Consider the following 72,089-nt stretch of genomic DNA (forward strand, 5'->3'; position numbering starts at 1 on the left):
GGTTCATGTTACAGCCAGAATCTCAACTCTCTCTTCCATCTCTAGCTTCAGTCCTCTGTGGGTAATGTTGGAAAAAATGATCGCTGGAAAAAAGAAAAGAGGACTGCAGAGCTGGGAAACCAAGGGTAAGATCCGGGAGCTACATCCTTACCCTCGCGTGAGGAGGTCCCTGGGACGTGGGGGACAGCGCTGATGGCGCCAGGGCCCCTGTCCTTGGACGTACCCTTGTCTGCGTGAGGAAAGGACTGTACACCCGGTGCTTCCGAGGGGCTTTAGAATCAGCCCGGACGGACCTCACAGGGCCTTCCCGCGGTCTGAGAGCTAAACACATAACTAGCCATAACGTGCCCTGCTTCTTCCTTGTGCACCCAGGGTAGTCTCTGCCTCTGAAGCCATTAGGTCCCAGAAGGGAGGACAGCAACTCTCCTGTTGCTACACCTTGGTGACAGTTGCTTCTCTTTGTGCATGTGGCCAAAATTTTCCACTGAAGCAGATGGAAAATACAGCAGTAACCACAGGCTGAGTGCAAGGCCACAGACCTCATTTGCTGGGTGTTATTCTAATATGCGGTCAAACCTGTCCTGGGCGGGAGATGGAATTGAGTGAGAATTGCCCCGTAGAGTGATTATCCATTACGCCTCTAAGAGCAGCGCGCCGCATCATCTGTGAGTCCAATTAGAAGTAATTATACGCTTTAAATTAATGTGTCCAATTGAAAGGGGTGGGATTTGCAAAGGACTCTAGGAATTCTTGCACGATAATGGAATATACCTAAAGGAAGGGGAGGTACCAACTTTTCTTGAGGGAACTATTTGGTTCTGCAAAGCTGTGCTGGCAGGAAGTGTTACTACGGATGTCAGAATCGAAGAAACCTCAGGATGAGGGCTGGTGGCCAAGCCCAGTAGACTGACAGATGCCAATCACAGTGACCATCATCCTAAACTCTCTAACAGCTATTACTTTATTAGGCACTTTCTATGTTCCAGACACTGAGCTAAGCATTTTACAAACAGCATCTGATTCAATTCTCTCGAACAAAGGTTGGCATGCTACAGCCCAAGGGCCAAATCCAGTCTGTCCTGTTTTTGTAAATACATTTTATGAGCACATAGCCATAGCCTTGTATTTGCATACTGTTTATGGCAGATTTTACAGTGGGGTCAGAATCTGAGCTCGTCCCAGCCCACTGCACGGAGGAGAGCACACCGAGAGAGCTCGTCTACCTGGGCCGCCCCTGCCGTTTTCCCGAATCTGCCCACCAGACCTCCTTCGTACCCACTCCAGGCAGGAATTCTCAGCACGCCATGCGACAAGCACTCTGATGATTATGCTTCTGACTAACTATGCAACAAAGGAAATACTCCGTTCCAGGTAATCTGCTTTCCCTAGAAATAATTCTTAAGTGTATCAGTCATTAGAACTGAAAAGATAAGCATTGTCTGGAAGCCTGAAATAATGGACAAAACTCGACTGCCCGACCACATGGGGATGATTCAGTCAGTCAGGTCCACCTGATGGACCGGTAAGCAGCCAGTCAAGTGCATCACCGCCGTCTGACGCTTATGACGCAGTGCTCAGCGGAAAGGGCAGCATATAACAGCGAGTCTTTGTAATGAAATCCAGTGGTCAAGGGCGATTCCACGCTGATCCGGGAACGGCGTCGGCAGTGATGGCTAAATAGACGTCCTCTGCCTTCCGGGAGTTTATGCTCTAAGGGGAGGAGAGGGCCTGGCACAAAAACCATCCAAACCAGAATGACTGGCATAAAGCAAACGCAGGAGAGCGTCGGGCGCCGGGGTATCGCTGAGGTCGAAGAACCTGCTCTGGGCGGGAGACCACAGTCCTCTGACACACGCAGGACGCCCTGGAATCCTCGGGCGGCGAGCGGGGGCGGGGACTGCAGGCAGGAGCAGAAGCAGGCCGGAGACCTAGCTCTGAGCGCAAGCCCCGGGGCCTTCGAGAAGCTGGAGGGAGACCAGTGCGGGAGGAGCCAAGTGAGCAAGGCGGGTACGGGTGGGAAAGGAAGTCAGAGATGAGCCGAGCCCGCCTGCGTCAAGCTGTGTCTGCCAGGCCTGCCAAGGACCTGAGATATTATTCTGGAGGATCTGAAGAAGACTCTGAAGAGCAGAAACAGTGCCGAGTGTGACCAGATGTACATGTCACCACAACGTCTCCGATGGTCTGGGGAGAATGAGTCGTTGGGGAGCAAAACAAAGAAGCAAAAATGACACACAGGTACCATCAGCGGTGAGACATGAACATAAGAGAATTAAACTACTTTGATTTCTTTTGGATTAGACAGGGTGCTTTTTTTAATTTTTATCTATTTGAAATGCTCTTCATGCTTTCTGTATAATTACGGTTGTTAAAAAATAATAATTCAAATAGTTATCACAGCCAAACAAAATATCAAAAGAGAATGTGTGAGGCAGTCATCCAGTTGGATGCACAGAGTGCAGAGGCCTTTCTTTTGCGGAAGGAAGCTCCCGCCCCGAGCGGCTCAGAGGGCGGCCCCTCCCTCTGCTCCCCGGCCCTGCCCCTGGGCTGTGGTCCTTGCCGGACTCCTCTCTTCTCCACGTGGTGCCCAGTGAACAGCTTCTGCCGCTGACAAATGCTGCAGCTCGCCCGGAGCCATGGATCAATCCCACCAGCTGTTTACAGCTTTATTTACTACGGAGGAAGCCAGGTAATCCCTGTAAACTCGATAGATCTAAATTAACTGCATGTTCAGGAGCCAGCGCAGAAAGAATTACTGCTCCCAGACTCAAGGAGACAGAAAGAAAAAAAAAAAAAAAAAAAAAGAATGAACGCAGCAGGGGACCTGTGACAGGGGCTGTGACTTGCTCTCCGGTGTCCAGGAGGGTCACATCGCAAGGGGCGCCTGCTAACTGACGGGGTCTCCATTCACTAGCCTGGAGTCCAGGCGACGATGCCCTTCCCTGGTTTGAATCAGCACTTCCTGCCACAACGCGTGTGTCCTTCATTTCTCTCTCCTCTTCCCTCCGCTCCTCTGCCTTGAATGGTCTGCCACCCCCTCCCATTTGGTAGGAGGCATTCCTTGGCCGTTAAAAATTTTCTCCACTTTCTTTCTTCGGTGGATGATGGTGATAACCTTTCATTTGTTTATATTTGCTTAATGAAATGCTATTCAGTGCAAATTGACTAGGTAACGACTGAGTGGCTGGAGAAGAAAGACATATTTATATGCCAGGCATGGAGATTTCACACCGTTGGAGTTCTCATTCATCTGCTAGAACAACCCTGTAAGAGAAATACTGATGTTCTTGTTTTAAAGACAAGAAGACTCAGGCTCAGAGAGATGAAATGCTTTGCCTACGATAACAGAAATGGCCGGTGGATGTCCCCCCGGGCTTCAGCCTGATTTCCTAATGCGTGTTTCTCCTCGGTCAGAGGGGGGTTGCAACCATAGGGTCAGATCACTTCTGAGTGTACACACGAGGTGAGAGAAGAGAAATCCAGGTTGACTTGGGATAAATTACTCCCTTCTGCCCTTTTGCCTAAAGTCAGTCCAGAGCCCTGCCTCCAAGACCACTTCATGCCCCGCCTCCCTCAGCCACACTTTCCCTCCTCCCTCTTAACTCTTCCAAACTCCCATCTCCATGACTGTACATTCCAGACTTGAACACCTCAAAGGAATTGCAATACCCCCAAACAAGCCCTGCCTTTATCCAGGCTCTTTCTTCTCTTGAAACGTTATGGCCTCCTTGCCTCCCTGGCATATTCCTACAAAGCTTCCAAGCCTACCCTTGCCCCCTCCTTGAAATCTTATCTCTCCCACCCTTTCCTGCCCTAGGAAGGGTTGACCATCCCAGGTCTGCACACCTCAAACCACTGCACCTACCACTGCTGTGTTTTCCTTAGGTCCCTAACACACAGAGATGTGGCTGGCACCGACTCTGTGCTCAGTCACTTTGTTGAAGGGCACCGCAGGAAAGCAGGAAAGGAGGTCTGTCCCTCAAACACACTGGGAGACAGGCCTTAAACACACAAAGCCATGAGGCTGACAGACAGGAAATAAGTTTGCATCATCACAAAATTATTATCTTATTAACTACTAGGTACGGAAATGGATAAAAACAAATTCCTGTATAGCATAGGGAACTATATTCAATATCTTGTAATAACCTTTAATGAAAAAGAATATGAAAACGAATATATGTATATATATGCATGCCTGGGACATTGTGCTGCACACCAGAAACTGACACATTGTAACTGACTATACTTCAATTTAAAAAAAATTATTATCTTTTCCAACAATGACAACCCAGTCATTTTCAAAGTGTCCTGACATCAGGCAAAACAGCCACAGGGGGTTATTTATCCCAAGTCCCCGTGGCTTTCCCTTCCCTTCTCTTGCCTTCTGTGCATACTTTTGTTCCTGGCAAGCTGAACTGGGGCAGATGGATTATACAGCACCCTTTGCTTCCTCCAAAGTCTGAATCCAGTGCAAACTCCAGGCGCCATGTAATCACACACACTTGCTGTTTTCACACCCTTCCCACCCCGAGCTGAAAATGCTCACGTTCCTCTTCTTCCATGGAATCGTCACGACCCTCCATCAACCTTGAGGCCAGAGATTCCCGGTGCTAACATGTTCCTGAGCCCTGCCATCCGCCCTCACCCACGGGAGCCGGTCCACCAGGGGCTTAGCAGGATGCCCGACCCTTCCACAAAGATGCTGATGAAACCATCCAGAACCCGGGTGTATGGACCCCCCAGGACCTGAGTCTCTGGATACAGTTTATGAACAACGGACACTAGCCCTGACACCTCTGGATCCAGTCTGGGCAACAGGTAGTAATTATGACTTGTCATAAAGAGTTTTAACTGGGGCTCAGGACTCTACGCTTCAATTTTTAGGTTGTTTTGGCTGCTCCTTCCCTAGACTCTCCTGCGAACACGAGCCTCATGATGAGCAGGTAGTGAGAGGGTGTGTAGTTTATCGATGTGGTGGCCAAGGCTGAAGACTAGGAAGCCAGCCAGACCGGGGATCAGCTGCAAGCTTGGCTACTTTCTAAGAGCTTGATTTGAGAAGCTGTTTAACCTCTTTGAAACTCGGTCTTCCTTGTCTGTAAAGTGGAGACAGAGTGCCTTCCTGACTGAGCTCTTTCGATGATTAAATGAGGTAAAGAAATACAAGCACCCAGCGAAGTTCCCTGCGTGAAGTAAGGACCTGTGACTAAAACAATTGGTGAGGTTGTAAAGATTCCGTGAGCAGAGGAACACAAAGCACCCAGGACGTGGCGAGTGAGGAGAAGAAACGAATTCCTCTTCCTGATCCCCGGTGATCCCTCCTGGTGGGGAGTAGAGTGTCTTTTCCAACAAGCACCTTCCAGGCAATTTAGCAGTGGGTACCTGGAGCCAAAAGCTTCCCTCGTCGTCAGCCCAGCTACAACGCTGGAAGACATCGGTCTTAGGAGACACACCCCCGCCCCGACCAAATAAGGCAAGTACGTGCTGCGGTTATTTACAAGTGCAAAACTTCTTGGAGGAACACAACGACTGACAGAAAGAGAACAGTTCATTAGAGCCGGTGGAATGTTAGGCAGGCGTTAGGAAATGTTCTTATAAAGATGTTACCGACACATGAAAAAAGTACGCCGTTGAGTTCCCGAAGTGAGATGGGAAATTGTAGAGAGTCTGGTGGGAATAGTGTAAAATTATACAGGCCATGTGGACCAGCCAAGAAGTGAGCCTGCAGGAATGAAAATCGCCGTTTTAGGGCGATGCGCTGGAGGCTGACGTGAGGTCTGTTTTCTCCTCTTTTGCGACACGGCCTTTACCGTGGAGAAAGAGAAACAAAAACAAGCTCCTTCTGCCGCTCAAGTTTTGACCTCAGCTTTAGCTAAAGGGATCCGGCCCCCTGGCTTCTCCTGGAGGAAGACGGGGGCCTGGGTACCGGGCGATGATAACAGTAATCGGAACGCTCCCCGTCGTAATAACAGCTCTTTGAGACAAATGCTCTTTCTTTAAACAAGGCACAGCAATCCTCGAAAGATAATGGTCCTCCCTCACTCTCCTCTCTGTCTCTTCCGGGCCATTTTTGTCACCAAAGCAATCAATTTCAAGCGTTTGTCTGATTACTTCCCTCTCCAGCCGCAAGACACTCAGCTGGCATCGTGTTCTTCTGATAAAGCCCAGACGCTCTAAGGTGGGACTGGGTTCCCACCAGCCCCGGTCCTAAGCTCTCACCCCCAGGCGTTGCCCACGCCAGTCCTTCTGCCCGCAATTTCCTCCCTCAGAGGTCTTCTCTCAAGTCTCATCTAGAAGCGGAATCCACTGGGGGGCTCTCCCTGACATCCCAGCCGGGCCTCCCGCACCCGACACAAAGCCACCAGCACAGGCACGAAGGCACACACGTGCCCTTCCCAAATGCTCCTGGCCGCCACTGTTTTCACAGCATCTGAGACACATGTGGCCGTTAGCTGGGTGGTGGGGCCATGCATTCTGAAACCTGAAGATAATTTCTTCTCTTAGGCAATTTCTTGAAATTATCTCCTACCTATTGAGCCAGAGGCTTCCGTAGCTTTGAGGAGGTTTAGGATCGCCAGCATGTCCAGGAGAAAACCGTGGTGATCACGGGCTCCCACAGTGGGTGCCGAGACCAAGCAGCACAGGGTAGCCCCCAGGCTGTAGGAGAGACTGCCCAACTGCGAGGCGCGGTACTGAGTTCCCAGTGCTCCCAGAACAAATGACCACAGAGCCAGTGCCTAAAACAATACCTGTTTGTTATTTCATAGCTCTTAGAGTCAGAAGCCTGGAGACAGTGTGGCTCAGTGCTCTGCTTTTAAGGGCTTATGTGAAGGGACTGATAAACCAGGATACTCTCCTGACCACAAAGTCCAGAACTTTAATTACGTTAACAAAGTCCCTTTTGCCGAGTAAAGTAGCATATTCACAGGTTTGGGGGATGGGGGCATAGACATCTTTGTGGGCCATTCTGTCTACCACCGGCTGCAAAGGCCAGATGACATTCATGGACCTCATTCCTAAACAACCACGTGGTCACGTCAGCCACACACCCCTTTCTACCACCAGTTCCCTCGAAGCAGGGACCAAGAGGTGGGTGTCATCTGTAGGCCCGAGCCTTCCCTGAGCACTATCCGGGCAAAAGAAGCTGTTAAAATGTTTCTCTGCACTGGGCTCAGCCTTGGTTTGCCAACAGAACTGTACATTTTTTTTTCTCCTCTGTCCAACAAATGCTGCCTCCTGAGGAAAAAAAAATGAAAGTATTAGTTAAAAGAAATAAATCAGTTATAATTGGCTGCCTCTAAATCAAGACTTCTTTATCAGGCTTGTTAGGATTTTGTAAAGAATATATGAAATTATGTCAAAAATAGCCTGACACATAGAAAACAGCTATCATTTAAACTTCTAGGAGGATTTCATGGTAAAAAGGTTCACCATGACCTAGAGAAAGAAGAAGGTTTATGAAGACCAATCCTAGAATAAGAGAGAAGAATCTCAGGGGAAATTCTAGGCAGCATGTTCTGAGAATGTACGTGTGGGGACAATGATGCTGAGAATCCCGTGTGCCCCAGGAGCCTCTGTCACCTCCACTCCCAGGAGGCAGGGGGGCCTGCCTTGGGTTCTCTCTTACTGATCTTGCCTCTTTACCCACTTGGGTCCTTAGAGTAAACCTTTAAACAAAAGTAGACTCTTATCTTCGAAAATATCAGGAAGAAATTGGGAACCATGTCCCATTCCAACATTCCGGAGCCAGTGTGAGAAGGGAGATGCCACGCTCACAGCGGGAGCAGGCAGCGGAGAGCAGACTCGGCCCCCAGGTCGGAGAAGTTCTATGAGACCAATAAAGGCTGGAGGGAGGGGTGGGACGGGGGGGAGCGCCCTGGAGCCCTGGGTTTAGTCTCCATCTGACCGAGGGCTGGCATAGAGCACGAAACACACCCACTTCCCGTGTATCAAAAGAAGCCATTCTGACGTGTATTCATTCATTTTTGCATCATCACAATTCTGAGGGCTTCCTCGTACCTAGCAGGGTTGGAGCGAGACCAGGACAGGCATGGGAGTCGCGGGGGTCTGCGGATCCGAGGGAATAAGCAAGACAGAATGCAAAGGGTCAGCCCCGAGGAGTCTGAGCTCTGTGTCCAGGAATAAGAAGCGATAAGGACAAACACTAGGATTTGTGACAGTTATTTGTTGAGGTTTTATGTTTACATATCATTTAATCCTCGCAGGCCCCCTGAGGTAGAAGTGATTATCCCAAGTTACAGATGAAAAAATTGAGGCTTAGGGAGGCGAGGAAGGATGTGGTAAGTCATTGAGATGGATGAACCGAGCTGGGACGAGATGCAGGTTGTGGGATGCCCAGGCTGAGGCACTCTGCAGCAAGGACGTCCCAGGCTGAGACGCCAGTAGCCTGAACCTGTCCTTTAAGGTTTTATCTGTTCCATTTTAGAAGACAGCTTTGGGGAAAGATACAACTTAATACACAGAAACAGGTAACAGAAATTGTTCCTGCCTTCGAGGCAACGTAAAATCTTCTGTTTTCAGGGCCATTTTACTCAGAAGATCTCATCTCCTCCTCATGACACCTCCGACTGTGGGTGAGGAAATTTCTCAAGGCACCCAGGCCCAGACCGGTTTCTGCTGATCAGAAGGAGCGAGCTGTAACGTCAGCGGTTAAGTGCTGCTAATGATGCAGACAGATTTCCTTCATGGTCGTTGAAAGATATTTTCAGTTTAGAGCCACATGTCCGTGGTGGACACGCGCGCCTCCCTGACCAGCGGTGAGACTCCAGAAGCACACAGAGGCTTTCCTTCCCCCTGGTCCCCTCAGTGGCTGGGATAGTGTCTGGGGTGCCGTGGGTGTACAGTAAAACCTGCGACAAACTTGTGAGTGAGTTAGAAAATAAATACCTGAATGAAGAGGAGCCAACCACTCTCAGTTATTTCCAAAAATCACCAAATTTTAGGCAGAGATGTGTACCTCGTCCAGGGATTCTCGAATTTGAAATCTCAGTCGCCCCTAAGAAAAACAGGACAAGAAAAGTCAGGCTTTGATAGTGAAGGTCTTCACTTGAGACAGCTAACGCGAATGCAAACGCTGAGGCTGAATTATTGAAAGAGCTTGGCCCTCAGTTATTCAAACACAAGCACAGGCACCCTGTCAGCTTTTCATAAATCTTCATCTAAATAAAAACAGAATTTGAAAACTCTCGCAGAACACTCAGTGACTCCAAAAATACATTCCCCCGGCCCAGTGGGTCCGTGAACCATGGTGTATGAAACACTCGGCGACTGGCTCCCTCAGTTTACAGAGAAACAGAGCCTAAAAGTGAATGACTTTCCCCAAAGTCACAGAGATTTCATGGCAAAGCAAATTCCAGAGGGCAGGTGTTAGGACTCCCAGTACAGTGCTCTTTGCCAACAAACTGAATGACCAGCAATTTGTCCAACTGTGGGTTCGTGGAGTGCTGTCTGTGGCATCAAATTAAGTAGTGCAAATAATATATTTGGAGAGTAAACCAATAAACACCACCTCATGATTCCTGGCTGGCCACTGGTCCCTGGCTCTGGCTCGGTCATCGGCAAAACCTGGTACAGAGGAAATAGGCTGAGGGTTCTCACCCGCCAGGCAGCGTGGAATCTGCTGAAAACTCATCCCATGTTTCAACTGCAGGGACTGCAGACTCTCAGTTCCCTGGAGGCACTGTGGTTTTTCTCTGTTGGTGAGGGAAAAATGAAGAGTCAGCAAAATTCGTACATTATTTTATATCCAATATATTTAGAATCATTATGTCGACCAATGGAGGCTGAAATACACTTCAGTCTCCACTTTTCTTGCATTTTCAGGATTTGCATGATGCATAGAGACATGGATTTAGGCTCAGAACAACAAAATTCGGGGCACAGACTAATTGGGCAAATGTTTTGCTGTTTGATAGAAAAAGTGGATGAACTGATTCCCAAGTTTCAGCAACAGGAAGGCGCTACAACGAGGGAAGATGGAAAATCCCGGCGTGTTTTTTCCTTCTGACAGTTTTGCACAAACCACAGCCAAGAGCAGTGGGTTAATCATCAAAGTCAGCACATGTTTTTGCATCATGTGTAGGAATAGACAGTTGTTGGGGCCACACATTATTAAACAGAAGGGGGCATCCTCACCCCTCTGTGGGCACCTGCAGCGTACAGACGCTGTTCTGCATAGGAACCGCCGGTGTTCCCTCCTCGGCTGAAAGGTGTCGGGCTGTGCTGTGCTGTGCTGGCAAAGACGTGGCTCACAACCCAACCCCCGTACATAGAGGGGAGCCACTCCAGATGGCAGGTGGCAGGCTGGCCAAGCAGAGGACTTACGCACGGGCTTGTCCGCGGCTACAGCATGAGTAGCTGTCTGTGCCCGCCCACCACAGTCCTAGAAGTTCACACAGAGGCCTTAGTGGGGCTCAGTCACATGCGCCAGCCAGATGGTCTGAACCACACTTGCTATCTCAAGGCTGCGTCCTTGAAAACAGCCCCCACTGTGGGGACGAAGGGCGGAGCGTACGTTCCAAGGACAGGAGAGGGTGAGGAGCCCCCAGTTGCCCTGGTCCAGCTCTAGGGTCAACCAGCAGTCCTGCCCTCTTAGTGACCTCCTCCAGCAAAGACACAGGATTGGAAGCCCAGAGATGTGGTTTCTCAGGCCAGCTCTGTCAAGTGGCATCACCTCGGGTACACCAGGTGGGACAGGATGATCTCTAGGTCACTCTCAGTCCCCCATCCATCCATCTTTCCATTCACGCCTCCCTCTGCAAAGTCTTACTGTGCTGGACACAGAAGTCCTTGTGGACACTTTCCACTGTCTTTTTCACAGAGCCCCGCTGCCAGAAGCCTGGCCTCACATGGACTCCTCTGTCCATCACGGACGGGCCTGGCGCCTGGTCAGGTTCCGCTGCTAGTCGTGCATCCCCGATTCCCGCTGCCCGGTCACCTCTATCGGTGTGTCGGAGGGGAGGGGACTTTCCTCTTCTAGGGAAGAGCGCACATGACTGAGGCAAGATGACTTTACAACTGTCACCGACCAGCACTCCTTATTCCCAGTGGGAAGCAGATGTCGCATTCAACAAGAAGGGAAGGGTTTAATGTCCAAACTCTTACAAAGACATGGACGAGTTAAGGAAACCAGCAGAGGATGATGAAACACTTGGATCCAAGGACAAGAGCGACTGCAGACACAGGAGTGGTGCCACCTGAGGTCTGAGGGGCAGGGGAGGGAACAGCAAAGGGGCCTGTGGGGGTGCCAGCAGTCCTGCTGCTACAGGGGAGCACCCCACCCCACACCCGGACAGGAGTCGTAGCCTCAGGCAGGAATGCCCACCGCCAGCTGCAGCCCGGGGCGTATAAACACCCCAAACTCTCTATCCCTTCCCTTTCTCATCTCCTGCTGCTCCTGCTGGCTGAATTCAACCTAAAACAGGAGGACAAGAAGTGAGGCTGAAGTGGCCCCTCGGGGTCAGCCTCCCGGGGCTCAGAGCAAGGTCACCACGAAGCAGCGGAGAAAAGCCAGCACACGCTTCTTACAGTCATGTTCAAACCGACTTTTCCTAATTTCCGGTAGGTGAAGGATTATCTCAGCACCACAGTTCCTAACCCAGCTGATTAAGCCCTCCAAATCCTTCCTCGTCCAATTAACACAGCCACATCTTTGTAAAGCCCTAGAATTCCACTATGTGTTCAGATCAGTATGCCCTTAAAGGGTTCGTGGATTAATCTTCTCTATTTTTTATCCTCAAAAAAATGCAAGTATGGCAGAACAAAAGAAAAGAGGCCATGACCCTCATATCTGCATGCAAAATCTATGCTTTGGGACAATATGGCAAATGAAATCATGTAAAAAGACATTACCAATAATTAGCCTAATTAAGCCCCATGAACCTAATAGAGGCTGATGAAGCAGCACCGGGAGGCTGGCCGGCTTGGTCCACGAATGGGAAGAGGTGCGTGCCCGGCCGGCCGCAGGGGAGCCCGGGACCCTGGGCAAGTCACTTCACCTCTCGCAGCCTTGATTTCCTCCCCTGCGCTTAGAAACAGACATAGTGATTCCTCTTGAATCCCCAGTGAGGCAACAGGTGTAAGCGCACTTTAGAAACTGCACCATGTACATGAGGATTTGTTGGCTGTTGATGGATAACTCAACTTCCTGCAACCAGTTGGCAGGCCTGGCAAGTCTCACATCTGTGTCCCGGCTATGCTTCGGAGGGAGGAAAGGTCATTACAAAAATGACGTTACAACATTTCTTTAAAAATTGTAAGGGTTATGCGTGATTATCTCAACCTAGTAATAACAGTATTACATTTGGGCATTTGCCTTTTCATAACGCTCCATACTTGGTTCTCTGAACAATTCTGGGAGGTAGACAGAGGACACTATTTTTTTTTTCCCATTTGACGGATTGAAAAGCCCAAAGCATAGGTAGTTAAGAGAAGTCAGAGTGGGAGGGCAGATGTCAAAGGTCGCTGGATAAATCCATGATGCCGTGTTCACCCAGAGACTGGCATGAAACCAGATCTCCTGTAGAGGTCAGTGCCACCCTCCCGCCTTCCAGGTGGAAGAACTGACAGCCCCTACCACCGTTCCCCACCATCGGTCAGTCTGACCGTAACTGTACCCCCTGGCTGGTCTGTTATGAGATTTTTAATGACATTACAAATGAGCGCATACAGCACGCAGGTGACAGCCTTAAACACCGCCGGAGTCTGAACTCTTCCTTTCCCGTAGAGATTCCAGAGAACCTTTCTCGGACACCTTGGACTAAGGATCCTTGAACATGGCCTGTATTTTATTGTAGACTTATTTCCAAAGATAGTCCTAGCTGTAGCCCCCCTGCTCATGTGAGGGACCCATATTATATTCTCTCATTAGCGTGGATAGTCTTCATTCACTCACAGTTGCAGTCATTCTGGAAACACTGAATAGCAAAACTCCCAGGTACTGATGGCTTACGAAGTGCCAGCGATTGTGCTCAGTGCCATGTCATCACTGCCTCATTTAATTTACACAAACCTAATGTGTGCGTTGTCATTTCCATTTTAAATATGTGAAGATGGAATCTTAGCGATATGACATGAATCCATTCATCACTCACTCATCATCCCCTGTCAGCACCACGCTCTCCAGGTGAGCAGGACCTGCCTTCAGGGAGCTCACATTTCAGCCGTTTGTCCTCTCGCCCAGTTCCACACCGCGAGCGGCAGACCCAGGATCACACTTCCGTTCTTTCTGGCTCCTAACCACTGCACCTTACGACCAGGCGTTCTCCTGGACGATGCAGCACAAGGCGCGGTCCCTCCCTTTGTGTCCCCGCACACGTCTCCAGCCAGGAAGGAGAAAACGTCCAGAGTGATGTCTGCAAGCGGCAATCCTGCTGAACGACCACAGAAGTCAGAAATGGTCACTTGCAGAAACTGACACATCGCAACTGACTATACTTCGAAAAAAGGAAGAAAAAATAAATGGTCACTTGTCCAAACAAGGATAGTTGCACATTCTGAGAAGAGGATTTGTTTCTACTGATCTTACTCATGCAGCTTTTTCCTGACTCTGAGATGAGGGGAGAGACTCAAGTTTGTACGTCAGCTTTTATTATGTGTTTGTTTGTTTGTTGTTTGTAAGTTCTCTCTTTCTCTGCTCAGTCCCTGGGAGGCAGCAAGATGTTGTTCAAAGAGCATCACCGGGGTCTTCAGGAGCCCGTGTGCAGTCCCAGTGGTGACGAGCATGTCGGTGACAACGACCATGATGGCGATGACACTACAGTTACGTCCCTGACCAGACGTGGCCTCCTCAGAGACCTTCTCGAGCCAACTATCCAGGTAGGCCATCACTCTCTAATCCCTGATCCTGCGGAATTTTCCACCTTCGTTATCACCACTAACACTGGATCCCACATACATTTTCCGGTTTTGTCTCCTACTGGAATAAAAACTACGTGGAGCCACAGACTTTGTGTCATTCTCCCTTGTACCCCAGCAGCTAGACTGGCATCTGATATTTGATAGTTAATTAATTCGTGCTTTTTGGGAGTTTACCATCTGCCAGGTATTGCGCCAGGTGTCCCAAGAGCATTATCTTACAGAGCATAACAACCCGGTAACAAAGCTCCTCGTTCCTACCTCATTTTAAACATTAAGAAACGGAAGCACAGGGAATTCACGTAACTTGCTCATGGTCACAAAGTTACTGAAGGGGCCAGGATTCCGACTTGAGCATTTAACCACTTCTCTGCCCTTCCTTGAACAGATCCATGTGACTCTGGGCAGGTCGCATCACCTCTCTGGGACCCCGATTTCTCTCGGTGAGAAAGGAGGGAGGTTGGCTGTGCTTATTTCCAAGCTGCTGGGCTGTTCTGACTCAGCTGAATGCCACTGTCTTCCACCGCGTCTCAGTGATCTTCAGAGTATCTGTAGGCTGCATTTTCTGTAGAAGGTTTCATGGATACCGTGAGGATTGAGCTGATCCCTGAAGGGGACACGGAGAACATCCAAAATAAGAGGGAAAGAGATGCTCACTCCAGGGACGTGAGCCGGCGGCAAGAACATGACAACCTGTGGCTGAGGCGCAGGTGCAGAGCCTGAAGCTGGGGGTCATTTCTGGCTCCTACAAGGCAGCTGGGAACCTGTATAGTTCTCTATTTCTGCACAACTGATCACGCCACGGCTTGGTGACTTCAAGCAACAACCCATCATGTCTCAGAATTCCATGTGTGGATCCAGCAGTCTCTCTGCTGGTCTTCCCTGGGCTCACTTAAGTGACAGCAACCGGTGGGAGTTCAGCAGAAGCTGGAGCCCAAGTTCACTTTGATCCCGTGACATTCAGTGCTGGCTGTCCGCGGGGACCTCCTGGATCTGCTTCCTGGGGCTTCTCATCCTCTGGTTGATGTGCAATATTACATGAGTTACAGGTGTACAATATGGTGATTCACAATTTTTGAAAGTTAAACTTCATCTGCAATTATTATAAAGAGCCTGTGCACATTTTTAATCTAAAACAGTATGGAAATAGACCAAGTCACCAAATTCCAATGAGCTAAACAGGAAAGACAAGCAAACCCTCCTACTCGCAGACTTTTTCATCTTGGTTGATGGCAACATCATCTTCCCAGTTGCTCAAGCCAAGTCCTTGGAGATGTCCATGAGTTCTTCTCTCACACTCACCATCTACTGCATCAAGAAATCCAGCTCAAAGTTCATCCCCAATCCAGCCACCTCTCCATACCTCAACTGCTACCACCCTGGTTTATGTCACCATCACCTCTTTTCCTGGAGCCCAATCCCTCGGGTACCCTCTGAGAACCGTGGAACCCACTTCAGGCATCTTCCCACCAAGAGATGGGGTGATTAGGACATTTATCCGTTGACTCTCATCACCCAGTTATTGAAGGTTTCCACTATTTGATGTCACACTCCCTGACATTTCCAGTTTAGGTCTGTACTTTGCTGGGCAAGCTCCCATGATGTCAAACAAAGAAGGAAAGAGATGCAGTTTTCCAGGGCAGCCCTCACAAAGTATCACCAACTGGGTGGCTTAAAACAACAGAATTGTCTCGTTCTTCTGGAGGCTAGAAGTCCAGCATCAAGATGTTGGCAGGAAATGCTTCTTCTAAAAGCTGTAGAGGATAATCTGTCCTTGTCCCTTCTAGCTTCTGGTATCTGCTGACAATTCGTGACGTTCCTTGTCCTGTAAAATCATTACTCCAATCTCTGTCTTTATCACCACATGGTCAGAGTCTCCCCGTGTGTCTCTCTCCTCTTCTTACAAGGACATGGGTCATATTGGATCCAGGGCCACTCTATTCCAGCACGACTGTATCTTAACTAATTACATCAGCAATAACCCCATTTCCAAATAAGATCACCTTCTGAGTACTGGGGGTTAGGATTTCAGAACATCTTCTACAATTCACCCCACAACAGACAGGAGGCTATAAGCATGCTGAACACTCTCCACCATGGCTACGGTTTAACTAAGGGGTGAGCACGGAGGACATAGGGCAAGATTCCAACAGTGACAGGCCATTACCTGGAATGGTAAATCTCAGATTGCCTGAAGGGTGGGAGGAGAACCAAGGCCAGTCCCAGAAGACAATGATCTACTGTCAAGTCTTCAGCAAAAAGAAGTGAACACATTTAGCTTGAGAGCTCATTCAGATTGGGATTGGCTGTCGGATAGAAGGGTCAGGTCAGCAGATTTAATGGTGGTGACCTACCATTTCTAAGGAATTTACTCATCTCAGGGAACTGAACTGTCGGGGTGGAAGACAGCCACGTGTGGATCTGCATCTCACTCTGGAGGGTACCCAGCTCTAGAGAAAGTTTCAGCATATGAACTAGGCAGGTCAAAAATCACCACTTAAGCATCACCACAATTAATCACTTTGGAGGGAAAGCTAGTGACCTAAATGCTGGTGTCTGTGTCTTAATTCCCATCTGCAGTATCCACGTTAGAAGAACCTTCCAACCCTTGGAAATTCTCTTCCCAAGAGGGTCCTGATGCAGAGCAGATGTTTGGAAATCATTTAGCCTGTCGGTGATGAATTAGTTTTTAATGGCATTCTCGTGTACTTGTTATAAATCATTAAGTGTCCAACAGACTGTCTCGTCTCTTCACAGACTTGGTCGGCTGGGGTTCCTAAGTAGCAAAAATTCACAGTGATGGGAAGGAGGTTACCTCGGCCAGTTGAAAACGGCAACCCTCCACTCCCCCTCGCACTTGTCCTTGACATCTGTCCACATCCCTTTTCTCATCTGCCCTCCTCCGTCCCCTCCCCCCATCTTCCTCTCACCTCCCAGCGGTCCTTGCCCTTTTCTACCTCCTCGACCTTCCCTCCATCCTTTCACAGCCTTCCTCGCAACTCTCTATTACTCTTATCTCTTTCCTCCCTCCACGCTTTTCCCTACTTCTCTTTTTACCACCCCGATCTTTCCTCGGCATTAAAAATAAAAGCTGTTCTCTCTCGATAAGCTGAGAGAGAGATTCACATGCTGACACAGTATGATTCTTAACACTGGTAATAAATTCATGGTCAGCTCTTCCTGGAAATGCAGGAAATTAGAGTTGGGGTGGGGGTGGGGAGAGCGAGCAGGAGCAAACCTGGAAGAGAGAAAAACAGCTCAAGTCCGTGCGAGGGCTTGGATAAGCATTAGCTGTACGTGAGACAGTATGCTAATCATTAAAACCAACAATATGGTATTCTACGTTCCAGAATTTTCTTCCCCTGAAAGGAACAGACGTGCTTTTTGGAGTCACGTGAGTAACAGTCTGCACCATGGGTATGCCCCTTACTCACCACGTGACTCTGAGAATTAGGGAAATCTGGAGGCTAAGACACTGTGAATATGCCTACCTATAATGGAAAAGGCTCTGCAAGATACCTGTATCTAAATCACTTTGCTGTACGCCTGAAACTAACACACCATTATAAATCAGCCACACTTCAATTTTTAAAAAAGGAGCTGCTCTCATTATTACATTAAGAACCCTGAGAATCAGTTTCCTCGCATAACAAGGGTGTGCTCATGTGTCATTCAATGAGTTATTGTGAAGATCAGATTAGATAATATATTTATAAAGCTCAACACAGTATTTACTAAGCATATAGTAGATCTTCCATTGATACTAGTTTCCTGCCTACCTCCATGAACTGGGCCTGGGGCTACTCTCCAGGGCTTTAAAACTGAACCAGAGATCCTTACACTGATTCAAGTGTTTATTAGGTTATTGAAATGTCAGACAATACACTGTTAAAACCAGAGCGAACGGGAAGAGAGCAAATGCTACAGAACTGCGGAGAAAAACAGCTGAAGGGCAGAAGGAACTTGGATGCTGAGACGACAAACATGCAGATTTCAGCAGAAGCAAAGCATATACAAAGTTGAGAGTAAATTAAAGTCTTTCTTTACTCCAAAGAAAACATAGCTACCTTTTATAAACAGAGGAGAAAGATTTTCATTTTAATCAGTCTCCACTCAATTTTTGGTAAGATAATGGGTTGAACCTTCTCTGCAGACAAAAATGACTAACACTTGTTGATTATTTTGAAACAGTGTCATATGCACTCTGCATTACCCACCTGTCCCGGCCCTGTGAGGCGGGCAGTTTGATCCTTCCATGTCACAGATGAGAAACGGAGACACTGAGAGCTAATTTCTTGCCCAATACACACAGCTGAAAAAGTAGAATGCTGGTGCATACTGAGATGGCAGCCTTCAAGATCTTCTGATGCTACTAGACAGATGTTTTTATATTATTTGGATTATCTAAATAAACATCTATGTATAAATAAATGTCCATACGTATTTGTGTCTGCATTTATGTACATACGTATACCCACATATATGAGATGCATCAATACACACGCATGTAAGACATACGTATGTTGCTTGGGACAAAGACCGGCACACACAAGTGCTGCCCACCAAGTATTTCTGGCTTCCCCTCCTCCAGGCACAGGGAGGAGTTGCACTTCCTCTAGGGGTGGTCATATGACTAGCTCTGGTCAATGACACGTGAGGGACACTGACAGGTCGGTTCCAGATGGAAGCCTTTATAGTTGGCACCTCCTTCAGGATTCCTGCTTTCCTTACACCACTGATAATAAAAGCAACCTAGATAACAGCTGCTCCGTCTGCCTGGGTACCAGAGAGAAGGCAGCACGAGTCAGAGTCCCTGGAGAACCCTGGGTGGACAAGAAGCACGAGGGAGAGACGAGCCCTGGCGGTCGGAAGCGCCGAGGTGCTGGGGCTGTTTGTCGCTGCACCGAGCCCAGCCTCGCCTGGCCACGCTTCTGCTGCTGCTGCTCCTGCGGGTGTCACTATCAAGCAGCAGTGGTGATGTCGCTGTTAGTGGTGGTGCATCACGCCACCCCCACTGGTGTTTGGGAGCAGAAAGCAGAAATGCCCGGTGCAGGCCTGCAGGCTCACGTATACTGAAGGTTCACGATACAGGCCATGAGCTGTGATTCAGATTGCCTGTACCGTGTTCCACTCGGAGACCCCAAATGGCCAGGCAACCCCCAGAGGAGAAGGGAGAAGGGGTGTAGGCAAGGCCGAGACTGCTTAATCACATTCATTAACTCCGAGGTAAAAGTTGGGTTTATTGCATCATAAAACGCAGAAGTACCCCCTTGCCTAACTTCTTAGGAGACAGGCCGGAATGTCATTCTGGGCTTATTTCTCTGGGGAATTAACTGGTTGGATTCCTTCAAAGTTTAATTAAATTGTCACATAACACATAAAATAGCAAATAAAACAGGCTTTTCCAATGTCCTGGTGTTAATTTTATGTCATCAAAATTGTTTAGCTTGTTAGCTGCCTAACTCCGGCTGCCCCAGTTACCAATTAAGGGTTCTACGTGAGTGCTGCTCCCCATCTAAACACCAGCCCTGGCTGCACTCCTGTTACACTTTTCATTTCCTTGCGGGTTACCACTACCAATTTTTCAATAGGTTCTTGGTCATTTACGTTTTATGCTGTGCAGTTTTTAATAGCAGAGGAAAACTTGAAAAGTTTGACTCAAGGAAAAAAGTGTCAAAAAGCTGAAGTGTCTGTGAGAAGGGACTTGACATTATCAGCTCTAACCTGCTTGTGGTGTAGATGAAGACGCTACAGAGGTTCAGAGTGGCCCCAGGATGAATCCATGACAAGGATGGGATTCTCATCCAGGAAAGCAGATTCTAAGGATGATGCTTTTATGAATGTACACGGCTGCCATCTTGCCCCGCAATCTCTTGTCCACTCGGTGACATTTCCTGGCTGAATGTCTCATCATCTTTTAGGCATGCTGTTGATGTCATAATCTTTTTACCGGCCTTCCTGATTCTAGGCACACTGTAAGGTGGGAACTCTTAGCTATTCCCCATCCACCCTCTTTTTCCCCCTCCCCTTCCATAGGAAGGATGAGAAGACATTCATTTCAGTCCCAGGGGAGCTGAGTTGACTTGAGCACCCCAGGTTATCTGGCCCCACCTACCCACCTAGTCCTCCCATGGGAAAGGGAGGGGCTCATCTGCTTAATGTGCCTTCGAGGCATGACCCACACTGGACCATATGAGCTGAGGTCAGAGCCACTGCCCTGAAGAGCCAGTGCAGACCTGGACATCGGCTGTCTCAGCCCCTCTGCTCTACGAGACACAGGTGTGTGAACGAGCACATACCTTGTTCCAAGGATCGAACAAGGCTCTTGGTAGATCGTGCTCTCACCACATGCGCTCTGTCTTTGTGGGTGGCGGGGAGGAAGGAGAAAGCCTCATTTTGACCTGGGTTCAAACTGCTTTCGTGAGTTTAGTCCTATCGGGGAGTTCTAAGCACTGAGGTATGATGGAAACATCTTGTCCAATAATTAATAATGCACTTCAGATTCCAAGTCCATTTCTTAAGTGCTTAGAAACCAGTGGGAAGGAGAGGTGGGTCGTTGGCATCCACAAATTTCCAACACAAATTTTTCCTATTTATCTTTCCTACTGGTACCCGAGTTATTGCTGGGGGGTCAAAATCCCTCAGTAGATTCCCAGGTCCAAAACTTGGCATGAAATTTAAACTATTTAGAATAAAGATACAAGACTTTTCTTACATGGCTCCTCTCTACTTGTCTACCAATCTCTCTCATCATTCCCCTCCTAAATCTTAGCTGTACAGTCACCAGAAGTGACTGAGATACTGTAGCTCGGTGCACCTGTGCCCAGAAATGCCCCTCGTGTGGATCCTGCGCCCATCCCTGCACTCCTCCATCTCCACTTCCACAGACACAGAATGTGATGCTTGGCAACTTCCTACACTTCCTTCCAGAATATGCTAAAAGGTGATAATTTCAATGAGAAAATACCAGATTCCAAGAGAATTGGTTAGCAATGATTTCAGCTAGACTCAAATAAACAAAGACCACTTATGAGTGATTTAACATTCTTCTTTCGGTTTCTCTTTTGGTTCAGACGTTTTAACTTCTTTTAATTGTGGTAGAACACCTCACATATTACCCTCTTAACAGAGCTTTAAGTGTGCAGTGCAGTGTTGTTACCTATAGGCACATCAGATCTCTAGAACTTACTCATCTTGAACAACTTACAATTTTATAACTTACAATTTTATAATGGCAACTCCCCATTTCTTCCTCAAGCCCCTGCCAACCACCGTTCTATTCTTTGCTTCTATGAACATGTCTGTTTTAGACACCTCATATAATCATGCAGTATTTCTTTTTCTGACTGACTTATTTCACTTAAGTTACCCCTCATTCATCCATGTCACAAATGGCAAGATTTTCTTCTCAGTCTGAATACAACATTCCATTGTATGTAATTTAAAAAAATTTTTAATTCAAATGTAGCTGTTTACAATGTTGTGTTTACATTTTATCATTCATCTGTGGATGGGTATTTGGGTTGTTTCCATAGCTTGGTTATTGTGAATGATGTTAGAATGAGCATGGGAGTATAAATACCTCTTCGCCGCATTGATTTTAATTAATAAATACCCAGCAGTGGGATTGCTTGACCATGTAGTCATTCTACTTTTCATATCCTGAGGACTTTTATAGATAGTCACGGCACCACTTTGCATTCCCACCAACAGTGCACAAGGGCTCCAATTTCTCCACATTCTTGCCAACACTTGTCTTTTGATTTTTTGATAAAGGCTACCCGAACAGGCATGAGCTGATATCTCACTGTGACTTTGGTTTGTGCTTCTCTGATAATTAGTGATGTTAAGCACCTTCTCATTTGTATATCTCCGATGGAGAAATGTTTATTCAAGTCTTTAGCCCATTTTTAAGTTAGGTTCTTAGGGGGTTTTTTGTTGTTGTTATTGCGTCATAGGACTCAATCTGTATTTTGGAAATTAACCAGTTAACCAGCTAACACGGTTTGCAAGTACTTTCTCCCATTCCTCAGGCTGCCTTGTCACTCTGTTGGCTGCCTCCTTTGCTGGCAGCAGCTTTTAGTTTCATGTAGTCCCACTTGTCTAATTTTGCTTTTTTTTTGCCGGAGCTTTTGGTGCCATACCCGTTAAATACATTTCCAAGATCAATGTCATAAAGCTTTTCTCCTATTTTTCTTTTTTTACAGTTTTTACAGAGGTTTTACAGTTTCAGGTCTTACATTTAAGTCTTTAATCCATTTTAAGTTGATTTCTGTGTGTGCTGTAAGACAAGAATCCAATTTTATACTCTTGTATGTGGATATCCAGTTTTCCCACCACCACTGGTTAAAGAAACTGCCCCTTCCCCGTTGTGCATTCTTGGCATCCTTGTCAGAGGTCAGTTGACCAGAGATGCATGGACTTATTTCTGAGTTTCCTACTCTGTTCCATCGGTCTATGTGTCTCTTTACGCCAGTACTATACTGTTTTAATTACTGTAATTTTAGAAACAAATAGCACCTCTTTATCTCCCCTTTTATTTCCTGGATTCAAATTACACCCTGGGCCTGAACTGCCTGGCTTGGTATTTTCATGTAGTCAGGGCTCTATTGAGATGGAGTGGGGACATCCCAGATTATATGAAGTCCTTTCTCACGCTGATTTTTGAACAGAAAAGATAATAGCCTGAATGTCACAAAGACAAACTCACGTGTAACATCATAAATTCATTCACTGATTTTATTCAACAAATGTTTAAAGAGCACCTACTTTATGTCAAGCCTCTGCTATTCCTTAAGGATTTGAGGATGATTAATATACATGCCTGTGCCTATGAAGTCCACAAATGAGAGGAGACAGAATTTAGGTACAGGTAATACAGTGTAATGGAGCGATGCGCAAGGGTCAGCAGGGCCAGAGAGAAAAGCGAACTTCAGTCTCCTTAGGGTAGGTAGGAAGTTTGCAGAGAGGAACTAAAACTCAGCCTGGGCCTTGAAGGAAGAGGAACAATTTGCAAGGTGGAGAGGAGAAAATGATGCAATCCTGAGTCTGAACATGAATGGATCCTAGTAGGTAACACACTGGGGGAATGATGTCAAATATTCCGCAGTCCAGTGTCCAGAAGACTGTGTTAATGGCTCAAAGATCTAGTTCTGTACTGGCCAATATGAGGCCTTAGCAAAGATCTCTATGAAATGCAACACCTGTCCTTTTCAACAATCATCTTCAGCAATTTCTAAAATAATGGTGCCAGTAACTAATACTGGAAACAGAGTTTCTGCTCTTTGTCAAGCCCTCAGCTAAGTACTTTCCATGTGTTACCTAATGTAATATACATAACCAATCTGTAGGGTGAATACTGTTATTCAAAGAGTTATTGCTTAATTAAAACCCTTGGGTCTTAGTCAACGGCTAACTGGTAAGTGGAAAACCAGCCACCGTTTGCGGGCTAGGAAGAGAAACAGAAGTGCAATGGCTGGCAGAAGGGGAGTGCTGCGGACAAGGACCCCTGGTGATGAGAAGCAGCTGTGAGAGGCGCCTATTGAAGTCGAGGAGCTTTGTGTATACACTGATTCCTGGGCAGCGGTTAATGGCTTAGGCAATCAGGAGCTTGGCACGCACACGATTAGAAAGTGAAAAAGTTTGGGAAACGTGTATGTGAATGGACCCATCAGATGGGCTGCACATTAGGTGGATCTTTATCTTTCAAATTAATGATCAGCACTCACCTACCACACAGGAGGCACTAAGCAGTCCAGTGGATGGAATGACCTGTCCTGTGGCTGACGGCCGGTCTCTCCCCTCGGGCACCCCAGGATGTGTACAGTGGACCTGCGAACATACTGTCTATGGTGGCACAGATAGGTTTATGCATAAAGTTAACACAGGTCTCCTCTATCTGGGATGACAGCCACTGTCACGGTTGGGTGCCCAGCGTGTCAGCAGAGATCAGCACAGATTTTCCAGATCATTCTTCAGGGAGACAGGTGAGCCCCTAAATGGAGGTTGATTACATGAGACATTTTTTATGATGAAGGAGCATTGACTTGTCCTTCCTGGAATTGATACAAGCTCCTTTCCTTCCCTGACTACTGTGCCTCTTCCAGCATCATTCCCAAGACTTACCAAATGCCTGCCCCATGCTACCCCACACGACACCGCCTCAGGCCAAGGGGGCCATTTAACATAGAGGCAACAGTGGGCCCACAGTCGTAAGTGTCCCTGGCCTAACTGTGTGTCCCATCACCCAGAAGCCAGATGTCTGAAAGAATCATTGCTTAAGAACTCAAAGGCTGAGACAACCAACCTGGAGACAACCCCTTATGGAGTCTGAACACTGACTTCCAGGTTTTGGTACATACATTCAATTAAGAGTCGGCAAACCACTGTCTACACGCCAAATTTGACCCAATGTCTGTTGTATAAATAGTTTTATTGAAACATTGCCATTTATTTGTTTTCGTATTGTTTGTGGTTGCTTTCACACTGAGATGGAAGATATAAGTAGCTGAAACAGAGATGATGGGGCCCACAAAGGTTAAAGTATTTACTCTCTGACCCTTTCCAGAACTTTGCCTACTCCTGCTCTAAACCAATGACTGCTGTATGCTTCTGTGTGCTCCATAGCTAGAGTAAATGGGTATAGAAACCACAGGTTGGCAAGTAGAGTTGGCATCTCTGATGCCATCACTCACTCCCCAGGACCCACCTAGAAGAATGTGTTTCCTCGCCCCTCAGCCTTAGGCTCCACCTAGTTTAACGTCTTAGTTCCAAGGGAGAAAACTGAACAGGAAACTGTGACTGCCATATATCCACTCTGCCAATAAGCCAGCAAGAAAAGAAAGGAGTCGTTAAACCTCTGAATGTAACTGACCCTGGTCTCCAGGGTTGCTACACAGTGGGGGAAGGGAAGAGTTTATTTAGGTACCAAGTCCTCATGCTAGTACCCTTTGATAATCTTGTGTACTGTTAATAGTCAACTGAAGTAGTCATGACCTTCATTGAGGGCTAGGAAGTAAAGGCTCATATCCCTCTGGAATGAAGATATGCGTCACTGGGCAAGCAACTGAGAACAGCCAAAGTGCTGTCCAAGGGTAAGGAGAATATCAAACGAGTGATGGGGAGAGAAATGATGACTATTGCTCATGTTCCCAGTATCAGCTGCAGTACCAGAGATGGCAGCTGAGTCTGTCCATCTTTTGAGGAGATTGCAATTGGCCACCATGTTGAAGTCAAGAAATGAGTTCATCTTGTCCTAGTACAGTGTGTGATCCAGCTGTTCTTGGATAGTGGATGGCTCGGAGTGGTCCAGGAGGTAGATTTATGTAACCCAGTTGATATATATCATCAGACTCCCTCGGCCCCACCTGCCTCCCCAGGTTTAGACACTATCTTCCCCATCATCTCATCTCCTAAAATGCTGGGTGTCTCATCCTACGCTGGCTGAGGGCTGGGCTTTGGCATGTCCTTTGTCATGCTTGCCACTGTCCTTCCAACATCCAGGTCCAACCCAGCTGGACCCACGGATGATCTGAGTCTTCACACTACTTCTGGTTTCAGATGAAAGACTTTACCATGAGGCATGGGTCTGGCTTTCTCTGTGGCTTCCTGGAGCAGTAAGGCATACCCTCTAGAAGTGTAGGTGAGCTCACATTTTATAGGGCAAATGTGGACCAGTAACCCAGATGGGAAGAAGCTGGGAGATAAACATTCCTCCACCCTCCCTTGGACTGACTGCTCCGAGGTAATGTGCTGCCTTTAGCCAGCCTAACGGTGTCCCTTGTGCCATTCATGAGTTTTCCTGTGGACCTATGACCAGGCTGGTAATGACCTCCTTTGGTGCTTCTCCCCACTCCCTGTCCTACTTTCCCTTCTCCCTCTCTCCTGCCACCCTGGCATTACACTTCCTAATAAAGCCTTAGCATGCAATCCTTATTTCAGCTTTTGTTTTCGAGCAGAACAGAGCTAAAACCACCTGCTGGAACATGCATCTCGAAGGCGGCATGCCCAAAGGGAATAGTCACGGGGGCTATTCAAAGCTTTCCATCTTGAAGGCATCCAAGATACTCTTCATTCCCAACTCCCGGGACCCTAGTAAGCAGAAATAAATATGAGCTTTGAGATCAGACAGATCTCATTTCAGTACTGGGTTCTGCCATCTACTTAACCTGGACAGATCACTTGTCCTCTCTGAATCTCAGTATCTTTATCTAAAAATGGAAACAATTGTACCTGTTTAATAGGGCCATTTTTAAAAGGCAGCAAGGCAACATATAAAGAACCAGTACGTCACTTAGCATACGACAGGTGGTCACTAAATACTGAGCTTTCCTGGCTCGGGGTCCTAACTCCAGGTGCTGTGAGATCTGTGCACACCCTGAAACCCAAGCTCGCTAAGTGTCTCCTTTTTTAAGTTCTCTACAGAGAAGCCATATATCAGAAGAGACCAGTGGTGGCTGCCAGGGACAATCCATTTTCAGAATGGCATCCACATGGAAAGGGACTGACATTTCTGGCACCCAGGTGGCCCATTTCCTCCCAGATGCCTGTCACATCTTAGAGGCCTTATGTCATTCGTCAGAACTGTCTTGCCAGGGCACGTCTTCCACGTGTGGCTTCTACCTCTGCTCTCCTCGCGGCAGAAGACAAATGAGAAAATGTAACTCAGAAGCATTTTCACGTGGTACAGAAAAAGCAGCTTGGCGTTTAATTTGGCAGCCCTGCCCAGTGAACTTCTCCTGAATCTCAGGATCAAGTTCTGTGAATAAACTGTCATTTCCAACCTTCTGTGTGGGCTAGTCCTTCCCGTTGAATCCAGGAATATATCTACATAAGTATGAATATTAACATGCAAATGCATGGAAATGAGGCCCAAACGGGGCTAAATATAGGGCTGTAAAAGAAAATTAACTTGCATATGTCAGCATATAAATGCTCTGTGTGAAAAACGGCATTAAGTTATTGTTCTCTACATTTATGAAGAAATGGCCTACAACAAGAGAGGTCTTAATTTAACACAGGGAAGAACTTGATTTTCTCAGGGCAGGGAGGTGAAGAGAAATTTAGAATGGGCAGATGGAGGAAAGTGTGGAATCTCTGCACAATCCATTTTAGCCAGAGCCTAGGAAGCATTTAGATGTTCACGTGCCTGGAGACACGAAGAATGAAACGGCGGCTTTGATTCACAAGATGTCGAGGCAGGGAGAGCTCTGAACGCTTAGGCAACCCAAGCCCTTTCACTAGCCCATTTCCCGTGTGAGGAAACTCAGGCCCAAGGAGGTGGGTCTTTACCCCCCCACCCCAGAACGTCTGCTGTACCGTCTGCTGATGGAATGTTCTGGAAGAAAGAGACCTGGGGAAAAGCAAAGAGAGAGATGTGAGCGGGAGCAAAAGGAAGCAAGAGAGAGTGAGAACTCCGTGGGGCGGAAGGGGTCTTTGACAGTTTCAGCCCACGCTGTGCCCCTGAGAGCGGCCAGCAGCTTTTACTGCAGTCTGGGGCTGATTCTTGTCGATCTCGGTCCCGGAGCTCACCTCCCGAGGACCGTGCTTCTGCGGCGTCACACCTGGGGCTGCTCTAACGCCATGAGGGGAAGGCCAGAGAGCTACTCGGGGGTCTTGCACAAAGTCACACCTTATCTCCCTCCTAGAAGGGAAGCTGCTTCTGGAGAGGCGGTAAGGAGCCACGTCTCACTCATCCAAGCAGGCCCCGCAGCACACTCCATACAGAGCTGACGGAGCATGGACCCTTAAACACACCCCCACGTCCTGTAACTAAATCACTCCGCCTCTCCTGGGTTTCCCTGACAGGCCCACCAGCCAGGCAGAGCCAGCATCTTTCAGCAGTGGACCAGTCGGTGTGTCTCATTAGACTTCTGGCCACTGTGGAGCTGGCGTCTCCCACCCAACGCTGCCCCATCCCTGCGGACAACCCCCCAACCCCCCACCCCCCGCCCCGGGCAGAGTCACTTTACTTCCAAGCTCCCTTCTTCACCACTTGCCCTTCACCTACCCATCAGCTAAGCATTTCCAACACCCTCCTCATTTCCTGGTCTTCCCACTCGGGAAGCCAAGTGTGGCTGAACTCAGCAGAAGCCCAGGTGGAGCCTGCTTTTTCTCTCTACAGTGAAAAAAAAAATCCAGTAAACTTCTTAAAGAAGTGAAATGAAGGATCAAGGAAGAGTGAGAGGGGAGTGGAAAACACAACCACGTGTGTAGCACTGACTGTGCTTGACGGGCTCAGCCCTCCTGTGTGTCAGAGGAAATGCTCCGGCTGACTTAGAGTTTTCTGGGTGGACTCGGAAGAGTGACAAGAGTTTGTTGGGAAGACACCAGGGAGGAGAAGGGAGGCAGAGGCCCTGAGGGGTGCAGAACGGGGAGCTGTCTGGGGAGTTCAGCATCACCTCCTAATCGTTCTGCTGGGTACCTCGATGGCGCCTTCTCAGAACTTTCCATGTGGGCACCAGAGGGAGGAAGGACGAGAGAGAGGAAAACTAGGGCTCCTGCCCTTACAGCAAAGAAGACCTGTCCCCTGGCCCAAGGCCGCCCAGCATTTGTCTTGGGTTCTGACCAATCCGATTCTCCCTCCTCCCTGGCCAGGCGAGGCTGCCAGCAAGTGGGCGGGCAGCTGGCAGGAGCAGACGGCTGAGAGCGCCCCTCCCCAACTCTTGGCATCCAGAGGCAGGCAACAGTAGACAGTTTTGTACACAGAAATAATAAAACAAAATCACTGAAATAACAGCTAGCATTTCTTGAAGCATCAATGAGGCATGCGTTGAAAATACCCAGCATATTTCCCTATTTTACATCTATTACTTATTCTAGTCCTCACAAAAACTCCATGAGGTTTGCGTTATGAATATCATCTGTTTAACAGATAGGGAAACTGAGACACAGGGAGGCTCTCTGGCTGTGATTCAGAGACATACAGAATGTTCTGGAAGCTCATGAAAGTGTGCATGCGTGTGTATGTGTGGCAGAGGGCCATGTGACCCGATTTGAAGGGAACACAGAAATATAATCAAAATAGCGATGGTGGCGGCACCCCTGACTCCAGCCTTCCTCTCACTCTCCACGCGCGGTCCCCGAGGAGGCACTTCCCGTTCCGCCCCGAGCACGTCTCTGCATTGTGACCACCTCCCACAACGCCCCCGCTGCTGCCCCGGTCCAGGTCCTCACCATCTCCTGTCCGGCTCTGCGGAGCCTCCTGATCGGTCTCTCTGCCTCCACTCCTGCCCCTCGTCAGCCTCCTCCCAGCACAGCAGGCAGAGCCCGCCTGTAAATGTAAATGTAAGTCCGTTCACATCCCTCTTCCGCTGAGGACCCTCCAACGCTTTCCTGTCTCACCCAGAGTAAGACCAAAATCCTCCAAATGGCCAGAAGGTCCACACACCCTGGCTTCCAGTCCCCTGTCTGACTTTCTTTTCTATTTTTCTCTCCTTTTCTTTGCCACCTTCCAGAGGCCCGGTCTCCTCCCTTCCCCTGGAACAGGCCAGGCATGCCCCTTCCTCAGAGCCTCTGTGTGGCCTGCCCCCCTCCCCGGAATGCTCCTCCCACAAACATCCCTCAGTCTTGCTGCCTTCCAGTCTTTTCTTGAAAGTCATCTCTCAGGGAGGCTTTCTCTGAACACCCATCTAAAATTCCCCTGCACTTTTCCTCCTTCGCACCAAATACTGACACTATTTACCACACTGCATCGTTTCTAAGGTGACATATTGCACGTTTTAGCATCTTTGAAATCATGATGTATTTACAATTGAGTCTTGGCCTGGGTTCCCACAAGGAACAAGTTTGGGCTTGAGGCAATGAACACCCACACCCACACCCCCCGTGTCATCAACTCCCCCGAATTCAGGGGTGTGTCTGCTGTCTTGGCCAAGCAACTTCTTGCAGCATCCTAAAAAAAATCACTATGGTGCCCACAGGACGCAGGCCTCTGACCTGTGCAGGTGTGACCCACCACAGCTGCACAGAGATGAGGGGGCAGCTGGGATCACCAGCGTCAACTACGGCACATCTTAGTTTGTCACCACTTCTTTCTTAGTGGCCCAGAAAATAGTTACGCAAATTACAATCTATAGTATCTCTGACTTAATGAAAAACAGTAATCTTCCTACTTATTGTGTATCTCTGCCACTAGAAGCCAGTCTCCATGAGGGCACCCAGTGCTCCCAGATGGACGAAAGAGGCATGAGCTGCCTTTCTGGATACGCCTGGCACACAGCTGGATTCAGTAAATTGTTGCTGAATGAACAAAGCAACTGAATCAAAAGGGGATCTTCTCTCACAATGCCAACCACAGAAAAGTCTAACATGGTTTTAGCAGGACTGTCAGTTACTCCGGGACCACATGGTTATGACACTGGTCTCCAGGGGAGCTCCAGCACCCTTCACCCCACATCCGCCGGAGAAGGACTTCTGGATGCAAGACGAAAGCCAAGGAAAGCTCCCAGGCTGGGGAGTGGAGTGGCTGGCTGGGTACTGGGGGCGGGACAGGAGGAGGAAATTTTGGGGTGAGGAGCAGGAGCTAGGCGAAGGCTTTTGCAGGCGTGGGGTATGGTCTTCCCTCTGGGACATATCTTGTTCTTTTAGGATGCATTTTTCCTGTTCCCACCCTGGGATCTGCTGTAGCCTAAGAGGCAGGAAGAAGGAACTCTCATTCATCTCCCGAGATGCAAGAAACAGCCCCAGGAGCAACGAGCAGCCCTCCGAAGGGCCTCTGGGGTCTGAGGGAGAAATGGTCTCTTTCCTTAAGTGTGCGGAAGAGAGGAATTCTAGAGAAGGGAAATTTTTCCAAAAGCTCCATTTTTCCCCGGCTGACCATTTTTACATCACCCTCCCAAATCTTTACGTTTTCAAAACACAAATGAAACACTGGCATTTTCTTTAGTATTTTAGCTCCTTGGCCTGTTCCATACCCACACACCACTTTGTGGGATTCAGCATACTGACTGGTGGTATCCACAAAGCAAAGAGAAGTCAGATGGATGGGCTCATGGTAGCCTCACAATTGCTTTCTTTCTGACCCCTCTGTCTCCCCTTCTGCTGCTCAAGTCCCTTCCACAGCCCCCGTGCCCACAGCAGAAAAACCACAACCCTGACCAGCATGAATGGCCCCTTGCCCTCCGGCCCCAACTTAACCTTGTCAGCCTCGCCTCCCATTACAGCCCTCCATTTACTCGAGGCTCCAGACAAACTCGCTTTCTGAAAACAAACACAAAAGGAAGGTCTAGTTCTGCAACTGATCGGATGTGGGAGGTGAAGAGGGCAGAGGAACAAAACCAGCTCCTAGGGATGAGGCCAAGTGCGCATGTGATCACTACGCGCTCACCACTCCTCACGGGCAGGGCAGGTACAACTCCGAGAATAACTCGTTATGCTTGGAAATGTGTCATGAGAGCCGATATTTCATAAACTAAGTAGCCACTTAATGTGGAACACGCTGAAACGACTCTGTTAAGCAGAAGACCTAAGATACAAACCCAGGTCTAACTCCAATGGCCTTGCTCTTTTTTCTCCATGACATTTAGGCCAGAAATACGAATTTCAAGTAGAGTCCACGTGAAACAGACTGAGTGGTGGGAGATCAAAGGACCACCACAGAGATTTAAAGTACCACCCCGGCATCTGAAAAGTTAACACCCTCGCCCACTCCCTCATTGGCATTTCTCAAGATCAACTGTATTTTCCCCATTGAACCGATGAGCAAATCCAGACAAGCCTAGAGTGATCATTGATTTGTTCCAATCAGCAGATCACTTCTGTTTCTTTTTGCCTTTGGTATAACCTAACAGCCGTGACCTAATTGACTCCATATGTATCCATTAGGAATGCTTTTGTCTGCAGGTAACAGGAAACCCAACATCAAATGGCTCAGAGCAATAAAGACATGAAATTATCTCATGGAACCAGAAGACCAGAGCTTTTGTTCTGGGACTTAACTGGGTTAGCAAAGACTCAGACTCTTTCTAATTTCCTGGTCAGCTATCCTCAAGGCCCTGATCTTTTCTTTTTGTTTACTGCCTTAGGGTCACAAGAAAACTTCTACAACTCCAGACATCATATGCTTTCAATGATATTTCTCCCAGGAAAAAGTGAGGAGAGCTACAATGCTTTCTCTCTTAAGGCTCTGTCTTTTTATTTGGAAACTAAGCCCTTAGCATATGTCTCATTGGGCAGTAGACCCAACACTGGCAGAGACTATGAGATTTCCACAACAGATTTAGATCAATGGAGACTGATTCTCTAGGGGCTAGGATGGGACTTCCTTTCCTAAAATTGATTGAAAAAATCCTGACAGTCAGGCTGAGAGTGGAACTTGGGTCTCCTGAGTCCTCCCAGCAATGACCACAGCCTTGGCTCCAATAATCTAAGTCTGACTATAAAACACCACCAGCAGATCAACAGCTCAACTCTGATGGCCATTTTTATTATTCACTAAGTTTTTTTTTTTTTCTTTTGAGGCCCATGTTTTACTGTGCAAATAGGAATAAAATGTTAGTCCCAATGTGTTTTCCAAAGCCAAACACTATCAACAGATCCTCTCTCCAGATGAATGGGAAAACAATGGTTTGGAGCATGGCTCTTGGCTTTAATATCATTTCACAGAGCTTTGACTCTGTCATGAGATTCTGAGCCTCCCTTGCCATCCAAACCAGCCCAGCCAGGCCCATCCACAAGCTGTCCTTTCCAAATGGGTCCAAGCTGAGGATCAACACAAGGACACTGAAGAGCCTGAATCTGGAGTCAGGACTGGGTCAGTGCTAGGCTCTGCCACTTACAACCTCTCTGAACTGCAGGGAGCATCTTCAGGGCAGGGGCTGTGCCGTGATCATCCCTAGCCTCAGTCCATACCACATGCCCACTATATGGCTGGGACTCAACAGATGCATTCATTAATTCATCCATTTCATTCATCAGTGGTAGGTCCTATCTAGATGGTGGAGCTATAACAGTGAATAAAGCAGATGGATCCCACATCCCCAGAGCCTACAGCAGAGCTAGCAGTGATACAGATGAGGAAATAAACAGTTACAACAGAGTATTATAGGTGTCTTGATGAGAGGAGGGGTTCCGGCAGGAGCACATAAGAGGGACAGCACGTCAAAGTCCAAGAAATTCTCATTTATGAGGGGATGCATTAGCTGGGGTCCGAGGCATGAGTTGAAATTAGCCAGGTGAAGAGGAAGGGGAGAGAAAGGGCACCCCGGGGGATGGAACAAAGACTTGAGCGGCAAAGGAGAACATGATGCTTTTAAAGAAGGAAAAGTAATTCAAAATGCCTGGAATACAAAGTACACATGCATTCAGGGTTGGGAATACGGTGGGGAGGTGGCAACTAGTGTCAGAAATGTTGAGAATAGTAAGACACAGAGGTAGAGAAGCAGACAAAAACCAGATCATAGAGGCCTTTAGAAGCCCTGCAAAAATGTTTGTTGAGCACCCCAAGCGCAAGGAAGGGCTTCAAGCAGAGGAATAAAATGATCGCATTTGCATTTTTTAAAATATCCATTTGGTTGCTGTGTAAAGAGTGGACTAGAGGAGGCCAAGACACGTGATATGAAGATTAATCAAAAGGTTATTAAAGTTGTCCAGGCTAGAAATGATGGAATAAAACTATAATACAGGAAATGACATTAACTGACCCTTCTATTTCACATGCAAGTTTATTCATTCATTCTCATTCCTTGACTAGCTTACTCATCCAACCATCATTTACGAAATCTCTCCTCAAACGCCCCTACTTACCTACTCCAGGAATGGGGGGAGTCCCAGCACTGCCATCAAGGATTACAGTCTGTGAGGAGAAGATGGACCAGTAAACCAACCATTAAGTTCATGGGGTACGTAGCAAGAGAAGAGTGGTAGGTGAACGCTTTGTTTGCTGGTTTGTTGGGTTTTACTTATCTAGCTTGCCTTTTCCCTTTCTCCGGAGAACAGAAGCTTACTTTCCTATGGGAAAGTTTCCTTACTTTTCATCTACGTGGTCTGGGTGAAGATAAGCAAGCAAATCTGTTTCCTAACTGCAAAGGTTATTTAAATTTGGACACGTGTCCCTTCCAGGGATAAGCCAGTCCCCACCGGGAGATTTAGCATACACGCACTGTAAGAGAGAGGGTGTCTCTCGTTTAGGGCTGTGACTTGGAAAGACGATGAAGACTCAGGGTCGCCAAGGGCCAACTTGCCTCCACACTCAACAATCTGCTGAGATTGAACTGGGCAGAAACAAAAGAGAGAGAGAGAGAAAGTACACCAGTGCCCTAATTATAATACTTGGCCCTTAAAATCATCTCTGTCATCTCCTTTTCCCAGTTATGGAAGCCAACAATTTCCTTCCTCTGACTATACAAATTTGAGTTGGGTTTCTGTCACTTACAACCAGAAGGATCCTAATATAAATAGATTCATGAGAATACGGAGCCAGGGGGTGTACAATTGCTTGTAGAAAAATAATACATTTCCTAGATGTTGCTCTTGAGCTGGTAAGAGTAACAGGAGTGTTTCAACCAGGTGGAAGAGGTGGCAGAAGAAGACACTGTAGGCGAGGAGGAATGGACAAAACTTGAAGGCACGGAAGAACAAGGACAGTCCAGGGAACCGCAGGTATTTTCACGCTGTGGAGCACAGGAGTGTCTATGGGCAAGTGCCTTTTCGGAGTAGGTGGGTGGGGAGGGGAGGATGGAGCCCTCGGGGAGGTCCAGAGATGCCTCCTCCCCCTCCTGCACGCACATCTCCTGAAACACACGTGCGCCTGGACTGGGGATATGTTTGCTCTCAGCTGCTTTAGGATGGTCTGGATTTTCTGTCCTCTCGTCCTTACATCTACAGTTTGTTCTGATGTCCCCAAGCCTTGTTTGTGGCATCTTCCAGACTTTCAGTTTTCCTTACTTTTCCTATTCTCTGAAATCCTTTAGGCCTTAACACAAAAATATGCTTCCTTTGAAAAGTCCCTCTTGATTTTACCAGGCAGAACTTGTGTCACCTCCCTGGGCTCTGGCACCCCTGGCGTGGGCCTCTTTTAAGCACTTATTTCCTTCTGCCTCCTATGAAATTCGTTTTTTGAATAGCCCCCAGGGTTCTGAGCTCTGAGAACAGGCACCTTTGCTTATTCATCTTTGAGGAAGCCAGCGCTGCGCCTGGCCACAAGAGTTGTCAAATATGCGCTTTAAAAAAATGAGGTAAGTGCCGGCAATACCATTTTAATCAGCTGAAAGCATTTTTATGTGAGCCCAACAGCAACATCAACAATGAAAATCCGAAGCTGAAGAACGTATTTGAACTTGGGGTGATAGTTACCAATCTGCAACTTCGAAGCTTTTCATTAAATAAGAGGAAAGTGTGACACTCGTTCTGCCTCCAGGATTTCAGCTTGACAGTTTCTGGGCTCAGGTGGACTCCATGGTGGAATTTAAATAATGGAAAAAGCCCACCCACAAGGTCTCTTGGAGGAAGAAGGTGAAAAATGGGGGAGCCAGACCATCTCACTTCTGTGCTTCTGGGGCCGTCTGTAAAGCGCCAAAGAGTCAGGTTAAAAGGGAGAAAAATCCAGGCATCCTGCTCCAGGTTTGCAGCTAACACATCTGGATCCTTGGCATCATAAAGACATCTGAAAGCTCGGGTAATTCTTTTTCATCTTTTATACAGATGTTTTAGTATCAAGCAGACCCAACTTATGGAAGACATTTCCGCCAATGTGGCTATTCGCTGACCGTTCAGAAGGCAGCAAGCACGAAACGGATTCCCTGAGTGTAAAGGAGTCTGAAAACACACATCTTCGAGTCGTAAGTCTTTAAGACTTGGAATTTTCCTGCATCTCTTTTACAAGATGTAAGATTCATCCAGGTCCAGCAGAGCCCCTTGACGACCTGCCAGGGTGGACTGGAAGTCATGAGTCTGAGAGGCTGTACCCCCTGGGGTTGTCCATGGAGGCGACTTCCAGGGCCAGGCTAGACAGGCCACAGCACAAGACCTTATGAACTAGAGCTCAGGCTTTGCAAATAATGTCCATAAAACCTTCATATAAACACAGACAATGCTTATACGGCAAACTTAATTTTAAATAACGATTCTAGCGCACCTAGCACAGGAGACCAGCCAGACATGTGTGACCATGTGTGTGCATGTGTTTATGCACATTTGTTTGGCAGGAGAGTAACAACGTACCGATTCACAATAAAGATTTCATTTTAGCAAACAGAATCCTTATGGTTCTTACCTAAGACATTCTTGAGATACAGGGAAGGCCACTGTAATAATGAGAAGATTTAGGAGTGTCTCAGGACTCTTTCTGTCGCAAATGGCAGAAATCCTGATCCAACATGACTTCAGAGACAATGACATGTAACTGGTTCTTCCAAAAGGTTTTTTCAGGCATGGCTTGATCAGGGCCAGGACCGGGTCACCTCCTCTTCATCTCTCAGCTCTGTCTCCCTCCATGTCAGTTCCTCCCTCAGACAAGATCTCCCCTTTAGACACAAGATGGCTGCAACAGCTTCTGATCTTGCATCCTCTCAAATTAAGGTCTACAGATAAACGGTGATTTCCTTTCCCGGAATATGGTTGTCTCTGATGGTAACATGTGCCATCCTTGAGCCTGACCAAAGGACCAGGGAAAAGTAACGCCCACCTGTGCCTGGTTCCCAGAACTGGGGTGTCAAGCCCCACCCCCAGCACTGGAATAAGAACACTGGAACTAAGCATCCTGGGCGACCAAAGTCAATGGCTGCCAAGGTCACTGTGACAGAGCATGGAATTAGCGTAACGTGGTCCTAGACCCTTGTCTGCAATGCAGACCGCCCCTCCTGCTGACAGGCTCGCTCGGCGAACAGATAAATATCACGAATTGGCCATAAACAAACCACTGTTCATTCAACTCCAGTGACTCTAGGAAGATCTCTGGGGGTGCTCTGCTGACTATGCCACCCCCACCTGGCCAGACAGAACGCTGGCATTAAGCATGGCAAAAATAAACACTAGGGGAAAAAGTGAGTCTTTTTTTTTTAAGTGTAATGAATATTTGTTCATCACATGCCATGTTACAGACACTGACAACGCAGACGTGAGTAAGAAACCTGCTATCATCAAGTCGTGTTTAGTTGAGAACAGGGACGGGCAAGAACAGCAAGGATCATTTGCTGTGGGAAACTGTGCCTTACTTCTCTGTAACCTAAATCTCTCATTCTTCCCCAGTTCAAAACCATAATATTTTACTTATGTCAGTGGCTATAAACAGATACTGGAGGGAAAAGAGGACAGGACTGCGGAAGGGTCTGGGATGTGTGCCTGGTCCTGGCCCAGCAGCCAAAAGGTTCTGCTTCGTACTAACGGAGTCTCAGCCACCCTGTACTACCCACTCGCTGGTCTGGCTATGCTTATGAAAAGTTTAATTTCGTGTCCTTAGGAAGTTTTGATTTCAACATGCAAAAAAACCCCAATTCCTCAAAACAGGTGAAAAAAAAAAAGGACACTCTAAAGGCAAAAGTCTTTTTAACTAATTGCCATGTGGTAGAACAGTCACACAACTGCACAGAGATTTAGAGCAGAAAACACGCCGGCCCAACGGGTACCTATCTATTACAAAAACAGATCATTTGGGACACACTGTGTATATTGGTAAGGCATTTAGGGGACCAAAGGACAGTGAACCCTTCCCAGAGGTCTTAACACCCCAGATGGCCACTAAATAGTCTTCCCAGGAGAATGAAATTGGGTCCCTGCAGAGTGAGAGAGGGAGTCGGGTCAGGCTGAATTTTCAGTGACGGAGCCAAACCAACCAACTGCGGCACCTGGTAGGCTGGCCTCTTCCCCACCTTTTCTGGATGCAAGACTCGGCCGTTTTCTGATGCTGCTTAACAATAATGATTACTAAGTGACTCCACTGCATACGCTCACTAAATACCCGCTTGGAGGGGGTACCAGGCGGTAAGTCTGCACAGAGGTGGACGCGCTGTGGCCCAGCCTGCTGACAGCCTTTCCCTGTAAGACGAAGCTCAGAGCTTTCACCCCACTGGCTGAGTCACCTTCATGAGTCACTGCTGGAAGGTGCATAGAAAGGAGCCAGTTTTCCAAAATGAGGAACCCGAGGTCCAGAGATGGGAGGTGACTTTCCCATGGTCACAAAACTAGATGCACGGGATCTAACACTTGAACTCCTTACTTGCCGATTCAATCAGAGAACATTCCCCAACCCCCTCCCCCAAAGCCCCTCCCCCAGGCCACCTTTCCCTGCCTCGTTCCTCCTCCATCAAAAGGCACAGATTATCCTGAACTTCCCTTCCTCATCGCGCACCAGTGAGCATTCCACATGGCATCCTGGTGGACAACCACTAAGCGCCCGTCCTAACAATTAGCGGTGAGACTGGCCCCCAGACCGGATTTGTTAAAGGGCATGGAAACCTGCCTCAGTGCTTGCCCCACCGGCTGGCTCTCCTGGGGGAGTCGCACTGCTGCCGCCGGTGATGCTGATTAGTGAGTTAACAATGAAGATGAAGGCTTCCGGGTGCCTGGGCAGAGGCGAGCTGTCCACCAAAATGGATTAGCCTGGTCCAGCGGGTGTGGCCCTGCGGGGAACCCTGCTTTATGCGTCTCCAGGGACCTTGTTTAGCACAGACCACCTCGTCATGAGGATATGCTAAGGGAGAGCAATTTCAGCTGCTTGCTCAGAAATGCTGAGAGCGCCAGCTGCCTGATGATTTAGAGTTTGCCGAGCGCATCCTGACCCCGGAGGAGGGAGAGCCCAGGGGAGACAGGAGCCTGACTTCCCTGGAACTAATCGGGCACGTGACCTCGGAGGAGTCACGGCCCTCTGAGCCTCAGTTTCCTCACATATGAAAATGAGAGTGTCGGACTAGGTGATCCCCAAGACCCTTTCTAGAAAGATGATCTGTGACCCCGTTATTTAAGCTGCCACAGAAGCCGTCAGTAACAACAATTCACCGTCACCTCCATGAGCATTTTCTGTTAAAACAGAGCCAACACCTTCAGTTAGAGGCTGAGTTTCCCATGTTGAAACAATGAGAATTATCTGAATTCAGAGCGTTAAAATCTCAGACTTCTAGGTGCCCCCCAGGAAGAGAAGAACCATAATCTACAGGAAGAGGCCTGGGGTCCCTTAACCAACATCTTAGGGGATTCCCACCGTCATGCAAGTTGGGAAACACTGGGAGAGAGGGATGTAGCCTTGATGGTGGCCTGCGGCGTCTGCAGGTCCCAGACCCACAGTTCTCCAGCTTGGGCACGTGGGAAGCACCCAAGCATGCCAATCTGATGGCATCTCCAGAAATTCAGATTGAACTGGAATGGCGTTTGTTTTGAGGGGTTTGGGGGTTTAAGGACTCCCCAAGGGATCCTCAGCCAGGGTTAAGAACTTCATACCGTGTGTGATTCCTACCCCCTCAATGTTTCTCCCCCACCAATGGGATAAGCAGAAGCCCAGCCAGTTCTGACATTCCTAAAGGGGTCCCCTGGGCCATCCGGCACCTGGTTGAGACCCCGAAGACCAGCGGACCCAGTCTTGTTCCACCACACACAGGTGTGGGAGCAAGAGATGGGAGGCTCTCATGCAAGATGGGGGAGTCAACTGCTCCCTGTTGCTGGGGAGACGGGACTCACCTGACGTCTTCTCATGTCGTAAGTGCTTGGTGAATGCTGGTTGGACTGAAATCTGGGAAGGACCAGGGAGATTTTATGAGGTCATGGTAATCTTTCAGTCCTAAGATACTCAGCGAATAATTGTCCAGGAGTATATTTATCATTTCATTCAGGTTTTTAGTTTTTCGGTTTTTTGTTTGTTTGGAGGGGAGGGGGAGGTAATTAGGCTTATTTATTTATTTTTTAATGGAGGGACTGGGGATTGAACCCAGGACCTTGCGCATGCTAAGGCTCTACCACTGAACTATACCCTGCCCCCGCCCCAATTCAGTTTTTAAAAGTAGAAATTGGAGTAACTTAAGCTGCCGTCTTTTGAGCTCTGACTGTATCCTCTGACCTGGGTTTTTAGACCCCACAGTTAGCACCACTGACAGTCACACCATCCACAAAAACCAGGAGTCTGACCCCTGCCAAGAAAACTCAAGGTCAAAGACTCAAGGCTGCACAGCCAACACAGGCAGAGGTCTGAATCCACAACCGCTCCATCCCCCAGCCACGCCAGCCCTACACCTCATTCAGCAGATTGTTTTATCTCCGAGTGATGAAGCCTCTGCCCATCACCCAATTCCACATAAGTCACGTGAGAGCTCTGTCCCTGGGCCCCGTCTCCGTGGGAGACAGCAGCCCTTCTCAGCCTGGAGAGATGTCTAGAGCGGGAGCGGGCGCCTGCCTGCGGGAGGCGGTGGAGCATTTAAGAGATCAGCCTAAGTCTATTAAGGGAGGCGCGTCTGTTTTGAGAGTGACTTGACATTTTTAAAATGTCTACTTGTCACCAACAGCATCCTTTCAAACTTTTCAAAATCCTGTAAAACCAACAAAATCAGCCACAATGTGAACCAGCCTAGCTTCCCTGTCCCTGAGCAGTAACATCACAGCAGTGAAAGAAGATGTGTGTGCATGTATGTAAGTACGTGTGTGCGTGTGTGCATCTGTCTCTCCGTGTGCATTCGGGCATGTGTGGGCACATAAGTGTGAGAGCCTGTACGTGTATGTGAGTATATGCATCTGTGTGCATGTGCATGTACGGGCACGTGTGTAACGAGTGCATATGTGTAGATACATGTTCATATATATGTGAGTTGGTGTGTGTGGAAGCACATGTCTGTATGTGTATGGTTTAAATCCTATGGACTGAGAAGCCATAGGGACCAGGATGTGAAGACCAGACAGAAAACTCCAACAACAGATGGACACAGGATAGAATCAGAGAGACCTGGTTCCACCCACTCCTTCCACCAATCAGAACGGGAGAAAAGATCTGAAGGCACCATCAGCCCTCCAATCCCAGCTCACCTCCGCTAACTTATCAAACAGCTCAGGACTCAGAATCCTCAGCTGTCAAAGGAGAAGACAGTTACAGAGAGGCCTGATTCCCACCCGGATGACTTGTAGCTCTTGGCAAGTCATGTAATTTCTCTGTGCCTCAGTTTCCCCATAGGATTATGATGATTAAATGAGCTAATACACGTAAAGCAAGATACATGGCACGTAATAAGCATTGCTGTTGTTCCTAACTCAGAAATACTGTTGGTTTGTTCTTCTTCACTCTCTTGGAGAAGAGATTAAACGCATATTTCTTTCCATATTCAAATTAGAAAATCTCCCACCCCGGGGACTGTTGATCAATAGAACATCCAGTCTTTCTCCCGGGGTTTCCCTCTCTCCAAAATTACGACAACTCTCCAAACGTTGTTTACAGGGTCTACCAATCCACTCCAGCTGCAGATTTTTCTTCTTTCTCCAGCCAAGTTGTCATGGCTCCACACTTCCTTTGGCAGAAAGTGTCATGGCTTGTTCTAAGCTTGGGCTCAGTCTCCTCTGTTCACCTCTTCTCCCGTGTTCTAGCCCCATCACCTTTCATACTTCCACAGTGCCCAGAACTGCACCTTAGACACTGGGAAACCTCAGACGAGTTTTGTAAGGTCAGTGACGGCTGTAAAGCTGGAGTGTAAGGAAGAGGTAAATGGTACCCTACTACCCCAAGGTCAAAGGAACTGATGGCTCCAAAGGACCTCAGGCAGTCCTCCTGCTCTGCAGGTGAGGAAACAGACGTCTTGAGTGGCTCAGGAGCCTTCCCACACCACACGGTGAGCCTGCTCATTCTCAGGGGGGCACCCACTCTACCACATCACCCAGCCTCCTCTTAGTATTTTCATACGTCACACACACAGCCTTCAGCTTCTGATGCTGTGTGCCAGTACAGAGGACCAGCACCTAGCTTCCCACCTGCAGACACGTGCTGCTCAAATACATTAAACTGCCACCTCCACTTGGTAATTCCTTAGGAACAAGTTTGTGGGGGGTGATTATTTGGGGGGGGCTACAAGACCGGGGGAGGGGTGGGAGGTGCATCTTACAACGTATCAAAGTCATGACCGCTGGCACATCATCTTTTATAATAACAGCGCTATCTGTACAGACTACAAATATGTATGTGTGGAAAAGAGGAAAAAATGATCAAATAAAATATCTCAGGTTTCAACAGCCAAGGGCACAGCTGATAGTGCAAATGAGTGTCAAATCCTCAGCCTGGATCTTTCAGATGTCTTCTCATCAGCCCCTTCCACAGACTGCTTGGAACCGATAGAGCAAATGGCGCAAGCACACAGACTGCTCTCGCGGAGAGTTAATGAGCATTAGACTCAGGTGGCTTCGGCCGATGTTCTGCGCCCCAGGGGGAGCAAAGCAGGCTGTGGGGCATCACCTGCAGGTGCTCACTAGCTGAGCATTAAGACGCCCTTCTATCATTCCATCTGGCTGGCTAATTCTGGGCAAGGAAGTGGAATTAGGGCCAGTGGATACAAAGATCATGCTCCACTGGGGCACCTCCATATCGTTCAGTGGGTCTCACAGATGGAGGCATATTGTGTGACTTCTGTGAACTCTGAATGGTGGTGCCAGGAGAGACAGAGAGGGCAAAGATGGTGAGTGAGGAAGTGTCAGCTCCAGTAATGACACATCACACTCCCTGCAGACACTCCCCACTGCAGAGCATGACAAGCTGCCCGTCAGTGTCTGGCTGGTCCCCTGATGGGACCGTGACACAGCAGGGACTTGGTGCTGGCCTCTGCAGTTGACAGGTAAGATTTGTCAGCAGCAGAACCCAGATGGGCCTTGGTGTGGGGAGTCATGCTGTGGGCCCCATGTATAGCTGTTCTAAGGGTCATTTCATAGGCACATGGCCCTGGGCTAGCTGAGGACAGAAGGCAGAGCTGACCTTGACCTCCAGGAAAAGGCTTGTCTGCTTGGTGGTGGGCCCTCCCTGTTTCAGCAGATGACGGCAGCCTTCTGTCCCGGCTCCATCCCCAGACACATGGAGCCTCCCACCCCACCCCCTTGCCACGCTCCACTATCAACTGCTTTCCTTTCATTCATTGCAGTTTGAGGTCTCATGCATCACACCGCCAAATGTGACAGCGAGCCTTAGCAATCAAATGCCCACTGGCATTTACAGTCTGAATTCAGAAGCGGCAAGCACCTCTTTCCTGGGACAATCCTGCCTTTCTGTGAGTGAGAACCCCCTGTCCCTCATTTCACTGACCAGCTCCCTTCCAACGGTCCACTGGAAGCCTCAGAGAAAAGCAACAGAATCCAGCAGAGCATCATTAAAGGACTGGTAGAGAAATGTACACGACCAGACTCCTTGTCCTCACAAGCAATAGCAACTTGATTCCCCTTCCCATTTATAAACTAGTTTCACACTCATTAAATCACTCCCATTTTGTGGCAGAAAGGTTTATGCCTGGGGCTCTTTGAAAACCCATATATATACTTCAAAACCCAAATGTGGCACTTGGGGTGTGCCAGGGAGAAAGTGGCCCCTCAAGGACATCGTGGGGAACAATGTTGGGTGCTGGGACAGCAACGAGTTGCCCTGGATAAGAGGAATTCTCTCACCTCAAAAGCCAGGGGTATTGAAAAACTTCCCACTTTATCAGCTCAGAGGAGGAGGTACATGGTGGCTTCAACAGAGGCAAAAATTCCAAAATGCCACCTCTCCAGCATTCATGGAGATCAGTGGTGTCACAAGTAGGACCAGACATAGAGTCCTTGAAAGACAGCGGATGGAGACAGCCACAAAACGTCCAGTTTGAACTTTCACTGCAGAAGAAGAATTTTACATTCTTGGGGCATCGGCCCAGTTAGAAGAGAGCCCACATTTGGTAGAAACTGACAGAAGCGATGGGAGATTCCCACCCCGAAAGGGAGTATGGGAAGTGGCACAAGATGGGGCCAACCTCAAAGACAGAACCAGAACCTGCCGGAGCCGGCGCCTCCTTTCTCTTGAGGACTCTCGTGAAGGAGGATTATTACTTAACATCTGAAGGACACCTCAGCGAAGCTGTGGTGTGAGAGGCGGAGACTCTGGGGATCTGAGAAACCTGGGTTTGCCCCACTACATGCTGGTATACGACCCCAGGGAAGTGCATCACTGTCCCTAAGCATTCACTTCGTCTGGAAATGGGCATAATGCCCAGTTCACAGGGTGGCTGCAAGACTAAAATGATGCCTGTAACTTCCTAACATAACATCGGATATAAAACAGGCGGTTAAAAGTGTCAGTTCCCCTTCTCCTTCTTCTTGCATATTGTGCAATTAATAAACGCATATATACATAGTCTATCACACGAAAAAATCATCTGCGTGGGGCCTGTTTTCTGATGAGGGATGACACATGGAACGGTTGCTCAAGTTCTGCCTGGATTTAATTGAACGCCATTGTCATAAGCATTTAGCGAAGACCCATTGGGTTGACGAAGTTTTGAATGACTGGGTCTGTTCACTTGCATCTTTGCGCTCAGTTCCGCCATTAACAGCCTGTGGGATTTTAGGCAATTTAATTAAAAGGTCAAAGCTTCATTTTGCTTCTGTGAAATGAATACTTCCCCCAGTGATCTTTCCTTTCCCTTCCAGACCATTTCCAAGAACGTGGTACAGACACAAAGGGTAAAGGGAGCTCTGAAGGAGAGGAAGACGGAGGCAGGGGTGTGGTGGGACACGTCCTGCTGCAGGTGAGTGGTGTTACCAGCGTACCGTCCAGCTGGAACCCATCCCAGAAAATGAAACAGCTGCTTGCAAAAGTCAAGCACTTCTGACAATAAGCATTGGGCGGCGGAGGGAGTACGTATGCAGATTCACTGCCCTCAAGGATGTGCTCAGTCGTGTTGAAAAGAGAGGTCACCAGTTATTAAGGTAAACTCATTTCGGCTTATTCTCATCATAAATCCAAACAAAATTCCATTCTATCCCCAAACAGGCCCACCTTCATGACTCCTCTATGCTTAATCCCGGTGATAATGACACAACCATCTCACCATCCCCCACCCGGAAACACTGGCGTCACATGCAGCAGCCACCAACATGATGCTCTGGTTCCCTCCATGGCCACAGCATCACTGCTCTCTTCTCGAGACATCTGGTCCTATACCTCCTCCCCTTCCTCTCTCATGTAAATGGTCCCAAACCCTGGGGTTCACGGTAGCTTACGAAAATACACCAACCCTTTGATGGTTCGTTGTCACCTCCTGAGTGCAGGATGGACTCTTCTGCCTTCCGCGGTCTTCCTCAGAAGCCTTGAGCACCAGTGCTGTGCCAGGAACCATGCCAGTTAGAGGATAAAGGAATGAGTGGAGCCTGGTCCCTCCCCCAAGCAGCAAAATTTCTGAGTGAGGCGATGCAGAAGACAAGTCAATAAGGCATGTTAATACTGGGCTGGAAGTGCCACCACCGGAGAGACGCCTCATGGAAGAAAGGGCTGTCGGGACGGAGGGAGGAACGATTCCTGACACTGTCACAGGGGAGAACCCGGAGGATAAGGATGGATGTGTTCTGAGCACACCCCCCAGTTTCCTGCCTTCCTCCCTCTGTCCACGGCGTTCCCTCTGCCCAGATTCCATCCCCTTCCCTCCTTCCAGACACGACCTTCCTAACAGGAGTCAAACAACAGCTCCTTCTAGGAGCCTTCCCTCACTTCCCCAGCCAGGATTAAAGACCTCCTCCTGAGGACCGCTCACTGTGGGCGGCTGGGTGCTCTATCTAGCTGTCATTTTGTTTTCTATTCTTGTTACAGCCCGTTGTTTACACGTGTCCGCCAGCTAAGTTGCGGGCTCTTAGCATGCTTTATTCACCTCCTGAGTTTCCACAGCCCTAAGTACAATGCATTGCATCTCGTAGGCAATCAATGAATAGCTGCTAAATCGAATTGTACTCGTAGTCAATCCTTGTTCAAAGAGCACAGCAGCTGAGGCTCGTCCTCTGACAGTGCGCAGAGAGGAGTATACAGCCGGGCTTTACATGATGTTATCCTTGGCATCCCCAAACCTCGGACTCCCCACTCACATCCCTGTGTGCTTCCCTCCATCCTTCCTCCGTGACTCAGCCCTTCTGCAGGCCCTGCGCATTCACACCGTGAAAGCTACACGACTGGGACTCTCCGTGTTTCATACGTGGGTTCTGTTCTGTACTCTCCCTGTCACTATTCTATACTTTGATTTTTCTCTTGTTTTTTCAAGCCTCACTAAAAGTTAGTTCTGTTTCTTTCTCATTTCTCTTCTTATCTGTGTCAGGCTCTTCCTGTTCAAGCCTGGGTTTGTTTCCCCTCGACAAAATAAATCTATTTCCCCTGGACTGTACTTGGTCACCTTCTTCTCCCCTTTCTCAGCCTTTCTGTTCTATTTGGGCCCGCGATCGACTGGATAATGCCCACCTGCATCGGTGAGGGCACCTTCTCTACGCATTCTGCCAACCCAAATGCTAATCTCTTTCAGAAACACCCTCATGGAAACAAGGTGTGATCAGCTATCTGGGCATTCCTGAGCCCAGTCAAGTTGACACATAAAATTAACTATTGCACCCCTAAGAGAAAGAATTCCATTTTTCTCATTAGTGGGACTTTTTAATTAAAAAATAATCAGTTATTGTGTTTTAATTTCATCAATTAAAGTTTTTTTTGGAATTTGTTTTCTCTCTTGTTATCTAGAACCTATACATTACCTTCCAATTTTTGCCTCCTGACCTGCAACGAACGTGTAACATATTTATCTTCTGATCCTTTATATAAAGTATTTGCTGATTCATAGTCTAGAATGAAGCCTGCCACATACTAGGTGTTTGGTAAATATTTGTCAAATGAATGAATGAGTGCCGATCTGAGTGGCTGGGTGACAAGGATCGTATCTAACACAGCACAGTAACTTAGCGGTGCCCGCATCCTGGCATCTGTCTCCCAGCTGTGAGCTGCAGGCAATGTGATGTCTCCATCACATGCAGAACACCAGTGCACACGCAGGATTCCCTAAGAGTGCAGATGTCCCATCCGGTCACCAGTTATGCTCTGGGTGTCCAGACCTGATTGATAAGCCCCAAGGATTCTTTTTTTTTTTTAAATTGAAGTATAGTAGATTTACAATGCTGTATTAGTTTCTGGTGTACAGCATAGTGATTCAGTCATACATATATATAAAATTCTTTTTCATTATAGATTATCACAAGATATTGAATACAGTTCCCTGTGCTATACAGTTGGACCTTGTTGTTTATCTATTTTATACATAAGTAGTTAGTATCTGCAACTCTCTGCAACTCCCAAACTGCAATTTATCCCTCCAACCGCCCCCTTTCACCCCTGGGTAATCCTTAAGTTTGTTTTCTGTCTGTGAGTCTGTTTCTGTTTTGTAAATAAGTTCACTTGTATCACTTTTAAGATTCCACATATAAGTGACATCATATGATATTTGTCTTTCTGTTTGACTTACTTCACTCAGTATGATCATCTCTAGGTCCATCCATGTTGCTGCAAATGATAAGCCCCAAGGATTTTGTGTTATTTCCCATTCTGATCAGAAAATAAAGAATCTTACATGGAAAACAAAGAATTACTCAGATTAAATCCAAGAAAGAGAGGCATGCAACCGTACATTTCTGGTAATAATTTCTGCAAAGCTGAGACACAAAGGCTAATCCCTTCTCCAAAAAGACCTCCCTGAACCCCCGTGGTGGCCACCACGTACTCCTCCTGCAGCCCTGGCCCAGCCCTGCCTTGGCAGACATGACATCATGTTGAAAATACCTGCCCATAGACCCATCTTCCCCATCAGAATATGGTCCTCAAGGCAGAGACACTGCTTTGTCCACGTCTCAGGGTCACAGCAGGACGTGCACTTGGAGACGCAGAGATCACTAAAGTGTAAGTGTGTCATAATCAGAGTTACAAGACTGTCTTTGTAGTGAGGGGGAAATGAGCCCAAAATTCTTCAATTTGGAAAATTACAAGATTCTACAGAAATTCAGCTCTGTGTCTTGGCCCAGTGTGTGCAAACCTCCTCACCACCTGAAGTTAAGACTCTTGATGCGTCCTTCCTTCTGTCCCATTTACTTCCTATCCTGTCTCACTCTCTTAGGCAGGCCAATGACTTCTACACCTTGAGCTTTTGGGCGCCAAGGGCAAGAGCAGGAAGTCCACAAAGTAAAAATACAAATGGATACTAATTATATAAAAAACAATTTAGGTGCACTAATTATAAAAAAAAATGCATTCCTACAATAACCTTAAAATATCATTGTATCTATCAAATTATCAAAGTCTTTTTAAGTGAATGTTCCCAGCCGCTGACATTCGGCAAAACACAATCTCCAAAGCACTGGAACGTGAATGCCCACGATGACCCCGATAGAGAGGCGCGATCTTTATTTCCTATTCAGGGAAATGGGACTCCAAGAAGAAAAAGCCTCTGACTGTTTAAATTGTCCACCCCCAATCCCAAATCCTCTTCATCTCTTAAGACTATTTCCAGGTATTATCTCTGTCAGGAAACCTTCCAGGATACGGCATCTTAAGCTGGGCTTGGCAGACTCCATAATCTCCCGTACATCCCTCCAGCTCCAACCAGCGCCGCCTTCTAGGTGCACCTGCTTATAGATCTTCCTCTCCTAGTAGGCTGCAGTCACCATGAGGCACTGATCGCTTCAGTTAATCTCTCTGCAGCCTCCACCTTCTGTTCCCGCCATACCACGAGCTGGACCAGCCTCAGTGAACGTGCGTTAGATTAAAGACTGAAAGACGGTGAGCCAGACCCAAACCTCTGCCTTTCTGACCTCAAAACCCAGGCTCTTCCTAATACATAATGCAGGCTGGCTCAATTTATTAAGTCTTGCTTCTCATGGGCTTGGAAATAGAGCCTGCGGGGCAGACGAGCCAAGATTCCTCCCCCGTGCCAGGCGTGTAGGATACACCCTGCCTGATAAAAGCTTGCTTCACCTTTCTCTGCATAGACAGAACTCCAGCAGTAAATATCGTATTCTCTAGGGCTGAGCATCCTCCTGGAAACTGATCTGGTCTTTAATTGCCAGGCAACCAGAGGCTCTTTCTTAAGACACACCTCATTCAACATCATCGGCGCCTTACTCCTATTGTCTCCTTGTTTCTCAAAGCAGAGTCCAAGCTCCCCTGATCAGTGAACGTGAAAACGCACTTTCTGGAGCATCTTTAATGCTCTAGGCAAATAAGCTGTTTTACTTGCTTTATCACATTTTACCTCAAACTGCTGTCCCACTGACACCACACATCCACTGTGAAAATGTTTTGTGCTCCCAGCTTCCAAATCCGGTCACCCACTCTGCCGTGCCACTGGCTGACAGCCACCTCTGCCCCTCGGAGCAGCCCTCCCCCTCCTCCTCCACTCACTACAACTTTTCTGGGCCTCTCCCTTCTCCGGATTCAGCACAATCAAATTCCCCCGTTCTATTAGCCGGCGACAGGTCAGCACCTCTCTCAAATTGAAAATGATTATAGATAGGCCGCTCGCCACATCCTTTCTCTTCCTCTCTGTGTACCTTGCAGAAAACAGAGAGGTTTGATTTCTCCCCCTTCCCACCCTCTGGGGCAGCCGGGGGGGGACGAGTGGCGCCTCTGCCGTGATTTCTCCTGTAATTTCTCCACACAGCGTCTTTCCCACGGTGGTTTTTATTCAGTTTGAATTTAAAACCCCAGATGGGGAGTAAATGCCTGCCGGGCAGCAGGTGATTCACAGGAAGACAGAAAGGGAGGCTGCCAGGCCGATGAGATAGTTACACTAAATTTAATTCTGCTGGACACCTATGGGGAAGGAGGGGAGGAAAGGCAGGGAGTGTCGTCAACTGAGCACCTACTGTGTGCCAGGCTAGTGCTGGGTGCTTCGCAACTCCCCTGTGAGATACGTTCCCCACTGGCTTTTACTTTGCTTTTTAAAATTGAAATACAGTCAGTTTACAATGTTGTGTTAGTTTCTGGTGTACAGCACAGTGTAAGGATGCAGCCCAGCTGAGGCGTGACTCCCCCCACCGCCAGAGAGTGGGCGCATACCTTGCTCCTACTCTCATTCCTCTCATGTCTGACGGGGGCTGAACCCAGCGTTATTTGATCTAATCCCTCCAGGTCAGCTTCCCTGGGGCCACAAGCAAACCTGGAGACCAGTGCTGGTACCCAGCAGACTGGTCCTCACCCCAATCAGCAAGGAAGAAAACAAGGCAGCGCAGAACCAACTTGCCGTGGAAGCAACGCGTGGCTGGAGAAGAAAATTACACGCACTTGTAACCACTGGATTTATTTGCTGGTTTCCGGCAGCTCCTGGCGAGCAAAGAGTGGTTTTGCTCACCTTCCTGTCACTGAGGCCCAAACCTGGAATGGAGCCTGTGCTCAGGAGACTGTAGGGGGAAGACACAGTGAAGACGCAGGGTGGCCTGGGTGCGCCACGTGCCTTCAAGTCTGGGGTTTTTGTTTTGTTGGGTTTTTGAGGCTGGGGGGGGACTTTAGGAATGAGCGTTTCACTGGACGATCGCTAATTCCAGGAGAACACTGGTCATCCTTGTGGCCATGCGTTCCGATGGTCTCATTCATCTCTGTCCGTGCACTCTAAGGATGCCAGTGGCTGTTATCCAGCCCCGGTATTCCGGCCGGCCTAACAAAGACCCGAACAGGGACTGGAGGACTGGGCAGAGTTAACAAGGGAGCCCAGAGCCTCCGCCGCCGACCGCCTTCCCGGCTGAATAGCTCATTCACGCCTTTGTGAATTCACGGCCCCCTTCTCCCATCTGTCCTGCTGTGGCCGCCACGGCCACATTTCCAGCTATTCAGACACCACAGCTGCCTCGCCTGCCCGAGCACAATGGTTTATCGGGAAGCCAAGCGTATTATATGAGAAAGAGACCTTTGGATTCGTCTCATCTGGAGCTTCATCAATTTACAAAAAATGATCTGTGCACACACCTAGCACAGAGGAAGGAACCGGCATTTATTAAGCACCTGCTCTGTTGCCTCATTTAATCCCGGCAAGAGAGAGCCTCGGACCACGAGCTCCTTGCTGTGTGAGGAGGAGAAGGGATGTGCCTGGTCTGCATGGGGCTCCAAGCAGGCAGGTCACTGTCCCTGCCTCCCAGAAAATCAGGGGCAGAGCAATGGGAAAAAAGCCCAGCCATCCCCACCCCAATCTAGCCCTGTTTCTGGACGTGTTTGTGGAACGATTGCTCTACTTAGCTTTCACACATCTTCTGGGCCAGTTTTTGTGTGCTGAGCACCGCTCCTTGAGCCAAAGACAGCTCAGAGACCTCTGCTCTTGTTCCTTGGTAGCCAGTAGGGGCCACTGCTCATGCTGTAACAGGGATGCTGATAATACAGTCGCATGAGCAATTTAATGTAATAGTAACAATACTAGGAGGCAGCATTACGGCAGAGTTACTCTGTGCCTGGCCCTGTAGTGAGCGCTTTACCTAAAGCAGCTCCTTTACATCTCACAGCAACCTTCGCCTTAGAGAAGGCACACCACTTGGCTGACGCTGGACAGGCAGCACATGGGGAAGCTGGGATTCCAGAGTCTGGTTCCGGAGTCCCCACACTTTCCCAGTCTTACTTGCTACCGGCAGGGAGCGTAGGGCAGTATTTTAATAGGGGTATTTTATGGGGAAGGATGCTGAGGCTGGGAGACTAGAAGCAACTTGCAGACAAACAGTATACGGTCTCGGGGATTAACAAAAGGGCCTAACGCACCTGCAGAGCCAGGAGTCTCTCCCAGGTCCGCCATCCTGAGAATGTACGTCCATTTCTACAGCTTTGGGCACCCGCAGAAATTAAATGAGATGATGGGCACGGAGCATACAGCAGGAGTAGTTCCTCCGCGGTCACTGGTTACTCTCTTTCTGGTTCTCTCCTTCAATATCTGAACTCCCTTCCGTAAGTGGCAGAACCAGGACTCAAACACACTTTTCCCGACTGAGCCCTAATGCTCTGATATCTATTTATCTACTTAGCTAGATCGATACAGCTAGAGAGAGAAATTCCAGGGAAAAGTAAGAGAGGTAACACACCCAACTCACTCTGATGCCAGCTTAACATGACCCAACCCCCCAAAGACAGTGCCGGTGAAGAAGATTATTAGAGGCATCTCATTTATGAACACAGATGCCATGATTTTAATCAAAATATTAACAACCCTGACCCTTCCAAAAACATACAGATCTATAGACAGACAGATTGACCGATCACTCAATAGATAGATCAACCTATTGACTTAAGATTCTGCCGGCTGCTTTCAGCCTTACGTGAATAAGCTCACCAGCTTCTGTGCAAGATGGAATCTAGGGGGCAGGAGGGTTCTGGAGGGAAGGAGGGAAGCCGTGATCGGAGGCCTTGGGCAGTTAAAGCTACACTGAAAGCCCAGAGGGCGCCTAGCAATGGGGTGAGGTATCAGATGGAGGAGGGAGACCCCAAGGAAAACCTCACAGCTTTCATCATGGGAGCTCTGGACAGCAGCCCCACAGGGGGCATTTAAGAAAGACGTCACCCTTCATCACTCGTCACTTTTTCAACAGATTTTGACCAGGCACCCACTGTGTGCCAGCCTCTGTCAGTCCAAGATGACTGCGACATGTGACCCCTTCCCTCGGGGACGCATGGTCTACGGGGGATACGGGTAAAGTGAGCAGGACCGTGCAGTGCAAGGTGAGAGGTGTTGCCGCCCAGCAGTGAGTCCGAACGCGGGAAGCACTTAAGAATTCCTTGGGCAGTTTTTTTTTAATTACTGGTGCCCAGGGGCTCCCCTTCCCCACTCTATTTCAATCAGAATCTCTAGAGGTGGGACCTGGGAGTCATCATTTGTTAAAAGCTCCCCAGGTGATGCCAGCGTGCTGCCATGGTTGGGACGTGCTGCCATAGCAGCAAACACAGGCTGTCATGCGGGTCCTCAAAGGGACTCTCAACACCACCTTAAAGGAGAGTGAAGGTGGCGAGGAGGAAGGGGTGGGGAGCTGAGCCCTGATGCAGAGGACAGGCTGGCCCAGCGGAGGCCAAGAGGATGGAAGGGAGTGCTTGGGGACTCTCTGAAGAGAATCTGGAAGTTCTGGAATAATTGTAAATCCTGTCTTAGCCTCGCCCCTCTCTCACAGCACCCCGGCCAGGGCCTCGGACTGAGATGTGTGCTGAGCATTCTAGAATGGAAATTACTCCTCACTCAAGCTAAGGATTGGTCTTGCTGCCATATTCTTCAGGGAGGGTAGCTGAGGACAGCCAGACAGGCCTCCGATCTGCCGGGACATCCCAGCTCTCCGTTCCTCAGGGGTGGCGGTCAGCAGTGGCTCATCAGTCAGATTTCAGCTCGACCACCACTTCCTCCAAGAAGCTCTCCCTGCTCTACAAGACGGAATTAACTCTGACGCACCTGCCCTCCTTCCTGAGGGTGTTCATCTCATTTGCAGTGGTTTGGTCCACATCTGTCTCTCCTGAGAGCCTTCCAGGTCATGAGCAGGGATCCACACTTCCCGTTTACAGCTCTTTCCAAGAGCTCAGCATCATGCGGGGCACACAGTTGGTCCTCAGTAAACACTGACGGGGTAAACACGTGAGCAGATTCACGAGTAAACGGATGAGAGGGTGCTTGAGTGATGGGGCAGTAAAGCTGGCAGGGCTCTTTTCTCCTTGAGCTGAGTTCTAGCACCAAGCCCTCAGGAGAACAGGACACCACTGCCATTTCACTGTCTCCTAGCCCTTATCCTGGGATTAACCAACCCGCCAACACAGGCTGGGGTAGCTACAGGCAGGCCCAGATTCCCCTGTGCCCCAGCAGGTTGCATAAATCACTGAGCCTCAATTCCCCACTTTGTAAACTGAAAACAGTGACACTCACCTTACAGGGGTCCTCTGATGGGACAATCAGCCAAGCGCCAGAGAGGCTGCTGGGTGCACAGTCAAGGTGCTCCCTTCTCTTCCTCCTTATTCCCTCCTCGTGCTGCTTCTCAGTTCAGTTTTTGCACAACAACCTCTGGGTTTCAGAACATCAACATCTAGTGCTCTTCCTTCCCTGAGTTCAGAGCCTACAGAGAAACAGAAAATAGAGGAATGAAGATCAACATGTCAGTTTAACTCCTGACCAACCGGTGTCAGAGGAGGTGGCTTGGTTTTTGCCCCAGATTCACTCATCAGTTAAGCTATTTTTGCTTCAGTCTTGAGTTGTTCGTCTTCTGCTGTCCTCTTTTTGGGGAGAGGAGAAAACTTTCCCTTCTTACTACGAACATATATTCAGTGGCAAATAAAGTCAGCCGACTGTGACACAGGTGAGGGCAGTGCAGGACACTGGTAACCAGGCACAGGAGAGACATGAGGTTTCTAAGGAGCCACACAAGGACTGTGATTTTAGTATTCCCGCTTGGAACCCAGAGTTCAGAGCGTCCTACAACATATCCCATCCGTAGCATTGATTCCCAGTGTTCCACGTGTTGTTCACTCCTTGGTTGACTCTACCATAAGGCCCTTAAAAGGATGGTCGCAGGTCTAATTCAGATGGTGTTTCTCACGCAACCTTCTACCCTTCCAGCCAAGGTCAGCTCTGGGCCATAGTAGGTTCTCAGTAAATTATTGTTCATTATGTCTTTGCAACTTGAAGTGTGGCCCCAGCCCCTGCCCCCTGCCCTTTGTGCTTCTCAGGAATAAATTCCAAGTCCTAGAGAATGCCCACCCACAGCCCCGGGACCAGGACCGAGGCATCATCCAGCCCCTTTGCTCCGGCATTGTGCACAGATGACGGTTCTGAATCTCCTCATCCCCCGCCCTCTGGGCTCAGGATCCGCCCACTCACTGTCGCGGCTGCTCCTGCCCCATCCCATCCCCAGGGAGCGCACTCGGCTCTTCTGCAGTGCCAGCTCCAATCCCCCCGCCAAGAGCGGAGGAAGGTCAATGACACGGTACACAGATGAAACAAGGCCCAGCTGCAGAAACCGTGCTGCACTGTTTCAGACGTAGATTTAAAAAAATTAGGCAAGTCAGAAAAGATCTTACATAACATTTGGCCAAACCTTCTAATTCCCCATCTTGAGACAAATAAGATTGAAAGGCCTTGTGGGGTTTGCTCACAGTTACCCAAAGAGAGGTGCATAGCCCTGCAGGGCACAGATTAATAAGAGTGCCATACATCTCAGAAATATTCTCATAGAATAAAGATATAAGTACATATTTAACCTCAACTCAACAGCTGGCGTACTGAACATCTCAGTTAAAGAATATTTCCCTTACGTCAGATTGTCCGGTACAGCAGAGACGTCTCCATTATCACACCAGACTTCTAGAAACGCTCTTTGTCTCTCTCTCTCTCTGTCTTTCTCTCTGTCTCTCTCCCCATGACCCATTGACTCTATTGATTCTGTGTCTCTGGAGAACCCAGACCAATACAACACCTCTATTAACGAGGTAACGGTGTGGCCGGATACCCGGCTAACAAGGCCATCATTAACAGATACCTCCTTCGTCCACCCCGGTCACCTCTGTCAAAACTTCGACCTTCATTTTCTCTCCCCTGGACTACTGCATCTACTTATTAATGGTCTCCCTCCTTCTTTTCCCCCCAACCTTTTCGAAATCATCTTCATCCTTTTTATAAAATCCATCAATTGAGAAGACCACTTGCCTAAAAACCCACAAATAATGATGATACAGCCACAGTAGGGTAAAAGCCCGATTCTAAATGTCTTTTTCAAATTTATTTTATTTATTTTTTATTGAAGTATAGTCAGTTTACAATGTCGCATCAATTTCTGGTGTCCAGCATAATAGTTCAGTCATACACATACGTGCATTTATTCCTTTTCATATCCTTGTGATTCTAAATGTTTTACATAATTCAACTCATTAAACTCTCCCAACAACCCTAGGAAGTGCATACTTTGAGTATTCCCACTTACTATGCAGATGAGGAAGTCAAGGCAGAGAGAGGTTCAGTAACTTGTCCAAGCACACACAGCGATGGGACAAGAACACCAGCCCTGACAGCCTAATGCCTGAGGCCGTGCTGCTAACCTCCCTGCCGCAGTACCTCTCACCTCCCTTTGCCGTCAGGAAAAACCCCTCCTCCTTAGCGCGCAGGCCTCAGGGCTGCCACACTGACCAGCTCCAAATGCATCGCTCGCCAGCCTCTTGAATTCCCATGACCCAGTAAGTGAAACCCCTGCATATTGTACATGCCATCCTCAGAGATGACTTAAAATTCCCAGGCGTACCGTACAGATCCCAACCTCACCTCCTTCACACAGGCCCCCGTCTCCATCTGGGATGTCCTTCCCGCCCCCCGGGCCACTGGGAAGCGCCCTCTTTTGACTCTCCACTCCTCTTACCTCCTTGGTGGCTCCTCCTCTGAGACCCGGCCCCAGACACAGCGTCCACCTGCCCCTGGAGACTTGCAAGTCCCTCACACAGAACCGCCCAGCGGAGCTGCAGCCAGTTCACACATCTTCCTCTCTTAGGTCTCTAGCCATGCACAGAATCTTGCAAACCTTAACGTCTGCTAACTCAGCAAACTGAATGAGGAACTAAATGAGCACATGATTAGGGTTTATCGAAACAATGAGTGTGTCAGAGGTTCCAGAAGGTTAACAAGAACCTAAGGGGCAAGGATGACCTCATTCCTGGATACAGCCACAGGGCAACGTCCCGAGAAGAACCATCTGCTGATTAGTTATGCCTACAATCGCACCGTTAGCACGTGACTCTTTTAGCTTTGAGTCACAACCAGCCTGAGAAGCAAGTCCCCCGCAGAGAGGTTACACCAAAGGTGTAATCATTCAACTGAGTGTCAGTGAGGAACACCAACCCAGTGCGTCCCTGAAAACAGGTCAGAAGAGGGTGAGACTCCATGGGACAGAAGTGGGACAGAAGTGGGCAGAGGTGCGGGGCAGGGATGCTGGACCGCTGAGCCATCTTTCTGAGCCCGTCAGATGAAGAGGGAGTGAACAGCCCAGCCCAACATTCAGCGGTTGTATGATGCCCTCCCTTCCCACATACACTTCTCCACCCCACTCCTTGCCCCTAAATCATGCCAAGCCAGTCACGCTATTTTTATTTTTTCTTTTTCTACTTTGTGAGGCTAAGGGAGGTAGTGGAGAAGACCACTGATTTGGAGTCAAAGACTCCAGCATAAATCCTGGTTTTGCCATTTCCGAGCTGTGCGTGTGCCCTGGGCACGTTCGACATGCCACAGCCGCCGGACCAGTAAGCGGACAGATGGAAACCCCAATACGGGGCAGCTCCCTCCGACTCCCTGCTCCTCCTGGGCTCCCGGGAGCCTCAGTTTGTTCATCTGTAAAATGAAGGGGTTGGAACGATTGCCTTTCGAGCTCTTTGGTTTTATGACTCGATATTCACTCGTGATTGGGGCAGGCTTAAAATGACTTCAGAGACCGAGTGTCTGCCAAATCGTAATCAAATTGGCTGCCTGGCCGGAAGTCCAATGAACAAGACTGTATGTGGCTCAGCCCTGCTGGGTGAGGGTGATGGCAAGTTTCCAGGGGCTTCTGAAGCCCATGGGGGCGGGGGAGGCTGGCCCCACGTCACTTCAGTCCTCACGCTCCACCCAACGAGACACCAGCCTTTCGAAACACATCGGCGTGGTCCTTTTTGCTGCCGTCCAAACCTCGGCTCACTCGATGACTCAATCACTGGGATTTATTTTAATTGAAAAGCCTACCAGTCACCTTTTGCCAAAGCATCTGGCCATCTCCTGGTTGATTTCCTACCAGAAAACACGCGGCTAGCCGGCCACCATTAAACAGGCCAGCGAGGGGGAGGGGGTGAGCTGTAAAAGGCCATTTGGCTTCAGCCTGACATTTAAGAAGATCCTCGAATTGAGATTTCAAACTTTTTTTTCCCCCAAATGATAATATAAAAAATCATTATGTGGATTTTTGTAGCTGTTTTAAAAGTAGTTATTTATAAGCAGAACCCAATATTCCATCCTACTTTTATATTTTCTCTCTTAAAATTCAGTGAGAGCAACATCCAAAAAGACCAGCCAGCACCCCCCCAGCCCCTGAGATGGGGGTGGTCCAGATTCAGTCCCGTCTTTCCTACCCTGTGTCTTCAGATCACTTTACTTCTCTTGATCGGGATTTCCTCGTCTATAAGGTTGAGATATTGCTACCCACACATGAATGGTTTTGGCCTTCCTCCTTTTTTTTTCTTTCTTTCTATCCTTCAGTGTGCAAACTTGTTCACTTTTTGGCGAGGACTGAAAACGCATCAGAACGTATATTTATTTGCAAAGTCAAAAGAACCAGGCAAAAATTAAGAGATTTCTATTATGACTAGGCAGAGTGGAGGGGAAAATAACCTACATGCAGAAGGGAAAAGAATGGGGAGGAAAAGCAGGGAGAGAGGGAAGAAGGAAGAGAGAAAAGGAAAAGCGGAGGCAGTGGTCCTTCATAGTCTCCCAGTTGGTCTTCATTTAATCTTCAAAAAAAAAGCCCGTGATACACGGCTTGTATTTCTCACTTTACAGATGCCCAGGCTCCAAGAGTTGGCAAAACTCGTCCCAGTGAGCAGAGCGACCAGGATGTAAATGCAGCCTTCCCCACCTCAGCGCCCACGCTGCAGTCACGGCCGCAGCCCTGGCCTGTCCTCTCCACAGTCACCGCGAGATTACGAGCCTCCGGTGGGTGGGGTTAAACGACGGGGGTGCCCCAAACAAACGCGACACGTACCACGTGGGTAATGCCGGAAGGAAGCAGGTGTATGGTGGTGGCGGTTTCCGGGAAGTGACAAAGGAACGAAGTTCTGCTCGGATAGTTCATGAACTCATGGCATCACAGGGATGGAAGGCGACCAGTGCAAGAAGTCTCTCTCCAGCTTCACAGACAAGGAGCTCGCTCCTCACACGGCAGCATCCTCGCAGGGCGTCGTTTCCCAGGCCGGACTGACAAAGCCTGTGCATTGGTGGTAGCTCTGCCTCCTAATCCTCACCCCCGCTGGGCACGAGAGACCTTAAGACATAGGCTCACGTGCCTCCTAAAGACTCCGGTTCAGAAAAACACCGATCCTTAAGGCCACGCCTCCCGGGACATGGTCATTGCACGATTAAGCTAATATCCATTCCCCACCACGTGGCGGATGCACAGCAAAGACCTTTGATGTCTGGCTTGCCGGAGGACCTGTTTCACTGGCTCCCCTTCTCTCGCCTTCTCTTTATAATACTGATTGGGTTTTCTTCTGATTAATGAAGGAAGACATATTAATTGTCAACCCCTTAGAAAATAACATGGATAAACAGATCATTATTAACTCCTAATTCTGGACCAGGCACTGTGTGACGCACACGTGAACAAGTATTAGCTCGTGAAAAGTTCTCAGCAGCCCTGCAAGGTCGTCTTTATTCCCAGTGTGTAAAGAAAGCTTAGGGGATTGAGGTCAATGTCTCAAGGTCACACCCGTGGAAAGAGGATTCAAACCCAAGTATGTGTCCCAGCCCAATAAAGATGATGAAAACCATCTGTAACCTGGAGGAATTACGCCCACATATTCACATGTATTTCCCTGCATTTGTCTGCTCACAGATATCCATGGTTTGGTTTGGTTTTGTTTTCCTTCAAACTGGAAACATATTGTAGGCGCTGGTCAAGGGAGGAGACACAGTTCTACCCAGAGGATGTATTTAAACTTTTCCTGCTGCTGGACATTTAGGTAGATCCTGCTATTTGCTAACACAATGGGTGAGAAGCCTTCTTATAAATAGGCACTTGGGCTATCTGCAATTTTTTTAAGTCCATCCTTAGGGGCAGAAATCTCCTTTAAAATCACCTGCAGCTGAGCACAACTTCCCCGGCAAGGGTACACCTGCACGTGAGAGAAGAACAGCTGTGCCCAGGAGATTCCTTACCTTTTCCCAGACATATCTATGAGGGCGGCAGCTGTGACAGACTCAGTATGCCTGCCAGCCCAGGGCCTAGAGCAACGTCCGGCACATACCAGGCCCTCAGTAAGCATCTGGTGAGTGACGGAATGAATCAGTAAGAGTGACTTCACTGAGCCTCCTTTAAGGGAAGGTTCTCATAGTCCCTGAAGTTCCTAGGAAATGAATAGCTGTATGAATGAAACAAGCACAGCCAAGTTTACCCTAATGTTTGCCCCAAAGATGCTCTGCCTCCCCCTGTTCTCCCTTATTTCCTGTCCCAGCAGTAGTCCCAGCACACATGGGAAAACCACAGGCTTTAGATTCCAAAAGGCTTGGAATACAAGTCCGTGTGCCAGCTGTTCACGTACTGGTTGTGCGTGTGCCAGCTCTGTGTGCACATGTACAAGCATGCACGAGCATGCTGTGCATACACAGGCGTGCTGTGCGTATACAGGTGTGCTGTGCGTACACAAGTGTGCTGTGTGTATACAGGTGTGTTGTGCATGTTACAAGCGTGTTGTGCATATACAAGCATGTTGTGCATGTTACAAGCGTGCTGTGTATATACAAGTGTGTTGTGCATATACAAGCGTGTTGTGCATGTTACAAGCGTGCTGTGCGTGTTACAAGCTTGAGCAGACAGGCTGGTTGACGCCTCTAGCCCTTCACCCCCACAGCTGGTTAGATTAGATGATCTCTGGGTCAAGTCCTCTAACTTCACCTGCGTTACTAAGAGGATAATTGGTGTGTCTTTGAAGGCAGGATTTAGATTTTTAAAAAATAGAGATAGAAAGGAATCTAATGCTTCTTAACTGTAGGGTGAGAGGCTCAGCTAGTTAATAATCCGATTTCCCTTTCTACTGCACTTTACAGTTTATATACATCTTATACACACACAGTTCATATAGTAACCTCATAAGATACACGTTATCAACTCCATTTCGCAGATTAGGAAAGTAGAGTCTGAAATACATTTTCTTAACTAACTCAGGGTCACTCAGGCAGGAAGCGGCAGCATCAGAACCTGCAGCCACGCCTGTCTGAGCCCCTACCTGGTGCTCCCCGCACTGCAGCACCCCCCTGCCGACCCCGCTGCCTGCCTCCCCATCTCCCTCTCCCCACTTCTGTATTTCCCTGAGGTCTCCAGTCACATATGGACGTGCTCAGATCCACCAATCACAGATCCCAGGCCTCCTCTCTACACGGTCAGCTCCTGCCATCTGCCTCCGCAACCGTGCCTGCCCAGAAGAAAGGGACATGCGTGGTGTTGGGTCTGTCCCCATCCATGATAAGAATAAGAAACAATTACTCACTAGGGCCTGGCCTGAAAATGTCTCATGTGGCAGACATGATGCAGCCCAGCTGTCAAACAGAAGCACTTTTTATCACTAGGAATCTGGGCTGTTTTCAAACCAGCGACCTCAAGCTCAGAAAGACTCAGCCAACTAGCTCATTAGCCAGCCGGAAAGCCTTTGAAGCCAGCCACTCTGCCCCCACTGGCTGGCCCGAGTGTGGAGTCATTTAGGAGGATGCAGTGATGGGTGCCATCTGTGGTGATGGATCTAGCTGGTGTCATGTTTATTTCCCAGGGGACCTCTGTGCATTCCAAGTAGGAAGCAGAGGTTTCCTTGCCCAGCCTTGGAATAAATCAAAGACGGCAGCTGACACCTCGGCTTTCATGGAAACGGTGCTGTTTTTAAAGCAAGGGACATTTCCTTGATCACTCAGAGATGAGAATGGCCAGCGACATTTTGTAGTTCTTAGGAGGGGCCTGTCCCAGGTACGGCTGAAATGATGGTTGTGGACAGAGCCGAGAACTGCGACAGCAATGAGGTGGGCGGGCGGATGAAACGGGGGCAGGGCTGCTAGGCGGAAATGAGCCAACAGGTTAAGAAAGCACAGTTGCACAAATGAAGTCCAACAGCAAAGGCTGGACAAAAATGGATCCATCACAGGAAATTCATCCACTCACTCATGTATTCATTCCTTTACCAAGTATTTATCGAAATGCAGTTCTGGGGCATTAAAGCCCATCACAGAACAAAGTCGACGGAATTCCCGACCTCATGCAGGTCGTGCTCTGTTGGAGGAAGACAGACAGAAGACAGCTCACCCAAGTACATAAATCACCTGGCACGTTAGTGTGGACGCCAGGGATACATCCCAAGGAAGGGTTTTATCCTAAGACAGAATAAAAGGGAAAGGCAGGTGCAGCTATGAAAGGTAAGAACTCAGAGGCGAGACGAGATGGATCAGGGCAGGGAGTTGAAGAGACCACGTGGAGCAGACGTGGAAAGCTCGTTTGTTCTGACACCACTCAGGGCGTTGTCCCTCATTCACTCACTCAGTCAATCAACGATCGTCACTGCCTCCCCTCTGTTTATGACTCACTCTGCCAGACACACAGTGTCGCCAAGAGAGGCCCAGCTTCAAGGAACTCACAATCCAGAGAGGTGGTTTTGAACACACATGACATCATGCAGGGAAGATATTAAAATTCAAAGTCTCAGGCCTCACTCTTGAGAGGTCTGAGTCTTTTGCATTGGTGTTTTCAACAAGATTTCCAGGTGGCTCTCTGGAGCAGGGTTTGACATATAAGAAGTTAATCATAAGTAGGAGGAGCAGAGATAGACACGGGAAAGTCACTGAATGCCCACTGAAGGCGCAGCCAGCAAAGGCTTCCTGGAGAAAGACGCCTGATCCAATTCTTCAGGGGCAGGTAGGAGCTGGCCAGGCAGGTACGAAGGAGGCGTGGAGAGCGCCCGGAGAGGAGAGCCCGGCGTGAAGTGAATGAATGGCACGAAGACAAGGTGGGTGACATGAGAACTGTTTGCATTTGGTGTTGCAGGAAGCCAAAGTGATTACGGCCAGTAAGGGAAAGTTAGCCGGGCAGAGTCTTGCTGAACAAAGCAACTGTCAGTTTAGATTAGATCTGTCAGTTTTCCATTCCACAAACGCACCTTTCTTCTTGAAGAAGACAGTAGGCGGGACCTCTGGTGTGGACTTGGCTGACCCCTGGCCGTTACTCTCAGCCCTCACTTCCTTTGTTCCGGCCTCATGTCCACCCAGCCTCAAGTCCTGGTAAGGGCCGCTTCAGAACTCTGGGCTCTTCATGGAACAGAATCACTCATCTGCAAATGTTTGATAGTAAATCCAACCCACAAGCAGCTGCTGGTTTTGGGAGATGCTGCCCAGAGATGACATTTAAGCTGAGTCTTAAAAGTCTACCAAGGGGACTCTCAAAAAGCACATGGGGCGTGGGGATCCAAACCCATTTGGGAAACTGATGGTTGCAATATGGTAGTTCAGCCATTGTGCGGGGAAAGTAGGACTTGAGGCTGGTTTAAAAAAAAAAAAAAAGTTAAAGCCAGATTTTGAAGTGTCTTGAATGTCATGCAAAGGAATCTGAACTTTATTCTGAAGATAAAGAGACCATTTGATATCTTGAAAAAATATGTATTGAACAATTGTTATATGCTGGTCATTCAGTGATAGGGACTGAAGATACAATGATGAAGACAGAGGTAGCTCACCTTCTCGGAACTTACAGGCTAGAGGGAAAGACAGACAAGAGACAGTGCGTGGGGCGAGTGTCCAGCACGTCCCCGCCGGATCAGAGGCCCTAAGTCGGCCACCCCGATAACAGCTGAAGGTCACCCTTCTTGCCTCCACTCACCCTCCAGTGGGCCGGGTCCTGCCTTTTCTTCCTGGGGAATCACAAATGTCCCGGAGAACAGAAGACACGGACGACACAGGCGGGTCAGACTGACGACTGAACGGGGCAGGGGATACAGACAAGCCCCACTTCTGGCTGCAAGTTCCACAGGCACGACGTCGGCCATGGTCCACAGGGGGTCTTCAGAAGTCAGTAACAGGAAAGAAACATGGGCACTGCCTTCCCCGCTCCTCCGGCTCCCTGGTGCTGGTGGCCGGGGTGCTCTCCAGTCCAGGGGCAGGGGTACTGTGCGTAAGGGCTGGCTCTGGGCATCTTTCTGCCTTATTTTGGAAGCAGTGTTTTTAAATCTTAGCAGTGAAGTACACCAAGCAAATGCAATCGCACATGCCGAGAAGCAAAACCCACATAAATAAATGATCATTTTCCTTCTCACCGCTTTCTGAAAGCTCATTATATCTGAACTCACTAAACAAGATTTCACGGACGGTGTTCATCTAGCTTGTAATTAAAGCACTGGTTTTCCCCAGTCTGAAGTCAAGGAAGGGGGGAAACTTCGGCAAATTGTTCTCAAAATGGCATTCTTTCTAAATTACTTGTAAAATTTACATGCAATCGGCTCCCCATTAACACAGTGTATATTTTAAATTTGTGTTACTTGAGCTTAATTAGCTATTTGCTACTCCAAAAAAAAAAAAAAAAGGTAATTGGGAAAACAGGGAATGGAAAATGCACAATGTCTATATTCAATAACTGCTTAATGATCACATTGGAACCTTCATATCCAAACAACTCCAGCACTCCCAAACCCAAGAGCACTGGCCTACAGAATGATATCCTGGATCTCTTAGAAGAGAACAGGTGGTAGAACGGGAACTTTGTCCTCAATGCTGTTAAACAGAGAAATGGAGCAACATGAAAACTGCAGTTAAGAGAAGTTACGTCAGTTGAGACAAGGTCCATCTGAGAACAACGGGGCATCCAAACTAACACTTAAGCAAGGTACAAATAGATTTCTCTCTCCCATAAAAGAGATGTGAAGACTGGCGATGCAGGGCAGGGTAGCTTCTTGAATTTTTCAGGACCAAAGTTTTTTCTATCTTGCTTGTCTGTCATCCTCAGCACACAGCTTCTGCCTCAGAGTCCAAGGTGGCTGCTCAAGTGCAAGCCATCACATCTCTCAACAACAAGGAAGAGGGTGAACAGACACATGTTCCCTTTGGAAATATTTTCACCAAATCACACAGGACACTTCAAGAGCACAGCCATTTTGATACACTGGACTGCTTTCCAATCAATTCACACCTTGAAGGCAGAAGTAAGGCTCCTGCAGTTTACAAGGAACAGGGGTTGATGGAGTAAAGTAACAGAAAGACTGGGAAAGAGAAAAACATAATTCTCTTCCAGGCAAGCACACATTCCGCTAAAATTTGCTGGTGGAGATGTTTACAAATAAAGAACAAAAGTATTTGGAGTCAAAAACTCAGTCTCTCCTGGGGACAGGGAGTGGGCACAGTTTCTTAGCCCAAGAGGAGCACGTGTCTTAAGGACTAGGGGAAAACCAGCGTGAGCACTTGCTGGGTGCAGAAAACCCTCATGCTTCTAGACCCCTCCGGCTGCGCTCTCAGACGTCATGGAGCCCCAACCTCACTCCCATTCCCCTTGCTGAACAAGAGGAGACACACAGAGACTGCTGGCACATCTGTGAGGGAGATGTTGCCTCCTTCCCCGCCACACTAGCTGGTGAAACCTTCCCTCGTTTAATGAGAAAGAGTTTAAGTCATTTCACATTTCAGGTGGAATTTTCATGTCCATCTATTTGCTTTGATCTGATTAAGAGACATGCCTGGTGCAGTCACTCATGCATCTTCAAATGACATCGGCAGGCTGCGGGCAGGCGAGGGAAAACAAGCTACTGATGATGGCGAGACACCAGGCATTTGCCAGGAGAGGCAATCCGGCAGGCCGGAAGTCCAGCTTCTGGGAAAGCACCCCGAGATCAGTCGCTCATTCATGCTGGCTGTTCAGAGGGAACTGTCCCTCTTTTTACAGACGTTCTGTCCTTTTGCTCTTATAAATTCTTCAAATACATATTCTTGAGAGAAAGGGAAAAGCAACAACCAAATGTCAAATCTCATCTCCGATTCCTGGAGTGGAGATAAGGGGCGGGGGAATCAGGGTCAAATGTACCTTTGATCAAAGAGACAAAAACCCAAGTGCTGTTACGGGTGGTGTCAGAATCAGAAATGAAGGGTGGACACACTGCATCTCCCAGTCCTACGGGCATGCCTCTGTGTCCTCTGTTTGTATTTATTATGCTAAACAGTTTTTATCATTTCAAAAACAATCCTTGTTCATTTCAGATAATATGGAAAATATAGCAATACAAAAATGTAAATGAGGAAGTTAAATTTCCTGTTGTTATAGGAGATTCTCATTAAACTACCCTCTAGGGGGCCTCTCCGACCACCAAGTAATGTTTTCGATTACCTTTCAGGTGGGATTTGCAGACTCTGATCATTTCCAGCTGCTCTTAAGCAAAATGTTCTCAGGTCTACGTGAATATTATGTGTAATCCCTGAAACCATACCATTATAAGGGATGCTTCTAGCAACCTGGGCAGTCTAAGGTAGTACAGATAACCCCCTCCAGTTATAAAATCATACATGTGTTGAAAAATTATAACACATTGTTCACAGAAGTAAACTCAAAAGAAAAAAAGGAAATGAGCAGGTTTCAGTAATAAAGTAAAACCAGAATGACATGTCCAGACTGATGCTGGGAGGGTCCTTGGACTTTCGGACCAAGTTCTGTGTCACAGATGATGAAAACCAGTGTCGTCCAGGAAGACAGAAAAGACACGGCTTTGAGACCATGAAAACTATGAACTGGAATGAAGTCCTTGCATAAATTCCAGATTCCCGAAGAGTTTTTCCCTTTCATGAAAACCCTGCCGACCGCGCTAGAAAACAGCAAGGAAGCTTGACTCCATCAAGGGGATGAGACATGATTTAAAGGCACCAATGAGAAAACAAACCCCAGGCGTGTGTCATTAAGATCATAAATTCACATTAACAACTAGCCTCATGATGATGGATACAAGTCATTATACATTTGTCTAAACTCACAGAACGTACAACACCAAGAGTGAACCCTAATGTAAATGGCAGAATGTAAGTGGTCAGGCTGTGTCAGTGCGGGTCCCTCAGCTGTAACGAACGTGCCCCTCTGGTGGGGGATGTTGATAGTGGGTGAGACTATGCATGTGGGGGGGGGGGCGGGTATATGGCAAATCTTTGTATCTCCCTCTCAATTTTACTATGAAACCTAACACTGCTCTAAAAACCCCACAAATCCCTAGTCTGTCCATTAAAAACACAAAACATCTCTAGAAGCAATTAGGAAACTCCTCACAGTATTCTCACAGAGGGGGAAAAAACTAGTGGAAAAAAAATACTCAAAAAAATTAACAGCCATATAAAGAAGCAAGCTACCATGATGGATTATCAGGTGTAATAAATATAAGATTTACTGTCTCAAGAACTGGCAATAGCAGCAACAACAATGGCAAGAAAGAGTGTTAAATAACTATACTAAAGACATAAAGGAGGCTAGAGTATAAATATTAAAAAATATATTAAATATCAATACACTGTGGAAAAAACAAGCAAATCTGAAAATGTGCAAAATAAGAATTTCACCAGTAAACAAATAATTGTTTAAGAATTTAGAGTAACTTTAACTGAAATTAGATATGATTGAAATAACATTTTGTAAACTGAGAGATCCAATGGAAAAACCATGAATGTAAGAGACACAGAAATGGAAAATCAGCAGCAAAGAGAGAAAGAGGTGGCGGCTGAGAAAGTCCAACATACACGTTAAGAGGAGCTCAGAGACTGGAATGAGAAGGGCTCATTTTTGAGGAAACACAATGGGAAGGTTCTCAGCACTGAAGCTGGGTCTCCAGCTCGCTGAAAGACAAGTTCCCAGCAAGATAAACACAAAGTCTGGTTTTACTGTGAAAAAACAACAACAAAAACGTGCAAAACATCAGAGGAAAAACAACTGGAAAAAATACAGATTAACTCCAGGAATGGCAACTAGATTGTCAGCAGACTTTTCATCAGCAACAACAGGGACCAGAAAACAATGGAATAACATCTTCAAAGGACTGAGGAAAATAGCTGTCAGCTTGGAATTCTAGACCAAGATAAATTACACTCAGAAGTGAGGACAACATAAAGACAATTTCAGATCAATTCTCAGAGGCTGTTACGCAAAAATGTCCCATTAAAAATGCATTCCATGGTTTGAATTTGTTGGCTTAGCAGTGTTTTGTTTTCCAGGCAGTTATAATCTTTTAAAATCCCAGGGTCCCATATCAGATAAAGTAAATTTAAATAAGAATTAATTGTAAGAATACAAATTATAAGGATGGTCATTCGGATTGGATTTAAAAACAAGATGGAACTTACAGAGTTGACTGTGTTATGAGAAAGAATAAAAGTGTTGATTAATTTTAGACTTTGTAAGAATGCCTAATACAGCTGAAGAGAGCTGTGAATAATTGCAATAATTATGTTTAACTTCCAAACAAGAAAAGTGGGATAGATTTAGATAAAACTCAATCCTTTAGCAGAAGGTGGAAAAAAGAGGGAACAAAAGCTACTTAGGCCTTCAGCCGGTGCCCTTCCAATCCACCACAAGTTCAATTTACTTTTCCAAGTAATTATCAAATTTTCCATAATAGTATTAGTTCATTTAATATTTTTCATCATTTGATTCAATCTATTTATCTAGTTTACCTACTCAATAGGTCTATAAAGACTTATCTTAGTAGAATTTGAATTTAATCACATCACTTCTCTTATTTCAAATATGTATCAGTCAGTCCCCATTGGTACCAAATAAACCCAAGTGCCTTAGAATGGTGCACCTGGTCCCCCAACAGGATCACAGGAGATAAACAGAATTACTGTGTTCTCTGAAGAGGGTTTACTTCTCCATGCTTTGGAGGTAGTTCTCATTCTGCCTAAAATCCTATTCCCTCTCTTCCCTGAGAATCACCTACCTATAGATAAAATGACAAAAATGACAATACAAATACTGTAGTTCTCAGTATATCTTTTTTACTGATTTGTGTCTTTCTTACTGCATAATATTCAATCAACATGGTTTATAAAAGGTATAAATGTCTCATAAATTTATATTGTTGTGACGTTTATTATAAAAACATCCACAAATGAGAAAAGAATTTGTTGGCAGATTCCATGGCTCAATATGGGATTTGTACAACCTGGTGACTGGTGAGTTTGAGATCTTTCTGAGAGGATGAGGCAATTATTTAAGCTCTACAGGACTAGGCAAGAGTTCCAGATTGTTTGTATTTTTAGAGCCACTGAAGTCTCTCTTATCTGTGAAAAATGTTTTAGCTGTCCTAACAACCACTGAAATGACTTTTTTCTTTTCTTTTTTCCTTAAATCTTTGACCATTACCTGTAGACAGTGCATGGACCGTGGACCTTTCAACCCATCCAATCATGTTGCAATGAGAGCCCAGTGTAGACATGGACTCAGATGGCCTCTGGACTGGTTTTCCCTCTCTGCATCCTTTAAGGGGTCCCTGGGTAAAATGTGCTACGCTTTGAGTTGAAATGATGAAGGATACTTATCCTGAAAGTAGACTAAAACCTATGTTTTCACCTCTCCCTTTTGTATCCCTGAAATTCAGAACCCTGACATCAAGTCCGACTTAGTCTGTAGCCTGCTGAGGTTTTTTCTTTTTCTGTCTCCACATTAAGCTGAAAGCTTGGCTCTGGGCCTGAATTGTATCATATTTCCTTTCAGTTGGAGTTTTGCTTTATTCCATCCCCTCTGCTGTGAGAGTGATTCCCTCCTGGAGCTATGGAGCTTGGGTGCCTTATAAATTAAAATTTAATATATGTTATTATGATCACTATTATTATCATTACTGTTATTAATAATGTTCTTCTTGGCAGCGCTGGGAAGCCATTCCAGCAGTGACATTTGGCTCCCAGGATAATGGATCTTTTTATGTACAGGCTTGCAGACTCGATGCCTGCTGTTTTTCACTGCAGAGAGGGCAGTTTCCTGACATCGGAAGGCTGGTGGGGTCCAGGAAAGTCTGCAAGCCCTAGTTGTACTTTCCAACATGAACCAAAGGTCTTTGGGTGACCAAGATGGAAAGGCTTTGCAACAGTCACTGATGAAAACTTCGAACCCAGGCAACTATTTCTTCATTCATTTATCGAATAAAAGTTTGCTGTTCACTTGTGGACCATGTATTTTATTCTTTTTAAAATAAAATACGGACAAACCACTGTTGTAATAATACCAGGGATAATACGGTGAACAAAATCAATGACTCTCCCTGCCATCGTGGAGCTGAGTCTTGTAATAATGAGTAAAACACAGTAGACACAAGTGTTAATGGGAGCTGGACCATCGAGGGTGATAGAGGCAGAATCAGCAGGTGCTGGCGATGGTGTCTCTGGGTATGTGGTGATGAGTTTGGAATCAGAAGGATGAGTGGGGCACAGCATTGTAAACTGACCACAATAAAAAAATTTTATAATAAAAAATTTTTTAAAAGAAGGATGAGTGGGTGTTAACCAAACACAGGACGAGAAGCACATTCCAGAGAGACAAAACAGCGCATGTAGGATCTCGGAGTATGAAAATGAGAAAATGTCCTAGTCCTGCTTCCATCAGAGGAGGCTGGGCCAGCAAAGGCACCTCATGGGGGCTGCCATCCATGAACTGGCAGTGGAGAGATGCAAGATGAACCACATGAGGTCCTACCTTGTAGTCTAGTAGGGAGATAAGACATGGCTGATGGTGTGGTAAGTTCCCTGTGCGAAGAGAAAGTCTGATTAGCTTTCAGAGAAGAGAGACAGCTAACAGCTGTAGGCTGTTGGGAAAGTTCCCCGAAGCATGCATAATTTGAACATAATGATGACCATCCAGCTCCAAGATCAGTGTTCCGCCTAGGCGGCACAGGACTGGGCCACCCCACCAAGAGCTCAGGGTGGGCATCAGGACAGAATGTGACTTGGGAGGCTGCAGGATGCAAAGCCAGGACGGGCAATCAGGGAGCATTTGGAGGGAAAAATGAAATGAAAAGTTAGGTGCATCATCTTGCTAAGTTGTGGTCCCGACATAGGATTCCTTTTGCAGGACGGTGGGAGAGGATCCAGCCCACAGGAGAAAGGGAACGTGCAAAGTGGAAGGTGGAAGATGAGGCTTGGAAAAACAGCTTGGTCGGTAGGAAGTAGCTCCTCCCTATTATGTCAGGTGTTGCCGTCTCTGCCCCGGGAGAGAAGCGAGCCAGGACAGGCCCCCTAGCGGGACAGCTGTCCCCCCCTCCCCGCCCCGGCCCAGGCACAGCGCTGCGCTGCTCGGGAAGGTGGAGCTGCGCCGGGAATCGACACCACCTGACTTTCAACCCAATGTTACTTTATTGCTTTGTCTTATTTTTATTTATTTTCTTATTTTTACCAAATGCAGTTTGCTTGGCCCAGAATGACATCTTTTCCAACCCTGAGGGTGTGAGCAAAGCAGCAGCTATGGAGAGACAAGTCTCCGGGGTCCGATATGCAAATGGCCACATTTTTCATGAGCCTGAGGTTTTCTTGGAATGGCAACTCCCAATAGTTAAAACGTCCTCCAGAAAGTAGCAGAATGGAAGATTATTTTTTTTCCTTTGAGTGTTTAACCCGATTTATAGAGAATGAATTCCCTTAACCCTTTTAAGGATTTTCTGATTCGGACTCACTGCTAAGTTTCTTTGGAAGTTAAACTCAGAATTGCTCTCCCCTATTTTCCCGGTAACTGGGAATCCTGAGAAGACTGACCTGGTGTGTCTTAATGCTGCCACACCTGCGCTCAGGAGGTATCCAGCAGCCTCTTCTCATCACACTTTCTTTGTATAGTACCAACATGGCTTCCTAAAACTTTCATGTATTTTTCTCATTTGTCACCACCGTTCTACTGCCAGGCAGCTGTTTCTCATCACCTCCTACAGGTAAGGAAACTGAAGCTCTGTCTGATTAAGGAAACTTCCCAAGTTCCCGGGGACTACCCAGCTGTCTGATCCCAAGTCCTAGGTGCTTTCTGCTCCGCCGGGAAGACTTCCTCCCCAGTCTGAGCACTGGAAACAGCGTCTCACTTTGGAAGTCACAGCCCTCCTGAGGTGTGAGGACAGTGTAGGGACAGGAACTCAGAGGTGTGTTGGGTGTATGAAGGCAGACTTCCCTGCTCCATCACTCTGCATAACAAAGGGAATCAAATGTTTGTAACAAAACCACTTGGAACTTCGGGTGACCTGTGAGGCATTTAAACTCTAGATACGTCATTTTGGTAACCGTCAGAATTTGGCTGTAGCCCTTCAGTTGTTCATTCAAAGAAATGCATTTACTTACTGCATGCCTTTTCTTAAGTAGGCATTCATCTTGTGGATATTTTGTTTCAAGATCCAGTCTAATTTAATAAGATTAATCTCTCCCAACTGGACCTCTAGAGGTCCATTTAGTACATGCAAATTTACTTCTGTATCCATACTACACAAGGACATAATTTTGGATCAAGGAAAGATGCATTTACTAATGCACTGAAAGTGGAGTCCTAATTGGTGAAGTAATGCTCCAGCCTCCAGGTGTCTCCTTGCTCTCAATAAGGCAGACCCAATACATGCTTCTTCGTCT

At 47.7% G+C, this 72,089-nt stretch overlaps 1 long non-coding RNA gene across 1 annotated transcript; it reads right to left on the reverse strand.

The window, feature by feature from the left end:
• Positions 1-9,651: 9,651 nt before the first annotated feature.
• On the reverse strand, positions 9,652-56,193 carry LOC135318676 (uncharacterized). Its single transcript, XR_010376947.1, has 3 exons — positions 56,143-56,193; positions 53,667-53,853; positions 9,652-9,710 (listed from the first exon to the last, which is right to left on the reverse strand). It is a non-coding gene; the product is annotated as an uncharacterized LOC135318676 (long non-coding RNA).
• Positions 56,194-72,089: the final 15,896 nt, after the last annotated feature.

Source organism: Camelus dromedarius, chromosome 20, assembly GCF_036321535.1.
Source record: "Camelus dromedarius isolate mCamDro1 chromosome 20, mCamDro1.pat, whole genome shotgun sequence".
Taxonomy (NCBI): Eukaryota; Metazoa; Chordata; class Mammalia; order Artiodactyla; family Camelidae; genus Camelus; species Camelus dromedarius.